The following is a 72,089-nucleotide window of genomic DNA, read 5'->3' as shown; positions in this document are numbered from 1 at the left end:
GATGCATCCCAGAAGATGGAGCATTGTCCAAGGAGAAAAATCATCTCGGATATCTTCCCTGGAGGAGTCTGGGGTTGCTACCTGGGATCACAGGGCGCTAAACCACCGGAAGAAAACACTCAGAAACAGAGCTGGGAGGAGTCTCGGGTGCATCCCGCAGGATGGACAATAGTCCAAGGAGAAAAATCAACTTGGGTATCTTCCACGGAGGAGTCTGGGGTTGCTACCCGGGATGAAAGGGCCCAAAAGCACCGGAATAAACACTCAGGGACAAAGCTGCAAGGAGTCTCGGATGCTTCCCAGAGGATGGAGCATTGTCCAGGGAGAAAAATCATCTCGGGTATCTTCCCTGGACGAGTCTGGGGTTGCTACCCGGGATTACAGGGACCCAAACCACAGGAAAAATGTCTGTGGGAGACGCCTGGGAGGAATCTCAGATGCATCCCAGAAGATGGAGCATTGTCCAAGGAGAAAAATCATCTCGGGTATCTTCCCTGGAGGAGTCTGGGGTTGCTACCCGGGATCACAGGGCCCCAAACCACAGGAAAAATGTCTGTGGGAGACGCCTGGGAGGAATCTCAGATGCATCCCAGAAGATGGAGCATTGTCCAAGGAGAAAAATCAACTTGGGTATCTTCCCTGGAGGAGTCTGGGTTTGCTACCCGTGATCACAGGGCGCTAAACCACCGGAATAAAGACTCAGGGACAGACCTGCAAGGAGTCTCGGATGCTTCCCAGAAGATGGAGCATTGTCCAAGCAGAAAAATTATCTCGGGTATCTTCCCTAGAGGAGTCTGGGGTTGCTAGCCGGGATCACAGGGCCCTAAAGCACTGGAGAAAACTCTGCGGGAGGTGCCTGGGAGGAGTTCTTGGTAGATCCCGCAGGATGGACCACTGTCAAGAGAGAAAAATCATCTTGGGTGTCTTCCCTGGAGGAGTCTGGGGTTGCTACCTGGGATGACAGAACCATAAACCGCGAGAAAAAAGATTCAGGGACATAGCTGCGACAAGTCTCGGATGCATCCCAGAGTATAGAGCATTGTCCAAGGAGAAAAATCATCCCGGGTATCTTTCCTGGAGGAGTCTGGGCTTGCTACCCGGGATTACAGGGACCAAAAGCACAGGAAAAATGTCTGCAGGAGACACTTGGGAGGAATCTCAGATGCATCCCAGAAGATGGAGCATTGTCCAAGGAGAAAAATCATCTCGGGTATCTTCCCTGGAGGAGTCTGGGGTTGCTACCCGGGATTACAGGGACCCAAACCACAGGAAAAATGTCTGTGGGAGACGCCTGGGAGGAATCTCAGATGCATCCCAGAAGATGGAGCATTGTCCAAGGAGAAAAATCATCTCGGGTATCTTCCCTGGAGGAGTCTGGGGTTGCTACCCGGGATTACAGGGACCCAAACCACAGGAAAAATGTCTGTGGGAGACGCCTGGGAGGAATCTCAGATGCATCCCAGAAGATGGAGCATTGTCCAAGGAGAAAAATCAACTTGGGTATCTTCCACGGAGGAGTCTGGGTTTGCTACCCGTGATCACAGGGCGCTAAACCACCGGAATAAAGACTCAGGGACAGACCTGCAAGGAGTCTCGGATGCTTCCCAGAAGATGGAGCATTGTCCAAGCAGAAAAATTATCTCGGGTATCTTCCCTAGAGGAGTCTGGGGTTGCTAGCCGGGATCACAGGGCCCTAAAGCACTGGAGAAAACTCTGCGGGAGGTGCCTGGGAGGAGTTCTGGGTAGATCCCGCAGGATGGACCACTGTCAAGAGAGAAAAATCATCTTGGGTGTCTTCCCTGGAGGAGTCTGGGGTTGCTACCTGGGATGACAGAACCATAAACCGCGAGAAAAAAGATTCAGGGACATAGCTGCGACAAGTCTCGGATGCATCCCAGAGTATAGAGCATTGTCCAAGGAGAAAAATCATCCCGGGTATCTTTCCTGGAGGAGTCTGGGCTTGCTACCCGGGATTACAGGGACCAAAACCACAGGAAAAATGTCTGCGGTAGACACGTGGGAGGAATCTCAGATGCATCCCAGAAGATGGAGCATTGTCCAAGGAGAAAAATCATCTCGGGTATCTTCCCTGGAGGAGTCTGGGGTTGCTACCCGGGATCACAGGGCCCCAAAACACCGGAATAAAGACTCAGGGACATACATTCATTGAGTCTCGGATACTTCCCAGAGGATGGAGCATTGTCCAAGGAGAAAAATCATCTCGGATATCTTCCCTGGAGGAGTCTGGGGTTGCTACCTGGGATCACAGGGCGCTAAACCACCGGAAGAAAACACTCAGAAACAGAGCTGGGAGGAGTCTCGGGTGCATCCCGCAGGATGGACAATAGTCCAAGGAGAAAAATCAACTTGGGTATCTTCCCTAGAGGAGTCTGGGGTTGCTAGCCGGGATGACAGGGCCCAAAAGCACCGGAATAAACACTCAGGGACAAAGCTGCAAGGAGTCTCGGATGCTTCCCAGAGGATGGAGCATTGTCCAGGGAGAAAAATCATCTCGGGTATCTTCCCTGGAGGAGTCTGGGGTTGCTACCCGGGATTACAGGGACCCAAACCACAGGAAAAATGTCTGTGGGAGACGCCTGGGAGGAATCTCAGATGCTTCCCAGAGGATGGAGCATTGTCCAGGGAGAAAAATCATCTCGGGTATCTTCCCTGGAGGAGTCTGGGGTTGCTACCCCTGATCACAGGGCGCTAAACCACCGGAATAAAGACTCAGGGACATACCTGCAAGGAGTCTCGGATGCTTCCCAGAGGATGGAGCATTGTCCAAGCAGAAAAATTATCTCGGGTATCTTCCCTAGAGGAGTCTGGGGTTGCTAGCCGGGATGACAGGGCCCTAAAGCACTGGAGAAAACTCTGCGGGAGATGCCTGGGAGGAGTTCTGGGTAGATCCCGCAGGATGGACCACTGTCAAGAGAGAAAAATCATCTTGGGTGTCTTCCCTGGAGGAGTCTGAGGTTGCTACCTGGGATGACAGAACCATAAACCGCGAGAAAAAAGACTCAGGGACATAGCTGCGACAAGTCTCGGATGCATCCCAGAGTATAGAGCATTGTCCAAGGAGAAAAATCATCCCGGGTATCTTTCCTGGAGGAGTCTGGGCTTGCTACCTGGGATTACAGGGACCAAAACCACAGGAGAAATGTCAGCGGGAGACACTTGGGAGGAATTTCAGATGCATCCCAGAAGATGGAGCATTGTCCAAGGAGAAAAATCATCTCGGGTATCTTCCCTGGAGGAGTCTGGGGTTGCTACCCGGGATCACAGGGCCCCAAAACACCGGAATAAAGACTCAGGGACATACCTTCAATGAGTCTCGGATGCTTCCCAGAGGATGGAGCATTGTCCAAGGAGAAAAATCATCTCGGGTATCTTCCCTGGAGGAGTCTGGGGTTGCTACCTGGGATCACAGGGCGCTAAATCACCGGAAGAAAACACTCAGAAACAGAGCTGGGAGGAGTCTCGGGTGCATCCCGCAGGATGGACAATAGTCCAAGGAGAAAAATCAACTTTCAGAAACAGAGCTGGGAGGAGTCTCGGGTGCATCCCGCAGGATGGACAATAGTCCAAGGAGAAAAATCAACTTGGGTATCTTCCACGGAGGAGTCTGGGGTTGCTACCCGGGATGAAAGGGCCCAAAAGCACCGGAATAAACACTCAGGGACAAAGCTGCAAGGAGTCTCGGATGCTTCCCAGAGGATGGAGCATTGTCCAGGGAGAAAAATCATCTCGGGTATCTTCCCTGGACGAGTCTGGGGTTGCTACCCGGGATTACAGGGACCCAAACCACAGGAAAAATGTCTGTGGGAGACGCCTGGGAGGAATCTCAGATGCATCCCAGAAAATGGAGCATTGTCCAAGGAGAAAAATCATCTCGGGTATCTTTCCTGGAGGAGTCTGGGGTTGCTACCCGTGATCACAGGGCGCTAAACCACCGGAATAAAGACTCAGGGACATACCTGCAAGGAGTCTCGGATGCTTCCCAGAGGATGGAGCATTGTCCAAGCAGAAAAATTATCTCGGGTATCTTCCCTAGAGGAGTCTGGGGTTGCTAGCCGGGATCACAGGGCCCTAAAGCACTGGAGAAAACTCTGCGGGAGATGCCTGGGAGGAGTTCTGGGTAGATCCCGCAGGATGGACCACTGTCAAGAGAGAAAAATCATCTTGGGTGTCTTCCCTGGAGGAGTCTGGGGTTGCTACCCGGGATTACAGGGACCCAAACCACAGGAAAAATGTCTGTGGGAGACGCCTGGGAGGAATCTCAGATGCATCCCAGAAGATGGAGCATTGTCCAAGGAGAAAAATCAACTTGGGTATCTTCCCTGGAGGAGTCTGGGGTTGCTACCCGTGATCACAGGGCGCTAAACCACCGGAATAAAGACTCAGGGACAGACCTGCAAGGAGTCTCGGATGCTTCCCAGAAGATGGAGCATTGTCCAAGCAGAAAAATTATCTCGGGTATCTTCCCTAGAGGAGTCTGGGGTTGCTAGCCGGGATCACAGGGCCCTAAAGCACTGGAGAAAACTCTGCGGGAGGTGCCTGGGAGGAGTTCTGGGTAGATCCCGCAGGATGGACCACTGTCAAGAGAGAAAAATCATCTTGGGTGTCTTCCCTGGAGGAGTCTGGGGTTGCTACCTGGGATGACAGAACCATAAACCGCGAGAAAAAAGACTCAGGGACATAGCTGCGACAAGTCTCGGATGCATCCCAGAGTATAGAGCATTGTCCAAGGAGAAAAATCATCCCGGGTATCTTTCCTGGAGGAGTCTGGGCTTGCTACCCGGGATTACAGGGACCAAAACCACAGGAAAAATGTCAGCGGGAGACACTTGGGAGGAATTTCAGATGCATCCCAGAAGATGGAGCATTGTCCAAGGAGAAAAATCATCTCGGGTATCTTCCCTGGAGGAGTCTGGGGTTGCTACCCGGGATCACAGGGCCCCAAAACACCGGAATAAAGACTCAGGGACATACCTTCAATGAGTCTCGGATGCTTCCCAGAGGATGGAGCATTGTCCAAGGAGAAAAATCATCTCGGGTATCTTCCCTGGAGGAGTCTGGGGTTGCTACCCGGGATCACAGGGCGCTAAACCACCGGAAGAAAACACTCAGAAACAGAGCTGGGAAGAGTCTCGGGTGCATCCCGCAGGATGGACAATAGTCCAAGGAGAAAAATCAACTTTCAGAAACAGAGCTGGGAGGAGTCTCGGGTGCATCCCGCAGGATGGACAATAGTCCAAGGAGAAAAATCAACTTGGGTATCTTCCACGGAGGAGTCTGGGGTTGCTACCCGGGATGACAGGGCCCAAAAGCACCGGAATAAACACTCAGGGACATACCTGCAAGGAGTCTCGGATGCTTCCCAGAGGATGGAGCATTGTCCAAGCAGAAAAATTATCTCGGGTATCTTCCCTAGAGGAGTCTGGGGTTGCTAGCCGGGATGAAAGGGCCCAAAAGCACCGGAATAAACACTCAGGGACAAAGCTGCAAGGAGTCTCGGATGCTTCCCAGAGGATGGAGCATTGTCCAGGGAGAAAAATCATCTCGGGTATCTTCCCTGGAGGAGTCTGGGGTTGCTACCCGGGATTACAGGGACCCAAACCACAGGAAAAATGTCTGTGGGAGACGCCTGGGAGGAATCTCAGATGCATCCCAGAAGATGGAGCATTGTCCAAGGAGAAAAATCATCTCGGGTATCTTCCCTGGAGGAGTCTGGGGTTGCTACCCGGGATCACAGGGCCCCAAACCACAGGAAAAATGTCTGTGGGAGACGCCTGGGAGGAATCTCAGATGCATCCCAGAAGATGGAGCATTGTCCAAGGAGAAAAATCAACTTGGGTATCTTCCCTGGAGGAGTCTGGGTTTGCTACCCGTGATCACAGGGCGCTAAACCACCGGAATAAAGACTCAGGGACAGACCTGCAAGGAGTCTCGGATGCTTCCCAGAAGATGGAGCATTGTCCAAGCAGAAAAATTATCTCGGGTATCTTCCCTAGAGGAGTCTGGGGTTGCTAGCCGGGATCACAGGGCCCTAAAGCACTGGAGAAAACTCTGCGGGAGGTGCCTGGGAGGAGTTCTTGGTAGATCCCGCAGGATGGACCACTGTCAAGAGAGAAAAATCATCTTGGGTGTCTTCCCTGGAGGAGTCTGGGGTTGCTACCTGGGATGACAGAACCATAAACCGCGAGAAAAAAGATTCAGGGACATAGCTGCGACAAGTCTCGGATGCATCCCAGAGTATAGAGCATTGTCCAAGGAGAAAAATCATCCCGGGTATCTTTCCTGGAGGAGTCTGGGCTTGCTACCCGGGATTACAGGGACCAAAAGCACAGGAAAAATGTCTGCAGGAGACACTTGGGAGGAATCTCAGATGCATCCCAGAAGATGGAGCATTGTCCAAGGAGAAAAATCATCTCGGGTATCTTCCCTGGAGGAGTCTGGGGTTGCTACCCGGGATTACAGGGACCCAAACCACAGGAAAAATGTCTGTGGGAGACGCCTGGGAGGAATCTCAGATGCATCCCAGAAGATGGAGCATTGTCCAAGGAGAAAAATCATCTCGGGTATCTTCCCTGGAGGAGTCTGGGGTTGCTACCCGGGATTACAGGGACCCAAACCACAGGAAAAATGTCTGTGGGAGACGCCTGGGAGGAATCTCAGATGCATCCCAGAAGATGGAGCATTGTCCAAGGAGAAAAATCAACTTGGGTATCTTCCACGGAGGAGTCTGGGTTTGCTACCCGTGATCACAGGGCGCTAAACCACCGGAATAAAGACTCAGGGACAGACCTGCAAGGAGTCTCGGATGCTTCCCAGAAGATGGAGCATTGTCCAAGCAGAAAAATTATCTCGGGTATCTTCCCTAGAGGAGTCTGGGGTTGCTAGCCGGGATCACAGGGCCCTAAAGCACTGGAGAAAACTCTGCGGGAGGTGCCTGGGAGGAGTTCTGGGTAGATCCCGCAGGATGGACCACTGTCAAGAGAGAAAAATCATCTTGGGTGTCTTCCCTGGAGGAGTCTGGGGTTGCTACCTGGGATGACAGAACCATAAACCGCGAGAAAAAAGATTCAGGGACATAGCTGCGACAAGTCTCGGATGCATCCCAGAGTATAGAGCATTGTCCAAGGAGAAAAATCATCCCGGGTATCTTTCCTGGAGGAGTCTGGGCTTGCTACCCGGGATTACAGGGACCAAAACCACAGGAAAAATGTCTGCGGGAGACACGTGGGAGGAATCTCAGATGCATCCCAGAAGATGGAGCATTGTCCAAGGAGAAAAATCATCTCGGGTATCTTCCCTGGAGGAGTCTGGGGTTGCTACCCGGGATCACAGGGCCCCAAAACACCGGAATAAAGACTCAGGGACATACATTCATTGAGTCTCGGATACTTCCCAGAGGATGGAGCATTGTCCAAGGAGAAAAATCATCTCGGATATCTTCCCTGGAGGAGTCTGGGGTTGCTACCTGGGATCACAGGGCGCTAAACCACCGGAAGAAAACACTCAGAAACAGAGCTGGGAGGAGTCTCGGGTGCATCCCGCAGGATGGACAATAGTCCAAGGAGAAAAATCAACTTGGGTATCTGCCCTAGAGGAGTCTGGGGTTGCTAGCCGGGATGACAGGGCCCAAAAGCACCGGAATAAACACTCAGGGACAAAGCTGCAAGGAGTCTCGGATGCTTCCCAGAGGATGGAGCATTGTCCAGGGAGAAAAATCATCTCGGGTATCTTCCCTGGAGGAGTCTGGGGTTGCTACCCGGGATTACAGGGACCCAAACCACAGGAAAAATGTCTGTGGGAGACGCCTGGGAGGAATCTCAGATGCATCCCAGAAGATGGAGCATTGTCCAAGGAGAAAAATCATCTCGGGTATCTTCCCTGGAGGAGTCTGGGGTTGCTACCCGGGATTACAGGGACCCAAACCACAGGAAAAATGTCTGTGGGAGACGCCTGGGAGGAATCTCAGATGATTCCCAGAGTATGGAGCATTGTCCAGGGAGAAAAATCATCTCGGGTATCTTCCCTGGAGGAGTCTGGGGTTGCTACCCCTGATCACAGGGCGCTAAACCACCGGAATAAAGACTCAGGGACATACCTGCAAGGAGTCTCGGATGCTTCCCAGAGGATGGAGCATTGTCCAAGCAGAAAAATTATCTCGGGTATCTTCCCTAGAGGAGTCTGGGGTTGCTAGCCGGGATGACAGGGCCCTAAAGCACTGGAGAAAACTCTGCGGGAGATGCCTGGGAGGAGTTCTGGGTAGATCCCGCAGGATGGACCACTGTCAAGAGAGAAAAATCATCTTGGGTGTCTTCCCTGGAGGAGTCTGAGGTTGCTACCTGGGATGACAGAACCATAAACCGCGAGAAAAAAGACTCAGGGACATAGCTGCGACAAGTCTCGGATGCATCCCAGAGTATAGAGCATTGTCCAAGGAGAAAAATCATCCCGGGTATCTTTCCTGGAGGAGTCTGGGCTTGCTACCTGGGATTACAGGGACCAAAACCACAGGAGAAATGTCAGCGGGAGACACTTGGGAGGAATTTCAGATGCATCCCAGAAGATGGAGCATTGTCCAAGGAGAAAAATCATCTCGGGTATCTTCCCTGGAGGAGTCTGGGGTTGCTACCCGGGATCACAGGGCCCCAAAACACCGGAATAAAGACTCAGGGACATACCTTCAATGAGTCTCGGATGCTTCCCAGAGGATGGAGCATTGTCCAAGGAGAAAAATCATCTCGGGTATCTTCCCTGGAGGAGTCTGGGGTTGCTACCTGGGATCACAGGGCGCTAAATCACCGGAAGAAAACACTCAGAAACAGAGCTGGGAGGAGTCTCGGGTGCATCCCGCAGGATGGACAATAGTCCAAGGAGAAAAATCAACTTTCAGAAACAGAGCTGGGAGGAGTCTCGGGTGCATCCCGCAGGATGGACAATAGTCCAAGGAGAAAAATCAACTTGGGTATCTTCCACGGAGGAGTCTGGGGTTGCTACCCGGGATGAAAGGGCCCAAAAGCACCGGAATAAACACTCAGGGACAAAGCTGCAAGGAGTCTCGGATGCTTCCCAGAGGATGGAGCATTGTCCAGGGAGAAAAATCATCTCGGGTATCTTCCCTGGACGAGTCTGGGGTTGCTACCCGGGATTACAGGGACCCAAACCACAGGAAAAATGTCTGTGGGAGACGCCTGGGAGGAATCTCAGATGCATCCCAGAAAATGGAGCATTGTCCAAGGAGAAAAATCATCTCGGGTATCTTTCCTGGAGGAGTCTGGGGTTGCTACCCGTGATCACAGGGCGCTAAACCACCGGAATAAAGACTCAGGGACATACCTGCAAGGAGTCTCGGATGCTTCCCAGAGGATGGAGCATTGTCCAAGCAGAAAAATTATCTCGGGTATCTTCCCTAGAGGAGTCTGGGGTTGCTACCCGGGATCACAGGGCCCTAAAGCACTGGAGAAAACTCTGCGGGAGATGCCTGGGAGGAGTTCTGGGTAGATCCCGCAGGATGGACCACTGTCAAGAGAGAAAAATCATCTTGGGTGTCTTCCCTGGAGGAGTCTGGGGTTGCTACCCGGGATTACAGGGACCCAAACCACAGGAAAAATGTCTGTGGGAGACGCCTGGGAGGAATCTCAGATGCATCCCAGAAGATGGAGCATTGTCCAAGGAGAAAAATCAACTTGGGTATCTTCCCTGGAGGAGTCTGGGGTTGCTACCCGTGATCACAGGGCGCTAAACCACCGGAATAAAGACTCAGGGACAGACCTGCAAGGAGTCTCGGATGCTTCCCAGAAGATGGAGCATTGTCCAAGCAGAAAAATTATCTCGGGTATCTTCCCTAGAGGAGTCTGGGGTTGCTAGCCGGGATCACAGGGCCCTAAAGCACTGGAGAAAACTCTGCGGGAGGTGCCTGGGAGGAGTTCTGGGTAGATCCCGCAGGATGGACCACTGTCAAGAGAGAAAAATCATCTTGGGTGTCTTCCCTGGAGGAGTCTGGGGTTGCTACCTGGGATGACAGAACCATAAACCGCGAGAAAAAAGACTCAGGGACATAGCTGCGACAAGTCTCGGATGCATCCCAGAGTATAGAGCATTGTCCAAGGAGAAAAATCATCCCGGGTATCTTTCCTGGAGGAGTCTGGGCTTGCTACCCGGGATTACAGGGACCAAAACCACAGGAAAAATGTCAGCGGGAGACACTTGGGAGGAATTTCAGATGCATCCCAGAAGATGGAGCATTGTCCAAGGAGAAAAATCATCTCGGGTATCTTCCCTGGAGGAGTCTGGGGTTGCTACCCGGGATCACAGGGCCCCAAAACACCGGAATAAAGACTCAGGGACATACCTTCAATGAGTCTCGGATGCTTCCCAGAGGATGGAGCATTGTCCAAGGAGAAAAATCATCTCGGGTATCTTCCCTGGAGGAGTCTGGGGTTGCTACCCGGGATCACAGGGCGCTAAACCACCGGAAGAAAACACTCAGAAACAGAGCTGGGAAGAGTCTCGGGTGCATCCCGCAGGATGGACAATAGTCCAAGGAGAAAAATCAACTTGGGTATCTTCCACGGAGGAGTCTGGGGTTGCTACCCGGGATGACAGGGCCCAAAAGCACCGGAATAAACACTCAGGGACATACCTGCAAGGAGTCTCGGATGCTTCCCAGAGGATGGAGCATTGTCCAAGCAGAAAAATTATCTCGGGTATCTTCCCTAGAGGAGTCTGGGGTTGCTAGCCGGGATCACAGGGCCCTAAAGCACTGGAGAAAACTCTGCGGGAGATGCCTGGGAGGAGTTCTGGGTAGATCCCGCAGGATGGACCACTGTCAAGAGAGAAAAATCATCTTGGGTGTCTTCCCTGGAGGAGTCTGGGGTTGCTACCTGGGATGACAGAACCATAAACCGCGAGAAAAAAGACTCAGGGACATAGCTGCGACAAGTCTCGGATGCATCCCAGAGTATAGAGCATTGTCCAAGGAGAAAAATCATCCCGGGTATCTTTCCTGGAGGAGTCTGGGCTTGCTACCCGGGATTACAGGGACCAAAACCACAGGAAAAATGTCTGCAGGAGACACTTGGGAGGAATCTCAGATGCATCCCAGAAGATGGAGCATTGTCCAAGGAGAAAAATCATCTCGGGTATCTTCCCTGGAGGAGTCTGGGGTTGCTACCCGGGATCACAGGGCCCCAAAACACCGGAATAAAGACTCAGGGACATACATTCATTGAGTCTCGGATACTTCCCAGAGGATGGAGCATTGTCCAAGGAGAAAAATCATCTCGGATATCTTCCCTGGAGGAGTCTGGGGTTGCTACCTGGGATCACAGGGCGCTAAACCACCGGAAGAAAACACTCAGAAACAGAGCTGGGAGGAGTCTCGGGTGCATCCCGCAGGATGGACAATAGTCCAAGGAGAAAAATCAACTTGGGTATCTTCCACGGAGGAGTCTGGGGTTGCTACCCGGGATGACAGGGCCCAAAAGCACCGGAATAAACACTCAGGGACAAAGCTGCAAGGAGTCTCGGATGCTTCCCAGACGATGGAGCATTGTCCAGGGAGAAAAATCATCTCGGGTATCTTCCCTGGAGGAGTCTGGGGTTGCTACCCGGGATTACAGGGACCCAAACCACAGGAAAAATGTCTGTGGGAGACGCCTGGGAGGAATCTCAGATGCATCCCAGAAGATGGAGCATTGTCCAAGGAGAAAAATCATCTCGGGTATCTTCCCTGGAAGAGTCTGGGGTTGCTACCCGGGATTACAGGGACCCAAACCACAGGAAAAATGTCTGTGGGAGACGCCTGGGAGGAATCTCAGATGCATCCCAGAAAATGGAGCATTGTCCAAGGAGAAAAATCATCTCGGGTATCTTCCCTGGAGGAGTCTGGGGTTGCTACCCGTGATCACAGGGCGCTAAACCACCGGAATAAAGACTCAGGGACATACCTGCAAGGAGTCTCGGATGCTTCCCAGAGGATGGAGCATTGTCCAAGCAGAAAAATTATCTCGGGTATCTTCCCTAGAGGAGTCTGGGGTTGCTACCCGGGATGACAGGGCCCTAAAGCACTGGAGAAAACTCTGCGGGAGATGCCTGGGAGGAGTTCTGGGTAGATCCCGCAGGATGGACCACTGTCAAGAGAGAAAAATCATCTTGGGTGTCTTCCCTGGAGGAGTCTGAGGTTGCTACCTGGGATGACAGAACCATAAACCGCGAGAAAAAAGACTCAGGGACATAGCTGCGACAAGTCTCGGATGCATCCCAGAGTATAGAGCATTGTCCAAGGAGAAAAATCATCCCGGGTATCTTTCCTGGAGGAGTCTGGGCTTGCTACCTGGGATTACAGGGACCAAAACCACAGGAAAAATGTCAGCGGGAGACACTTGGGAGGAATTTCAGATGCATCCCAGAAGATGGAGCATTGTCCAAGGAGAAAAATCATCTCGGGTATCTTCCCTGGAGGAGTCTGGGGTTGCTACCCGGGATCACAGGGCCCCAAAACACCGGAATAAAGACTCAGGGACATACCTTCAATGAGTCTCGGATGCTTCCCAGAGGATGGAGCATTGTCCAAGGAGAAAAATCATCTCGGGTATCTTCCCTGGAGGAGTCTGGGGTTGCTACCTGGGATCACAGGGCGCTAAACCACCGGAAGAAAACACTCAGAAACAGAGCTGGGAAGAGACTCGGGTGCATCCCGCAGGATGGACAATAGTCCAAGGAGAAAAATCAACTTGGGTATCTTCCACGGAGGAGACTGGGGTTGCTACACGGGATGACAGGGCCCAAAAGCACCGGAATAAACACTCAGGGACATACCTGCAAGGAGTCTCGGATGCTTCCCAGAGGATGGAGCATTGTCCAAGCAGAAAAATTATCTCGGGTATCTTCCCTAGAGGAGTCTGGGGTTGCTACCCGGGATCACAGGGCCCTAAAGCACTGGAGAAAACTCTGCGGGAGATGCCTGGGAGGAGTTCTGGGTAGATCCCGCAGGATGGACCACTGTCAAGAGAGAAAAATCATCTTGGGTGTCTTCCCTGGAGGAGTCTGGGGTTGCTACCTGGGATGACAGAACCATAAACCGCGAGAAAAAAGACTCAGGGAAATAGCTGCGACAAGTCTCGGATGCATCCCAGAGTATAGAGCATTGTCCAAGGAGAAAAATCAACTTGGGTATCTTCCCTGGAGGAGTCTGGGGTTGCTACCCGTGATCACAGGGCGCTAAACCACCGGAATAAAGACTCAGGGACAGACCTGCAAGGAGTCTCGGATGCTTCCCAGAAGATGGAGCATTGTCCAAGCAGAAAAATTATCTCGGGTATCTTCCCTAGAGGAGTCTGGGGTTGCTAGCCGGGATCACAGGGCCCTAAAGCACTGGAGAAAACTCTGCGGGAGGTGCCTGGGAGGAGTTCTGGGTAGATCCCGCAGGATGGACCACTGTCAAGAGAGAAAAATCATCTTGGGTGTCTTCCCTGGAGGAGTCTGGGGTTGCTACCTGGGATGACAGAACCATAAACCGCGAGAAAAAAGATTCAGGGACATAGCTGCGACAAGTCTCGGATGCATCCCAGAGTATAGAGCATTGTCCAAGGAGAAAAATCATCCCGGGTATCTTTCCTGGAGGAGTCTGGGCTTGCTACCCGGGATTACAGGGACCAAAACCACAGGAAAAATGTCTGCGGGAGACACGTGGGAGGAATCTCAGATGCATCCCAGAAGATGGAGCATTGTCCAAGGAGAAAAATCATCTCGGGTATCTTCCCTGGAGGAGTCTGGGGTTGCTACCCGGGATCACAGGGCCCCAAAACACCGGAATAAAGACTCAGGGACATACATTCATTGAGTCTCGGATACTTCCCAGAGGATGGAGCATTGTCCAAGGAGAAAAATCATCTCGGATATCTTCCCTGGAGGAGTCTGGGGTTGCTACCTGGGATCACAGGGCGCTAAACCACCGGAAGAAAACACTCAGAAACAGAGCTGGGAGGAGTCTCGGGTGCATCCCGCAGGATGGACAATAGTCCAAGGAGAAAAATCAACTTGGGTATCTTCCACGGAGGAGTCTGGGGTTGCTACCCGGGATGACAGGGCCCAAAAGCACCGGAATAAACACTCAGGGACAAAGCTGCAAGGAGTCTCGGATGCTTCCCAGAGGATGGAGCATTGTCCAGGGAGAAAAATCATCTCGGGTATCTTCCCTGGAGGAGTCTGGGGTTGCTACCCGGGATTACAGGGACCCAAACCACAGGAAAAATGTCTGTGGGAGACGCCTGGGAGGAATCTCAGATGCATCCCAGAAGATGGAGCATTGTCCAAGGAGAAAAATCATCTCGGGTATCTTCCCTGGAAGAGTCTGGGGTTGCTACCCGGGATTACAGGGACCCAAACCACAGGAAAAATGTCTGTGGGAGACGCCTGGGAGGAATCTCAGATGCATCCCAGAAAATGGAGCATTGTCCAAGGAGAAAAATCATCTCGGGTATCTTCCCTGGAGGAGTCTGGGGTTGCTACCCGTGATCACAGGGCGCTAAACCACCGGAATAAAGACTCAGGGACATACCTGCAAGGAGTCTCGGATGCTTCCCAGAGGATGGAGCATTGTCCAAGCAGAAAAATTATCTCGGGTATCTTCCCTAGAGGAGTCTGGGGTTGCTACCCGGGATGACAGGGCCCTAAAGCACTGGAGAAAACTCTGCGGGAGGTGCCTGGGAGGAGTTCTGGGTAGATCCCGCAGGATGGACCACTGTCAAGAGAGAAAAATCATCTTGGGTGTCTTCCCTGGAGGAGTCTGAGGTTGCTACCTGGGATGACAGAACCATAAACCGCGAGAAAAAAGACTCAGGGACATAGCTGCGACAAGTCTCGGATGCATCCCAGAGTATAGAGCATTGTCCAAGGAGAAAAATCATCCCGGGTATCTTTCCTGGAGGAGTCTGGGCTTGCTACCTGGGATTACAGGGACCAAAACCACAGGAAAAATGTCAGCGGGAGACACTTGGGAGGAATTTCAGATGCATCCCAGAAGATGGAGCATTGTCCAAGGAGAAAAATCATCTCGGGTATCTTCCCTGGAGGAGTCTGGGGTTGCTACCCGGGATCACAGGGCCCCAAAACACCGGAATAAAGACTCAGGGACATACCTTCAATGAGTCTCGGATGCTTCCCAGAGGATGGAGCATTGTCCAAGGAGAAAAATCATCTCGGGTATCTTCCCTGGAGGAGTCTGGGGTTGCTACCTGGGATCACAGGGCGCTAAACCACCGGAAGAAAACACTCAGAAACAGAGCTGGGAAGAGACTCGGGTGCATCCCGCAGGATGGACAATAGTCCAAGGAGAAAAATCAACTTGGGTATCTTCCACGGAGGAGACTGGGGTTGCTACACGGGATGACAGGGCCCAAAAGCACCGGAATAAACACTCAGGGACATACCTGCAAGGAGTCTCGGATGCTTCCCAGAGGATGGAGCATTGTCCAAGCAGAAAAATTATCTCGGGTATCTTCCCTAGAGGAGTCTGGGGTTGCTACCCGGGATCACAGGGCCCTAAAGCACTGGAGAAAACTCTGCGGGAGATGCCTGGGAGGAGTTCTGGGTAGATCCCGCAGGATGGACCACTGTCAAGAGAGAAAAATCATCTTGGGTGTCTTCCCTGGAGGAGTCTGGGGTTGCTACCTGGGATGACAGAACCATAAACCGCGAGAAAAAAGACTCAGGGAAATAGCTGCGACAAGTCTCGGATGCATCCCAGAGTATAGAGCATTGTCCAAGGAGAAAAATCATCCCGGGTATCTTTCCTGGAGGAGTCTGGGCTTGCTACCCGGGATTACAGGGACCAAAAGCACAGGAAAAATGTCTGCAGGAGACACTTGGGAGGAATATCAGATGCATCCCAGAAGATGGAGCATTGTCCAAGGAGAAAAATCATCTCGGGTATCTTCCCTGGAGGAGTCTGGGGTTGCTACCCGGGATTACAGGGACCCAAACCACAGGAAAAATGTCTGTGGGAGACGCCTGGGAGGAATCTCAGATGCATCCCAGAAGATGGAGCATTGTCCAAGGAGAAAAATCATCTCGGGTATCTTCCCTGGAGGAGTCTGGGGTTGCTACCCGGGATTACAGGGACCCAAACCACAGGAAAAATGTCTGTGGGAGACGCCTGGGAGGAATCTCAGATGCATCCCAGAAGATGGAGCATTGTCCAAGGAGAAAAATCAACTTGGGTATCTTCCCTGGAGGAGTCTGGGGTTGCTACCCGTGATCACAGGGCGCTAAACCACCGGAATAAAGACTCAGGGACAGACCTGCAAGGAGTCTCGGATGCTTCCCAGAGGATGGAGCATTGTCCAAGGAGAAAAATTATCTCGGGTATCTTCCCTAGAGGAGTCTGGGGTTGCTAGCCGGGATCACAGGGCCCTAAAGCACTGGAGAAAACTCTGCGGGAGGTGCCTGGGAGGAGTTCTGGGTAGATCCCGCAGGATGGACCACTGTCAAGAGAGAAAAATCATCTTGGGTGTCTTCCCTGGAGGAGTCTGGGGTTGCTACCTGGGATGACAGAACCATAAACCGCGAGAAAAAAGATTCAGGGACATAGCTGCGACAAGTCTCGGATGCATCCCAGAGTATAGAGCATTGTCCAAGGAGAAAAATCATCCCAGGTATCTTTCCTGGAGGAGTCTGGGCTTGCTACCTGGGATTACAGGGACCAAAACCACAGGAAAAATGTCTGCGGGAGACACGTGGGAGGAATCTCAGATGCATCCCAGAAGATGGAGCATTGTCCAAGGAGAAAAATCATCTCGGGTATCTTCCCTGGAGGAGTCTGGGGTTGCTACCCGGGATCACAGGGCCCCAAAACACCGGAATAAAGACTCAGGGACATACATTCAATGAGTCTCGGATACTTCCCAGAGGATGGAGCATTGTCCAAGGAGAAAAATCATCTCGGCTATCTTCCCTGGAGGAGTCTGGGGTTGCTACCTGGGATCACAGGGCGCTAAACCACCGGAAGAAAACACTCAGAAACAGAGCTGGGAGGAGTCTCGGGTGCATCCCGCAGGATGGACAATAGTCCAAGGAGAAAAATCAACTTGGGTATCTTCCACGGAGGAGTCTGGGGTTGCTACCCGGGATGACAGGGCCCAAAAGCACCGGAATAAACACTCAGGGACAAAGCTGCAAGGAGTCTCGGATGCTTCCCAGAGGATGGAGCATTGTCCAGGGAGAAAAATCATCTCGGGTATCTTCCCTGGAGGAGTCTGGGGTTGCTACCCGGGATTACAGGGACCCAAACCACAGGAAAAATGTCTGTGGGAGACGCCTGGGAGGAATCTCAGATGCATCCCAGAAGATGGAGCATTGTCCAAGGAGAAAAATCATCTCGGGTATCTTCCCTGGAGGAGTCTGGGGTTGCTACCCGGGATTACAGGGACCCAAACCACAGGAAAAATGTCTGTGGGAGACGCCTGGGAGGAATCTCAGATGCATCCCAGAAAATGGAGCATTGTCCAAGGAGAAAAATCATCTCGGGTATCTTCCCTGGAGGAGTCTGGGGTTGCTACCCGTGATCACAGGGCGCTAAACCACCGGAATAAAGACTCAGGGACATACCTGCAAGGAGTCTCGGATGCTTCCCAGAGGATGGAGCATTGTCCAAGCAGAAAAATTATCTCGGGTATCTTCCCTAGAGGAGTCTGGGGTTGCTAGCCGGGATGACAGGGCCCTAAAGCACTGGAGAAAACTCTGCGGGAGATGCCTGGGAGGAGTTCTGGGTAGATCCCGCAGGATGGACCACTGTCAAGAGAGAAAAATCATCTTGGGTGTCTTCCCTGGAGGAGTCTGAGGTTGCTACCTGGGATGACAGAACCATAAACCGCGAGAAAAAAGACTCAGGGACATAGCTGCGACAAGTCTCGGATGCATCCCAGAGTATAGAGCATTGTCCAAGGAGAAAAATCATCCCGGGTATCTTTCCTGGAGGAGTCTGGGCTTGCTATCTGGGATTACAGGGACCAAAACCACAGGAAAAATGTCAGCGGGAGACACTTGGGAGGAATTTCAGATGCATCCCAGAAGATGGAGCATTGTCCAAGGAGAAAAATCATCTCGGGTATCTTCCCTGGAGGAGTCTGGGGTTGCTACCCGGGATCACAGGGCCCCAAAACACCGGAATAAAGACTCAGGGACATACCTTCAATGAGTCTCGGATGCTTCCCAGAGGATGGAGCATTGTCCAAGGAGAAAAATCATCTCGGGTATCTTCCCTGGAGGAATCTGGGGTTGCTACCTGGGATCACAGGGCGCTAAACCACCGGAAGAAAACACTCAGAAACAGAGCTGGGAAGAGACTCGGGTGCATCCCGCAGGATGGACAATAGTCCAAGGAGAAAAATCAACTTGGGTATCTTCCACGGAGGAGACTGGGGTTGCTACACGGGATGACAGGGCCCAAAAGCACCGGAATAAACACTCAGGGACATACCTGCAAGGAGTCTCGGATGCTTCCCAGAGGATGGAGCATTGTCCAAGCAGAAAAATTATCTCGGGTATCTTCCCTAGAGGAGTCTGGGGTTGCTAGCCGGGATCACAGGGCCCTAAAGCACTGGAGAAAACTCTGCGGGAGATGCCTGGGAGGAGTTCTGGGTAGATCCCGCAGGATGGACCACTGTCAAGAGAGAAAAATCATCTTGGGTGTCTTCCCTGGAGGAGTCTGGGGTTGCTACCTGGGATGACAGAACCATAAACCGCGAGAAAAAAGACTCAGGGAAATAGCTGCGACAAGTCTCGGATGCATCCCAGAGTATAGAGCATTGTCCAAGGAGAAAAATCATCCCGGGTATCTTTCCTGGAGGAGTCTGGGCTTGCTACCCGGGATTACAGGGACCAAAAGCACAGGAAAAATGTCTGCAGGAGACACTTGGGAGGAATCTCAGATGCATCCCAGAAGATGGAGCATTGTCCAAGGAGAAAAATCATCTCGGGTATCTTCCCTGGAGGAGTCTGGGGTTGCTACCCGGGATTACAGGGACCCAAACCACAGGAAAAATGTCTGTGGGAGACGCCTGGGAGGAATCTCAGATGCATCCCAGAAGATGGAGCATTGTCCAAGGAGAAAAATCATCTCGGGTATCTTCCCTGGAGGAGTCTGGGGTTGCTACCCGGGATTACAGGGACCCAAACCACAGGAAAAATGTCTGTGGGAGACGCCTGGGAGGAATCTCAGATGCATCCCAGAAGATGGAGCATTGTCCAAGGAGAAAAATCAACTTGGGTATCTTCCCTGGAGGAGTCTGGGGTTGCTACCCGTGATCACAGGGCGCTAAACCACCGGAATAAAGACTCAGGGACAGACCTGCAAGGAGTCTCGGATGCTTCCCAGAAGATGGAGCATTGTCCAAGCAGAAAAATTATCTCGGGTATCTTCCCTAGAGGAGTCTGGGGTTGCTAGCCGGGATCACAGGGCCCTAAAGCACTGGAGAAAACTCTGCGGGAGGTGCCTGGGAGGAGTTCTGGGTAGATCCCGCAGGATGGACCACTGTCAAGAGAGAAAAATCATCTTGGGTGTCTTCCCTGGAGGAGTCTGGGGTTGCTACCTGGGATGACAGAACCATAAACCGCGAGAAAAAAGATTCAGGGACATAGCTGCGACAAGTCTCGGATGCATCCCAGAGTATAGAGCATTGTCCAAGGAGAAAAATCATCCCGGGTATCTTTCCTGGAGGAGTCTGGGCTTGCTACCCGGGATTACAGGGACCAAAACCACAGGAAAAATGTCTGCGGGAGACACGTGGGAGGAATCTCAGATGCATCCCAGAAGATGGAGCATTGTCCAAGGAGAAAAATCATCTCGGGTATCTTCCCTGGAGGAGTCTGGGGTTGCTACCCGGGATCACAGGGCCCCAAAACACCGGAATAAAGACTCAGGGACATACATTCATTGAGTCTCGGATACTTCCCAGAGGATGGAGCATTGTCCAAGGAGAAAAATCATCTCGGATATCTTCCCTGGAGGAGTCTGGGGTTGCTACCTGGGATCACAGGGCGCTAAACCACCGGAAGAAAACACTCAGAAACAGAGCTGGGAGGAGTCTCGGGTGCATCCCGCAGGATGGACAATAGTCCAAGGAGAAAAATCAACTTGGGTATCTTCCACGGAGGAGTCTGGGGTTGCTACCCGGGATGACAGGGCCCAAAAGCACCGGAATAAACACTCAGGGACAAAGCTGCAAGGAGTCTCGGATGCTTCCCAGAGGATGGAGCATTGTCCAGGGAGAAAAATCATCTCGGGTATCTTCCCTGGAGGAGTCTGGGGTTGCTACCCGGCATTACAGGGACCCAAACCACAGGAAAAATGTCTGTGGGAGACGCCTGGGAGGAATCTCAGATGCATCCCAGAAGATGGAGCATTGTCCAAGGAGAAAAATCATCTCGGGTATCTTCCCTGGAGGAGTCTGGGGTTGCTACCCGGGATTACAGGGACCCAAACCACAGGAAAAATGTCTGTGGGAGACGCCTGGGAGGAATCTCAGATGCATCCCAGAAAATGGAGCATTGTCCAAGGAGAAAAATCATCTCGGGTATCTTCCCTGGAGGAGTCTGGGGTTGCTACCCGTGATCACAGGGCGCTAAACCACCGGAATAAAGACTCAGGGACATACCTGCAAGGAGTCTCGGATGCTTCCCAGAGGATGGAGCATTGTCCAAGCAGAAAAATTATCTCGGGTATCTTCCCTAGAGGAGTCTGGGGTTGCTACCCGGGATGACAGGGCCCTAAAGCACTGGAGAAAACTCTGCGGGAGATGCCTGGGAGGAGTTCTGGGTAGATCCCGCAGGATGGACCACTGTCAAGAGAGAAAAATCATCTTGGGTGTCTTCCCTGGAGGAGTCTGAGGTTGCTACCTGGGATGACAGAACCATAAACCGCGAGAAAAAAGACTCAGGGACATAGCTGCGACAAGTCTCGGATGCATCCCAGAGTATAGAGCATTGTCCAAGGAGAAAAATCATCCCGGGTATCTTTCCTGGAGGAGTCTGGGCTTGCTACCTGGGATTACAGGGACCAAAACCACAGGAAAAATGTCAGCGGGAGACACTTGGGAGGAATTTCAGATGCATCCCAGAAGATGGAGCATTGTCCAAGGAGAAAAATCATCTCGGGTATCTTCCCTGGAGGAGTCTGGGGTTGCTACCCGGGATCACAGGGCCCCAAAACACCGGAATAAAGACTCAGGGACATACCTTCAATGAGTCTCGGATGCTTCCCAGAGGATGGAGCATTGTCCAAGGAGAAAAATCATCTCGGGTATCTTCCCTGGAGGAGTCTGGGGTTGCTACCTGGGATCACAGGGCGCTAAACCACCGGAAGAAAACACTCAGAAACAGAGCTGGGAAGAGACTCGGGTGCATCCCGCAGGATGGACAATAGTCCAAGGAGAAAAATCAACTTGGGTATCTTCCACGGAGGAGACTGGGGTTGCTACACGGGATGACAGGGCCCAAAAGCACCGGAATAAACACTCAGGGACATACCTGCAAGGAGTCTCGGATGCTTCCCAGAGGATGGAGCATTGTCCAAGCAGAAAAATTATCTCGGGTATCTTCCCTAGAGGAGTCTGGGGTTGCTACCCGGGATCACAGGGCCCTAAAGCACTGGAGAAAACTCTGCGGGAGATGCCTGGGAGGAGTTCTGGGTAGATCCCGCAGGATGGACCACTGTCAAGAGAGAAAAATCATCTTGGGTGTCTTCCCTGGAGGAGTCTGGGGTTGCTACCTGGGATGACAGAACCATAAACCGCGAGAAAAAAGACTCAGGGAAATAGCTGCGACAAGTCTCGGATGCATCCCAGAGTATAGAGCATTGTCCAAGGAGAAAAATCATCCCGGGTATCTTTCCTGGAGGAGTCTGGGCTTGCTACCCGGGATTACAGGGACCAAAAGCACAGGAAAAATGTCTGCAGGAGACACTTGGGAGGAATATCAGATGCATCCCAGAAGATGGAGCATTGTCCAAGGAGAAAAATCATCTCGGGTATCTTCCCTGGAGGAGTCTGGGGTTGCTACCCGGGATTACAGGGACCCAAACCACAGGAAAAATGTCTGTGGGAGACGCCTGGGAGGAATCTCAGATGCATCCCAGAAGATGGAGCATTGTCCAAGGAGAAAAATCATCTCGGGTATCTTCCCTGGAGGAGTCTGGGGTTGCTACCCGGGATTACAGGGACCCAAACCACAGGAAAAATGTCTGTGGGAGACGCCTGGGAGGAATCTCAGATGCATCCCAGAAGATGGAGCATTGTCCAAGGAGAAAAATCAACTTGGGTATCTTCCCTGGAGGAGTCTGGGGTTGCTACCCGTGATCACAGGGCGCTAAACCACCGGAATAAAGACTCAGGGACAGACCTGCAAGGAGTCTCGGATGCTTCCCAGAAGATGGAGCATTGTCCAAGCAGAAAAATTATCTCGGGTATCTTCCCTAGAAGAGTCTGGGGTTGCTAGCCGGGATCACAGGGCCCTAAAGCACTGGAGAAAACTCTGCGGGAGGTGCCTGGGAGGAGTTCTGGGTAGATCCCGCAGGATGGACCACTGTCAAGAGAGAAAAATCATCTTGGGTGTCTTCCCTGGAGGAGTCTGGGGTTGCTACCTGGGATGACAGAACTATAAACCGCGAGAATAAAGACTCAGGGACATAGCTGCGACAAGTCTCGGATGCATCCCAGAGTATAGAGCATTGTCCAAGGAGAAAAATCATCCCGGGTATCTTTCCTGGAGGAGTCTGGGCTTGCTACCCGGGATTACAGGGACCAAAACCACAGGAAAAATGTCTGCGGGAGACACGTGGGAGGAATCTCAGATGCATCCCAGAAGATGGAGCATTGTCCAAGGAGAAAAATCATCTCGGGTATCTTCCCTGGAGGAGTCTGGGGTTGCTACCCGGGATCACAGGGCCCCAAAACACCGGAATAAAGACTCAGGGACATTAATTCATTGAGTCTCGGATACTTCCCAGAGGATGGAGCATTGTCCAAGGAGAAAAATCATCTCGGATATCTTCCCTGGAGGAGTCTGGGGTTGCTACCTGGGATCACAGGGCGCTAAACCACCGGAAGAAAACACTCAGAAACAGAGCTGGGAGGAGTCTCGGGTGCATCCCGCAGGATGGACAATAGTCCAAGGAGAAAAATCAACTTGGGTATCTTCCACGGAGGAGTCTGGGGTTGCTACCCGGGATGACAGGGCCCAAAAGCACCGGAATAAACACTCAGGGACAAAGCTGCAAGGAGTCTCGGATGCTTCCCAGAGGATGGAGCATTGTCCAGGGAGAAAAATCATCTCGGGTATCTTCCCTGGAGGAGTCTGGGGTTGCTACCCGGGATTACAGGGACCCAAACCACAGGAAAAATGTCTGTGGGAGACGCCTGGGAGGAATCTCAGATGCATCCCAGAAGATGGAGCATTGTCCAAGGAGAAAAATCATCTCGGGTATCTTCCCTGGAGGAGTCTGGGGTTGCTACCCGGGATTACAGGGACCCAAACCACAGGAAAAATGTCTGTGGGAGACGCCTGGGAGGAATCTCAGATGCATCCCAGAAAATGGAGCATTGTCCAAGGAGAAAAATCATCTCGGGTATCTTCCCTGGAGGAGTCTGGGGTTGCTACCCGTGATCACAGGGCGCTAAACCACCGGAATAAAGACTCAGGGACATACCTGCAAGGAGTCTCGGATGCTTCCCAGAGGATGGAGCATTGTCCAAGCAGAAAAATTATCTCGGGTATCTTCCCTAGAGGAGTCTGGGGTTGCTACCCGGGATGACAGGGCCCTAAAGCACTGGAGAAAACTCTGCGGGAGATGCCTGGGAGGAGTTCTGGGTAGATCCCGCAGGATGGACCACTGTCAAGAGAGAAAAATCATCTTGGGTGTCTTCTCTGGAGGAGTCTGAGGTTGCTACCTGGGATGACAGAACCATAAACCGCGAGAAAAAAGACTCAGGGACATAGCTGCGACAAGTCTCAGATGCATCCCAGAGTATAGAGCATTGTCCAAGGAGAAAAATCATCCCGGGTATCTTTCCTGGAGGAGTCTGGGCTTGCTACCTGGGATTACAGGGACCAAAACCACAGGAAAAATGTCAGCGGGAGACACTTGGGAGGAATTTCAGATGCATCCCAGAAGATGGAGCATTGTCCAAGGAGAAAAATCATCTCGGGTATCTTCCCTGGAGGAGTCTGGGGTTGCTACCCGGGATCACAGGGCCCCAAAACACCGGAATAAAGACTCAGGGACATACCTTCAATGAGTCTCGGATGCTTCCCAGAGGATGGAGCATTGTCCAAGGAGAAAAATCATCTCGGGTATCTTCCCTGGAGGAGTCTGGGGTTGCTACCTGGGATCACAGGGCGCTAAACCACCGGAAGAAAACACTCAGAAACAGAGCTGGGAAGAGACTCGGGTGCATCCCGCAGGATGGACAATAGTCCAAGGAGAAAAATCAACTTGGGTATCTTCCACGGAGGAGTCTGGGGTTGCTACCCGGGATGACAGGGCCCAAAAGCACCGGAATAAACACTCAGGGACATACCTGCAAGGAGTCTCGGATGCTTCCCAGAGGATGGAGCATTGTCCAAGCAGAAAAATTATCTCGGGTATCTTCCCTAGAGGAGTCTGGGGTTGCTACCCGGGATCACAGGGCCCTAAAGCACTGGAGAAAACTCTGCGGGAGATGCCTGGGAGGAGTTCTGGGTAGATCCCGCAGGATGGACCACTGTCAAGAGAGAAAAATCATCTTGGGTGTCTTCCCTGGAGGAGTCTGGGGTTGCTACCTGGGATGACAGAACCATAAACCGCGAGAAAAAAGACTCAGGGAAATAGCTGCGACAAGTCTCGGATGCATCCCAGAGTATAGAGCATTGTCCAAGGAGAAAAATCATCCCGGGTATCTTTCCTGGAGGAGTCTGGGCTTGCTACCCGGGATTACAGGGACCAAAAGCACAGGAAAAATGTCTGCAGGAGACACTTGGGAGGAATATCAGATGCTACCCAGAAGATGGAGCATTGTCCAAGGAGAAAAATCATCTCGGGTATCTTCCCTGGAGGAGTCTGGGGTTGCTACCCGGGATTACAGGGACCCAAACCACAGGAAAAATGTCTGTGGGAGACGCCTGGGAGGAATCTCAGATGCATCCCAGAAGATGGAGCATTGTCCAAGGAGAAAAATCATCTCGGGTATCTTCCCTGGAGGAGTCTGGGGTTGCTACCCGTGATCACAGGGCGCTAAACCACCGGAATAAAGACTCAGGGACAGACCTGCAAGGAGTCTCGGATGCTTCCGAGAAGATGGAGCATTGTCCAAGCAGAAAAATTATCTCGGGTATCTTCCCTAGAGGAGTCTGGGGTTGCTAGCCGGGATCACAGGGCCCTAAAGCACTGGAGAAAACTCTGCGGGAGATGCCTGGGAGGAGTTCTGGGTAGATCCCGCAGGATGGACCACTGTCAAGAGAGAAAAATCATCTTGGGTGTCTTCCCTGGAGGAGTCTGGGGTTGCTACCTGGGATGACAGAACCATAAACCGCGAGAAAAAAGACTCAGGGACATAGCTGCAAAAAGTCTCGGATGCATCCCAGAGTATAGAGCATTGTCCAAGGAGAAAAATCATCCCGGGTATCTTTCCTGGAGGAGTCTGGGCTTGCTACCCGGGATTACAGGGACCAAAACCACAGGAAAAATGTCAGCGGGAGACACTTGGGTGGAATTTCAGATGCATCCCAGAAGATGGAGCATTGTCCAAGGAGAAAAATCATCTCGGGTATCTTCCCTGGAGGAGTCTGGGGTTGCTACCCGGGATCACAGGGCCCCAAAACACCGGAATAAAGACTCAGGGACATACCTTCAATGAGTCTCGGATGCTTCCCAGAGGATGGAGCATTGTCCAAGGAGAAAAATCATCTCGGGTATCTTCCCTGGAGGAGTCTGGGGTTGCTACCCGGGATCACAGGGCGCTAAACCACCGGAAGAAAACACTCAGAAACAGAGCTGGGAAGAGTCTCGGGTGCATCCCGCAGGATGGACAATAGTCCAAGGAGAAAAATCAACTTGGGTATCTTCCACGGAGGAGTCTGGGGTTGCTACCCGGGATGACAGGGCCCAAAAGCACCGGAATAAACACTCAGGGACATACCTGCAAGGAGTCTCGGATGCTTCCCAGAGGATGGAGCATTGTCCAAGCAGAAAAATTATCTCGGGTATCTTCCCTAGAGGAGTCTGGGGTTGCTAGCCGGGATCACAGGGCCCTAAAGCACTGGAGAAAACTCTGCGGGAGATGCCTGGGAGGAGTTCTGGGTAGATCCCGCAGGATGGACCACTGTCAAGAGAGAAAAATCATCTTGGGTGTCTTCCCTGGAGGAGTCTGGGGTTGCTACCTGGGATGACAGAACCATAAACCGCGAGAAAAAAGACTCAGGGACATAGCTGCGACAAGTCTCGGATGCATCCCAGAGTATAGAGCATTGTCCAAGGAGAAAAATCATCCCGGGTATCTTTCCTGGAGGAGTCTGGGCTTGCTACCCGGGATTACAGGGACCAAAACCACAGGAAAAATGTCTGCGGGAGACACGTGGGAGGAATCTCAGATGCATCCCAGAAGATGGAGCATTGTCCAAGGAGAAAAATCATCTCGGGTATCTTCCCTGGAGGAGTCTGGGGTTGCTACCCGGGATCACAGGGCCCCAAAACACCGGAATAAAGACTCAGGGACATACATTCAATGAGTCTCGGATACTTCCCAGAGGATGGAGCATTGTCCAAGGAGAAAAATCATCTCGGATATCTTCCCTGGAGGAGTCTGGGGTTGCTACCTGGGATCACAGGGCGCTAAACCACCGGAAGAAAACACTCAGAAACAGAGCTGGGAGGAGTCTCGGGTGCATCCCGCAGGATGGACAATAGTCCAAGGAGAAAAATCAACTTGGGTATCTTCCACGGAGGAGTCTGGGGTTGCTACCCGGGATGACAGGGCCCAAAAGCACCGGAATAAACACTCAGGGACAAAGCTGCAAGGAGTCTCGGATGCTTCCCAGAGGATGGAGCATTGTCCAGGGAGAAAAATCATCTCGGGTATCTTCCCTGGAGGAGTCTGGGGTTGCTACCCGGGATTACAGGGACCCAAACCACAGGAAAAATGTCTGTGGGAGACGCCTGGGAGGAATCTCAGATGCATCCCAGAAGATGGAGCATTGTCCAAGGAGAAAAATCATCTCGGGTATCTTCCCTGGAGGAGTCTGGGGTTGCTACCCGGGATTACAGGGACCCAAACCACAGGAAAAATGTCTGTGGGAGACGCCTGGGAGGAATCTCAGATGCATCCCAGAAAATGGAGCATTGTCCAAGGAGAAAAATCATCTCGGGTATCTTCCCTGGAGGAGTCTGGGGTTGCTACCCGTGATCACAGGGCGCTAAACCACCGGAATAAAGACTCAGGGACATACCTGCAAGGAGTCTCGGATGCTTCCCAGAGGATGGAGCATTGTCCAAGCAGAAAAATTATCTCGGGTATCTTCCCTAGAGGAGTCTGGGGTTGCTACCCGGGATGACAGGGCCCTAAAGCACTGGAGAAAACTCTGCGGGAGACGCCTGGGAGGAGTTCTGGGTAGATCCCGCAGGATGGACCACTGTTAAGAGAGAAAAATCATCTTGGGTGTCTTCCCTGGAGGAGTCTGAGGTTTCTACCTGGGATGACAGAACCATAAACCGCGAGAAAAAAGACTCAGGGACATAGCTGCGACAAGTCTCGGATGCATCCCAGAGTATAGAGCATTGTCCAAGGAGAAAAATCATCCCGGGTATCTTTCCTGGAGGAGTCTGGGCTTGCTACCTGGGATTACAGGGACCAAAACCACAGGAAAAATGTCAGCGGGAGACACTTGGGAGGAATCTCAGATGCATCCCAGAAGATGGAGCATTGTCCAAGGAGAAAAATCATCTCGGGTATCTTCCCTGGAGGAGTCTGGGGTTGCTACCCGGGATCACAGGGCCCCAAAACACCGGAATAAAGACTCAGGGACATACCTTCAATGAGTCTCGGATGCTTCCCAGAGGATGGAGCATTGTCCAAGGAGAAAAATCATCTCGGGTATCTTCCCTGGAGGAGTCTGGGGTTGCTACCTGGGATCACAGGGCGCTAAACCACCGGAAGAAAACACTCAGAAACAGAGCTGGGAAGAGACTCGGGTGCATCCCGCAGGATGGACAATAGTCCAAGGAGAAAAATCAACTTGGGTATCTTCCACAGAGGAGTCTGGGGTTGCTACCCGGGATGACAGGGCCCAAAAGCACCGGAATAAACACTCAGGGACATACCTGCAAGGAGTCTCGGATGCTTCCCAGAGGATGGAGCATTGTCCAAGCAGAAAAATTATCTCGGGTATCTTCCCTAGAGGAGTCTGGGGTTGCTACCCGGGATCACAGGGCCCTAAAGCACTGGAGAAAACTCTGCGGGAGATGCCTGTGAGGAGTTCTGGGTAGATCCCGCAGGATGGACCACTGTCAAGAGAGAAAAATCATCTTGTGTGTCTTCCCTGGAGGAGTCTGGGGTAGCTACCTGGGATGACAGAACCATAAACCGCGAGAAAAAAGACTCAGGGACATAGCTGCGACAAGTCTCGGATGCATCCCAGAGTATAGAGCATTGTCCAAGGAGAAAAATCATCCCGGGTATCTTTCCTGGAGGAGTCTAGGCTTGCTACCCGGGATTACAGGGACCAAAACCACAGGAAAAATGTCTGCGGGAGACACGTGGGAGGAATCTCAGATGCATCCCAGAAGATGGAGCATTGTCCAAGGAGAAAAATCATCTCGGGTATCTTCCCTGGAGGAGTCTGGGGTTGCTACCCGGGATCACAGGGCCCCAAAACACCGGAATAAAGACTCAGGGACATACATTCAATGAGTCTCGGATACTTCCCAGAGGATGGAGCATTGTCCAAGGAGAAAAATCATCTCGGATATCTTCCCTGGAGGAGTCTGGGGTTGCTACCTGGGATCACAGGGCGCTAAACCACCGGAAGAAAACACTCAGAAACAGAGCTGGGAGGAGTCTCGGGTGCATCCCGCAGGATGGACAATAGTCCAAGGAGAAAAATCAACTTGGGTATCTTCCACGGAGGAGTCTGGGGTTGCTACCCGGGATGACAGGGCCCAAAAGCACCGGAATAAACACTCAGGGACATACCTGCAAGGAGTCTCGGATGCTTCCCAGAGGATGGAGCATTGTCCAAGCAGAAAAATTATCTCGGGTATCTTCCCTAGAGGAGTCTGGGGTTGCTAGCCGGGATCACAGGGCCCTAAAGCACTGGAGAAAACTCTGCGGGAGATGCCTGGGAGGAGTTCTGGGTAGATCCCGCAGGATGGACCACTGTCAAGAGAGAAAAATCATCTTGGGTGTCTTCCCTGGAGGAGTCTGGGGTTGCTACCTGGGATGACAGAACCATAAACCGCGAGAAAAAAGACTCAGGGACATAGCTGCGACAAGTCTCGGATGCATCCCAGAGTATAGAGCATTGTCCAAGGAGAAAAATCATCCCGGGTATCTTTCCTGGAGGAGTCTGGGCTTGCTACCCGGGATTACAGGGACCAAAACCACAGGAAAAATGTCAGCGGGAGACACTTGGGAGGAATCTCAGATGCATCCCAGAAGATGGAGCATTGTCCAAGGAGAAAAATCATCTCGGGTATCTTCCCTGGAGGAGTCTGGGGTTGCTACCCGGGATTACAGGGACCCAAACCACAGGAAAAATGTCTGTGGGAGACGCCTGGGAGGAATCTCAGATGCATCCCAGAAGATGGAGCATTGTCCAAGGAGAAAAATCATCTCGGGTATCTTCCCTGGAGGAGTCTGGGGTTGCTACCCGTGATCACAGGGCGCTAAACCACCGGAATAAAGACTCAGGGACAGACCTGCAAGGAGTCTCGGATGCTTCCCAGAGGATGGAGCATTGTCCAAGGAGAAAAATCATCTCGGGTATCTTCCCTGGAGGAGTCTGGGGTTGCTACCCGGGATCACAGGGCGCTAAACCACCGGAAGAAAACACTCAGAAACAGAGCTGGGAAGAGTCTCGGGTGCATCCCGCAGGATGGACAATAGTCCAAGGAGAAAAATCAACTTGGGTATCTTCCACGGAGGAGTCTGGGGTTGCTACCCGGGATGACAGGGCCCAAAAGCACCGGAATAAACACTCAGGGACATACCTGCAAGGAGTCTCGGATGCTTCCCAGAAGATGGAGCATTGTCCAAGCAGAAAAATTATCTCGGGTATCTTCCCTAGAGGAGTCTGGGGTTGCTAGCCGGGATCACAGGGCCCTAAAGCACTGGAGAAAACTCTGCGGGAGATGCCTGGGAGGAGTTCTGGGTAGATCGCGCAGGATGGACCACTGTCAAGAGAGAAAAATCATCTTGGGTGTCTTCCCTGGAGGAGTCTGGGGTTGCTACCTGGGATGACAGAATCATAAACCGCGAGAAAAAAGACTCAGGGACATAGCTGCGACAAGTCTCGGATGCATCCCAGAGTATAGAGCATTGTCCAAGGAGAAAAATCATCCCGGGTATCTTTCCTGGAGGAGTCTGGGCTTGCTACCCGGGATTACAGGGACCAAAACCACAGGAAAAATGTCTGCGGGAGACACGTGGGAGGAATCTCAGATGCATCCCAGAAGATGGAGCATTGTCCAAGGAGAAAAATCATCTCGGGTATCTTCCCTGGAGGAGTCTGGGGTTGCTACCCGGGATCACAGGGCCCCAAAACACCGGAATAAAGACTCAGGGACATACATTCAATGAGTCTCGGATACTTCCCAGAAGATGGAGCATTGTCCAAGGAGAAAAATCATCTCGGGTATCTTCCCTGGAGGAGTCTGGGGTTGCTACCCGGGATCACAGGGCCCCAAAACACCGGAATAAAGACTCAGGGACATACATTCAATGAGTCTCGGATACTTCCCAGAGGATGGAGCATTGTCCAAGGAGAAAAATCATCTCGGATATCTTCCCTGGAGGAGTCTGGGGTTGCTACCTGGGATCACAGGGCGCTAAACCACCGGAAGAAAACACTCAGAAACAGAGCTGGGAGGAGTCTCGGGTGCATCCCGCAGGATGGACAATAGTCCAAGGAGAAAAATCAACTTGGGTATCTTCCACGGAGGAGTCTGGGGTTGCTACCCGGGATGACAGGGCCCAAAAGCACCGGAATAAACACTCAGGGACATACCTGCAAGGAGTCTTGGATGCTTCCCAGAGGATGGAGCATTGTCCAAGCAGAAAAATTATCTCGGGTATCTTCCCTAGAGGAGTCTGGGGTTGCTACCCGGGATCACAGGGCCCTAAAGCACTGGAGAAAACTCTGCGGGAGATGCCTGGGAGGAGTTCTGGGTAGATCCCGCAGGATGGACCACTGTCAAGAGAGAAAAATCATCTTGGGTGTCTTCCCTGGAGGAGTCTGGGGTAGCTACCTGGGATGACAGAACCATAAACCGCGAGAAAAAAGACTCAGGGACATAGCTGCGACAAGTCTCGGATGCATCCCAGAGTATAGAGCATTGTCCAAGGAGAAAAATCATCCCGGGTATCTTTCCTGGAGGAGTCTGGGCTTGCTACCCGGGATTACAGGGACCAAAACCACAGGAAAAATGTCTGCGGGAGACACGTGGGAGGAATCTCAGATGCATCCCAGAAGATGGAGCATTGTCCAAGGAGAAAAATCATCTCGGGTATCTTCCCTGGAGGAGTCTGGGGTTGCTACCCGGGATCACAGGGCCCCAAAACACCGGAATAAAGACTCAGGGACATACATTCAATGAGTCTCGGATACTTCCCAGAGGATGGAGCATTGTCCAAGGAGAAAAATCATCTCGGATATCTTCCCTGGAGGAGTCTGGGGTTGCTACCTGGGATCACAGGGCGCTAAACCACCGGAAGAAAACACTCAGAAACAGAGCTGGGAGGAGTCTCGGGTGCATCCCGCAGGATGGACAATAGTCCAAGGAGAAAAATCAACTTGGGTATCTTCCACGGAGGAGTCTGGGGTTGCTACCCGGGATGACAGGGCCCAAAAGCACCGGAATAAACACTCAGGGACATACCTGCAAGGAGTCTCGGATGCTTCCCAGAGGATGGAGCATTGTCCAAGCAGAAAAATTATCTCTGGTATCTTCCCTAGAGGAGTCTGGGGTTGCTAGCCGGGATCACAGGGCCCTAAAGCACTGGAGAAAACTCTGCGGGAGATGCCTGGGAGGAGTTCTGGGTAGATCCCGCAGGATGGACCACTGTCAAGAGAGAAAAATCATCTTGGGTGTCTTCCCTGGAGGAGTCTGGGGTTGCTACCTGGGATGACAGAACCATAAACCGCGAGAAAAAAGACTCAGGGACATAGCTGCGACAAGTCTCGGATGCATCCCAGAGTATAGAGCATTGTCCAAGGAGAAAAATCATCCCGGGTATCTTTCCTGGAGGAGTCTGGGCTTGCTACCCGGGATTACAGGGACCAAAACCACAGGAAAAATGTCAGCGGGAGACACTTGGGAGGAATCTCAGATGCATCCCAGAAGATGGAGCATTGTCCAAGGAGAAAAATCATCTCGGGTATCTTCCCTGGAGGAGTCTGGGGTTGCTACCCGGGATTACAGGGACCCAAACCACAGGAAAAATGTCTGTGGGAGACGCCTGGGAGGAATCTCAGATGCATCCCAGAAGATGGAGCATTGTCCAAGGAGAAAAATCATCTCGGGTATCTTCCCTGGAGGAGTCTGGGGTTGCTACCCGTGATCACAGGGCGCTAAACCACCGGAATAAAGACTCAGGGACAGACCTGCAAGGAGTCTCGGATGCTTCCCAGAGGATGGAGCATTGTCCAAGGAGAAAAATCATGTCGGGTATCTTCCCTGGAGGAGTCTGGGGTTGCTACCCGGGATCACAGGGCGCTAAACCACCGGAAGAAAACACTCAGAAACAGAGCTGGGAAGAGTCTCGGGTGCATCCCGCAGGATGGACAATAGTCCAAGGAGAAAAATCAACTTGGGTATCTTCCACGGAGGAGTCTGGGGTTGCTACCCGGGATGACAGGGCCCAAAAGCACCGGAATAAACACTCAGGGACATACCTGCAAGGAGTCTCGGATGCTTCCCAGAAGATGGAGCATTGTCCAAGCAGAAAAATTATCTCGGGTATCTTCCCTAGAGGAGTCTGGGGTTGCTAGCCGGGATCACAGGGCCCTAAAGCACTGGAGAAAACTCTGCGGGAGATGCCTGGGAGGAGTTCTGGGTAGATCCCGCAGGATGGACCACTGTCAAGAGAGAAAAATCATCTTGGGTGTCTTCCCTGGAGGAGTCTGGGGTTGCTACCTGGGATGACAGAACCATAAACCGCGAGAAAAAAGACTCAGGGACATAGCTGCGACAAGTCTCGGATGCATCCCAGAGTATAGAGCATTGTCCAAGGAGAAAAATCATCCCGGGTATCTTTCCTGGAGGAGTCTGGGCTTGCTACCCGGGATTACAGGGACCAAAACCACAGGAAAAATGTCTGCGGGAGACACGTGGGAGGAATCTCAGATGCATCCCAGAAGATGGAGCATTGTCCAAGGAGAAAAATCATCTCGGGTATCTTCCCTGGAGGAGTCTGGGGTTGCTACCCGGGATCACAGGGCCCCAAAACACCGGAATAAAGACTCAGGGACATACATTCAATGAGTCTCGGATACTTCCCAGAAGATGGAGCATTGTCCAAGGAGAAAAATCATCTCGGGTATCTTCCCTGGAGGAGTCTGGGGTTGCTACCCGGGATCACAGGGCCCCAAAACACCGGAATAAAGACTCAGGGACATACATTCAATGAGTCTCGGATACTTCCCAGAGGATGGAGCATTGTCCAAGGAGAAAAATCATCTCGGATATCTTCCCTGGAGGAGTCTGGGGTTGCTACCTGGGATCACAGGGCGCTAAACCACCGGAAGAAAACACTCAGAAACAGAGCTGGGAGGAGTCTCGGGTGCATCCCGCAGGATGGACAATAGTCCAAGGAGAAAAATCAACTTGGGTATCTTCCACGGAGGAGTCTGGGGTTGCTACCCGGGATGACAGGGCCCAAAAGCACCGGAATAAACACTCAGGGACATACCTGCAAGGAGTCTTGGATGCTTCCCAGAGGATGGAGCATTGTCCAAGCAGAAAAATTATCTCGGGTATCTTCCCTAGAGGAGTCTGGGGTTGCTAGCCGGGATCACAGGGCCCTAAAGCACTGGAGAAAACTCTGCGGGAGATGCCTGGGAGGAGTTCTGGGTAGATCCCGCAGGATGGACCACTGTCAAGAGAGAAAAATCATCTTGGGTGTCTTCCCTGGAGGAGTCTGGGGTAGCTACCTGGGATGACAGAACCATAAACCGCGAGAAAAAAGACTCAGGGACATAGCTGCGACAAGTCTCGGATGCATCCCAGAGTATAGAGCATTGTCCAAGGAGAAAAATCATCCCGGGTATCTTTCCTGGAGGAGTCTGGGCTTGCTACCCGGGATTACAGGGACCAAAACCACAGGAAAAATGTCTGCGGGAGACACGTGGGAGGAATCTCAGATGCATCCCAGAAGATGGAGCATTGTCCAAGGAGAAAAATCATCTCGGGTATCTTCCCTGGAGGAGTCTGGGGTTGCTACCCGGGATCACAGGGCCCCAAAACACCGGAATAAAGACTCAGGGACATACATTCAATGAGTCTCTAATACTTCCCAGAGGATGGAGCATTGTCCAAGGAGAAAAATCATCTCGGATATCTTCCCTGGAGGAGTCTGGGGTTGCTACCTGGGATCACAGGGCGCTAAACCACCGGAAGAAAACACTCAGAAACAGAGCTGGGAGGAGTCTCGGGTGCATCCCGCAGGATGGACAATAGTCCAAGGAGAAAAATCAACTTGGGTATCTTCCACGGAGGAGTCTGGGGTTGCTACCCGGGATGACAGGGCCCAAAAGCACCGGAATAAACACTCAGGGACATACCTGCAAGGAGTCTCGGATGCTTCCCAGAGGATGGAGCATTGTCCAAGCAGAAAAATTATCTCGGGTATCTTCCCTAGAGGAGTCTGGGGTTGCTAGCCGGGATCACAGGGCCCTAAAGCACTGGAGAAAACTCTGCGGGAGATGCCTGGGAGGAGTTCTGGGTAGATCCCGCAGGATGGACCACTGTCAAGAGAGAAAAATCATCTTGGGTGTCTTCCCTGGAGGAGTCTGGGGTTGCTACCTGGGATGACAGAACCATAAACCGCGAGAAAAAAGACTCAGGGACATAGCTGCGACAAGTCTCGGATGCATCCCAGAGTATAGAGCATTGTCCAAGGAGAAAAATCATCCCGGGTATCTTTCCTGGAGGAGTCTGGGCTTGCTACCCGGGATTACAGGGACCAAAACCACAGGAAAAATGTCAGCGGGAGACACTTGGGAGGAATCTCAGATGCATCCCAGAAGATGGAGCATTGTCCAAGGAGAAAAATCATCTCGGGTATCTTCCCTGGAGGAGTCTGGGGTTGCTACCCGGGATTACAGGGACCCAAACCACAGGAAAAATGTCTGTGGGAGACGCCTGGGAGGAATCTCAGATGCATCCCAGAAGATGGAGCATTGTCCAAGGAGAAAAATCATCTCGGGTATCTTCCCTGGAGGAGTCTGGGGTTGCTACCCGTGATCACAGGGCGCTAAACCACCGGAATAAAGACTCAGGGACAGACCTGCAAGGAGTCTCGGATGCTTCCCAGAGGATGGAGCATTGTCCAAGGAGAAAAATCATCTCGGGTATCTTCCCTGGAGGAGTCTGGGGTTGCTACCCGGGATCACAGGGCGCTAAACCACCGGAAGAAAACACTCAGAAACAGAGCTGGGAAGAGTCTCGGGTGCATCCCGCAGGATGGACAATAGTCCAAGGAGAAAAATCAACTTGGGTATCTTCCACGGAGGAGTCTGGGGTTGCTACCCGGGATGACAGGGCCCAAAAGCACCGGAATAAACACTCAGGGACATACCTGCAAGGAGTCTCGGATGCTTCCCAGAAGATGGAGCATTGTCCAAGCAGAAAAATTATCTCGGGTATCTTCCCTAGAGGAGTCTGGGGTTGCTAGCCGGGATCACAGGGCCCTAAAGCACTGGAGAAAACTCTGCGGGAGATGCCTGGGAGGAGTTCTGGGTAGATCCCGCAGGATGGACCACTGTCAAGAGAGAAAAATCATCTTGGGTGTCTTCCCTGGAGGAGTCTGGGGTTGCTACCTGGGATGACAGAATCATAAACCGCGAGAAAAAAGACTCAGGGACATAGCTGCGACAAGTCTCGGATGCATCCCAGAGTATAGAGCATTGTCCAAGGAGAAAAATCATCCCGGGTATCTTTCCTGGAGGAGTCTGGGCTTGCTACCCGGGATTACAGGGACCAAAACCACAGGAAAAATGTCTGCGGGAGACACGTGGGAGGAATCTCAGATGCATCCCAGAAGATGGAGCATTGTCCAAGGAGAAAAATCATCTCGGGTATCTTCCCTGGAGGAGTCTGGGGTTGCTACCCGGGATCACAGGGCCCCAAAACACCGGAATAAAGACTCAGGGACATACATTCAATGAGTCTCGGATACTTCCCAGAAGATGGAGCATTGTCCAAGGAGAAAAATCATCTCGGGTATCTTCCCTGGAGGAGTCTGGGGTTGCTACCCGGGATCACAGGGCCCCAAAACACCGGAATAAAGACTCAGGGACATACATTCAATGAGTCTCGGATACTTCCCAGAGGATGGAGCATTGTCCAAGGAGAAAAATCATCTCGGATATCTTCCCTGGAGGAGTCTGGGGTTGCTACCTGGGATCACAGGGCGCTAAACCACCGGAAGAAAACACTCAGAAACAGAGCTGGGAGGAGTCTCGGGTGCATCCCGCAGGATGGACAATAGTCCAAGGAGAAAAATCAACTTGGGTATCTTCCACGGAGGAGTCTGGGGTTGCTACCCGGGATGACAGGGCCCAAAAGCACCGGAATAAACACTCAGGGGCATACCTGCAAGGAGTCTTGGATGCTTCCCAGAGGATGGAGCATTGTCCAAGCAGAAAAATTATCTCGGGTATCTTCCCTAGAGGAGTCTGGGGTTGCTACCCGGGATCACAGGGCCCTAAAGCACTGGAGAAAACTCTGCGGGAGATGCCTGGGAGGAGTTCTGGGTATATCCCGCAGGATGGACCACTGTCAAGAGAGAAAAATCATCTTGGGTGTCTTCCCTGGAGGAGTCTGGGGTTGCTACCTGGGATGACAGAACCATAAACCGCGAGAAAAAAGACTCAGGGACATAGCTGCGACAAGTCTCGGATGCATCCCAGAGTATAGAGCATTGTCCAAGGAGAAAAATCATCCCGGGTATCTTTCCTGGAGGAGTCTGGGCTTGCTACCCGGGATTACAGGGACCAAAAGCACAGGAAAAATGTCTGCAGGAGACACTTGGGAGGAATCTCAGATGCATCCCAGAAGATGGAGCATTGTCCAAGGAGAAAAATCATCTCGGGTATCTTCCCTGGAGGAGTCTGGGGTTGCTACCCGTGATCACAGGGCGCTAAACCACCGGAATAAAGACTCAGGGACAGACCTGCAAGGAGTCTCGGATGCTTCCCAGAAGATGGAGCATTGTCCAAGCAGAAAAATTATCTCGGGTATCTTCCCTAGAGGAGTCTGGGGTTGCTAGCCGGGATCACAGGGCCCTAAAGCACTGGAGAAAACTCTGCGGGAGATGCCTGGGAGGAGTTCTGGGTAGATCCCGCAGGATGGACCACTGTCAAGAGAGAAAAATCATCTTGGGTGTCTTCCCTGGAGGAGTCTGGGGTTGCTACCTGGGATGACAGAACCATAAACCGCGAGAAAAAAGACTCAGGGACATAGCTGCGACAAGTCTCGGATGCATCCCAGAGTATAGAGCATTGTCCAAGGAGAAAAATCATCCCGGGTATCTTTCCTGGAGGAGTCTGGGCTTGCTACCCGGGATTACAGGGACCAAAAGCACAGGAAAAATGTCTGCAGGAGACACTTGGGAGGAATCTCAGATGCATCCCAGAAGATGGAGCATTGTCCAAGGAGAAAAATCATCTCGGGTATCTTCCCTGGAGGAGTCTGGGGTTGCTACCCGTGATCACAGGGCGCTAAACCACCGGAATAAAGACTCAGGGACAGACCTGCAAGGAGTCTCGGATGCTTCCCAGAAGATGGAGCATTGTCCAAGCAGAAAAATTATCTCGGGTATCTTCCCTAGAGGAGTCTGGGGTTGCTAGCCGGGATCACAGGGCCCTAAAGCACTGGAGAAAACTCTGCGGGAGATGCCTGGGAGGAGTTCTGGGTAGATCCCGCAGGATGGACCACTGTCAAGAGAGAAAAATCATCTTGGGTGTCTTCCCTGGAGGAGTCTGGGGTTGCTACCTGGGATGACAGAACCATAAACCGCGAGAAAAAAGACTCAGGGACATAGCTGCGACAAGTCTCGGATGCATCCCAGAGTATAGAGCATTGTCCAAGGAGAAAAATCATCCCGGGTATCTTTCCTGGAGGAGTCTGGGCTTGCTACCCGGGATTACAGGGACCAAAACCACAGGAAAAATGTCTGCGGGAGACACGTGGGAGGAATCTCAGATGCATCCCAGAAGATGGAGCATTGTCCAAGGAGAAAAATCATCTTGGGTATCTTCCCTGGAGGAGTCTGGGGTTGCTACCCGGGATCACAGGGCCCCAAAACACCGGAATAAAGACTCAGGGACATACATTCAATGAGTCTCGGATACTTCCCAGAGGATGGAGCATTGTCCAAGGAGAAAAATCATCTCGGATATCTTCCCTGGAGGAGTCTGGGGTTGCTACCTGGGATCACAGGGCGCTAAACCACCGGAAGAAAACACTCAGAAACAGAGCTGGGAGGAGTCTCGGGTGCATCCCGCAGGATGGACAATAGTCCAAGGAGAAAAATCAACTTGGGTATCTTCCACGGAGGAGTCTGGGGTTGCTACCCGGGATTACAGGGCCCAAAAGCACCGGAATAAACACTCAGGGACATACCTGCAAGGAGTCTCGGATGCTTCCCAGAGGATGGAGCATTGTCCAGGGAGAAAAATCATCTCGGGTATCTTCCCTGGAGGAGTCTGGGGTTGCTACCCGGGATTACAGGGACCCAAACCACAGGAAAAATGTCTGTGGGAGACGCCTGGGAGGAATCTCAGATGCATCCCAGAAGATGGAGCATTGTCCAAGGAGAAAAATCATCTCGGGTATCTTCCCTGGAGGAGTCTGGGGTTGCTACCCGGGATCACAGGGCGCTAAACCACCGGAATAAAGACTCAGGGACATACCTGCAAGGAGTCTCGGATGCTTCCCAGAGGATGGAGCATTGTCCAAGCAGAAAAATTATCTCGGGTATCTTCCCTTGAGGAGTCTGGGGTTGCTAGCCGGGATCACAGGGCCCTAAAGCACTGGAGAAAACTCTGCGGGAGATGCCTGGGGGGAGTTCTGGGTAGATCCCGCAGGATGGACCACTGTCAAGAGAGAAAAATCATCTTGGGTGTCTTCCCTGGAGGAGTCTGGGGTTGCTACCTGGGATGACAGAACCATAAACCGCGAGAAAAAAGACTCAGGGACATAGCTGCGACAAGTCTCGGATGCATCCCAGAGTATAGAGCATTGTCCAAGGAGAAAAATCATCCCGGGTATCTTTCCTGGAGGAGTCTGGGCTTGCTACCCGGGATTACAGGAACCAAAACCACAGGAAAAATGTCTGCGGGAGACACGTGGGAGGAATCTCAGATGCATCCCAGAAGATGGAGCATTGTCCAAGGAGAAAAATCATCTCGGGTATCTTCCCTGGAGGAGTCTGGGGTTGCTACCCGGGATCACAGGGCCCCAAAACACCGGAATAAAGACTCAGGGACATACATTCATTGAGTCTCGGATACTTCCCAGAGGATGGAGCATTGTCCAAGGAGAAAAATCATCTCGGATATCTTCCCTGGAGGAGTCTGGGGTTGCTACCTGGGATCACAGGGCGCTAAACCACCGGAAGAAAACACTCAGAAACAGAGCTGGGAGGAGTCTCGGGTGCATCCCGCAGGATGGACAATAGTCCAAGGAGAAAAATCAACTTGGGTATCTTCCACGGAGGAGTCTGGGGTTGCTACCCGGGATGACAGGGCCCAAAAGCACCGGAATAAACACTCAGGGACAAAGCTGCAAGGAGTCTCGGATGCTTCCCAGAGGATGGAGCATTGTCCAGGGAGAAAAATCATCTCGGGTATCTTCCCTGGAGGAGTCTGGGGTTGCTACCCGGGATTACAGGGACCCAAACCACAGGAAAAATGTCTGTGGGAGACGCCTGGGAGGAATCTCAGATGCATCCCAGAAGATGGAGCATTGTCCAAGGAGAAAAATCATCTCGGGTATCTTCCCTGGAGGAGTCTGGGGTTGCTACCCGGGATTACAGGGACCCAAACCACAGGAAAAATGTCTGTGGGAGACGCCTGGGAGGAATCTCAGATGCATCCCAGAAAATGGAGCATTGTCCAAGGAGAAAAATCATCTCGGGTATCTTCCCTGGAGGAGTCTGGGGTTGCTACCCGTGATCACAGGGCGCTAAACCACCGGAATAAAGACTCAGGGACATACCTGCAAGGAGTCTCGGATGCTTCCCAGAGGATGGAGCATTGTCCAAGCAGAAAAATTATCTCGGGTATCTTCCCTAGAGGAGTCTGGGGTTGCTACCCGGGATGACAGGGCCCTAAAGCACTGGAGAAAACTCTGCGGGAGATGCCTGGGAGGAGTTCTGGGTAGATCCCGCAGGATGGACCACTGTCAAGAGAGAAAAATCATCTTGGGTGTCTTCCCTGGAGGAGTCTGAGGTTGCTACCTGGGATGACAGAACCATAAACCGCGAGAAAAAAGACTCAGGGACATAGCTGCGACAAGTCTCGGATGCATCCCAGAGTATAGAGCATTGTCCAAGGAGAAAAATCATCCCGGGTATCTTTCCTGGAGGAGTCTGGGCTTGCTACCTGGGATTACAGGGACCAAAACCACAGGAAAAATGTCAGCGGGAGACACTTGGGAGGAATTTCAGATGCATCCCAGAAGATGGAGCATTGTCCAAGGAGAAAAATCATCTCGGGTATCTTCCCTGGAGGAGTCTGGGGTTGCTACCCGGGATCACAGGGCCCCAAAACACCGGAATAAAGACTCAGGGACATACCTTCAATGAGTCTCGGATGCTTCCCAGAGGATGGAGCATTGTCCAAGGAGAAAAATCATCTCGGGTATCTTCCCTGGAGGAGTCTGGGGTTGCTACCTGGGATCACAGGGCGCTAAACCACCGGAAGAAAACACTCAGAAACAGAGCTGGGAAGAGACTCGGGTGCATCCCGCAGGATGGACAATAGTCCAAGGAGAAAAATCAACTTGGGTATCTTCCACGGAGGAGTCTGGGGTTGCTACCCGGGATGACAGGGCCCAAAAGCACCGGAATAAACACTCAGGGACAAAGCTGCAAGGAGTCTCGGATGCTTCCCAGAGGATGGAGCATTGTCCAAGCAGAAAAATTATCTCGGGTATCTTCCCTAGAGGAGTCTGGGGTTGCTAGCCGGGATCACAGGGCCCTAAAGCACTGGAGAAAACTCTGCGGGAGATGCCTGGGAGGAGTTCTGGGTAGATCCCGCAGGATGGACCACTGTCAAGAGAGAAAAATCATCTTGGGTGTCTTCCCTGGAGGAGTCTGGGGTTGCTACCTGGGATGACAGAACCATAAACCGCGAGAAAAAAGACTCAGGGAAATAGCTGCGACAAGTCTCGGATGCATCCCAGAGTATAGAGCATTGTCCAAGGAGAAAAATCATCTCGGGTATCTTTCCTGGAGGAGTCTGGGCTTGCTACCCGGGATTACAGGGACCAAAAGCACAGGAAAAATGTCTGCAGGAGACACTTGGGAGGAATCTCAGATGCATCCCAGAAGATGGAGCATTGTCCAAGGAGAAAAATCATCTCGGGTATCTTCCCTGGAGGAGTCTGGGGTTGCTACCCGGGATTACAGGGACCCAAACCACAGGAAAAATGTCTGTGGGAGACGCCTGGGAGGAATCTCAGATGCATCCCAGAAGATGGAGCATTGTCCAAGGAGAAAAATCATCTCGGGTATCTTCCCTGGAGGAGTCTGGGGTTGCTACCTGGGATCACAGGGCGCTAAACGACCGGAAGAAAACACTCAGAAACAGAGCTGGGAAGAGACTCGGGTGCATCCCGCAGGATGGACAATAGTCCAAGGAGAAAAATCAACTTGGGTATCTTCCACGGAGGAGTCTGGGGTTGCTACCCGGCATGACAGGGCCCAAAAGCACCGGAATAAACACTCAGGGACATACCTGCAAGGAGTCTCGGATGCTTCCCAGAGGATGGAGCATTGTCCAAGCAGAAAAATTATCTCGGGTATCTTCCCTAGAGGAGTCTGGGGTTGCTACCCGGGATCACAGGGCCCTAAAGCACTGGAGAAAACTCTGCGGGAGATGCCTGGGAGGAGTTCTGGGTAGATCCCGCAGGATGGACCACTGTCAAGAGAGAAAAATCATCTTGGGTGTCTTCCCTGGAGGAGTCTGGGGTTGCTACCTGGGATGACAGAACCATAAACCGCGAGAAAAAAGACTCAGGGACATAGCTGCGACAAGTCTCGGATGCATCCCAGAGTATAGAGCATTGTCCAAGGAGAAAAATCATCCCGGGTATCTTTCCTGGAGGAGTCTGGGCTTGCTACCCGGGATTACAGGGACCAAAAGCACAGGAAAAATGTCTGCAGGAGACACTTGGGAGGAATCTCAGATGCATCCCAGAAGATGGAGCATTGTCCAAGGAGAAAAATCATCTCGGGTATCTTCCCTGGAGGAGTCTGGGGTTGCTACCCGGGATTACAGGGAACCAAACCACAGGAAAAATGTCTGTGGGAGACGCCTGGGAGGAATCTCAGATGCATCCCAGAAGATGGAGCATTGTCCAAGGAGAAAAATCATCTCGGGTATCTTCCCTGGAGGAGTCTGGGGTTGCTACCCGTGATCACAGGGCGCTAAACCACCGGAATAAAGACTCAGGGACAGACCTGCAAGGAGTCTCGGATGCTTCCGAGAAGATGGAGCATTGTCCAAGCAGAAAAATTATCTCGGGTATCTTCCCTAGAGGAGTCTGGGGTTGCTAGCCGGGATCACAGGGCCCTAAAGCACTGGAGAAAACTCTGCGGGAGATGCCTGGGAGGAGTTCTGGGTAGATCCCGCCGGATGGACCACTGTCAAGAGAGAAAAATCATCTTGGGTGTCTTCCCTGGAGGAGTCTGGGGTTGCTACCCGGGATGACAGTATCATAAACCGTGAGAAAAAAGACTCAGGGACATAGCTGCGACAAGTCTCGGATGCATCCCAGAGTATAGAGCATTGTCCAAGGAGAAAAATCATCCCGGGTATCTTTCCTGGAGGAGTCTGGGCTTGCTACCCGGGATTACAGGGACCAAAACCACAGGAAAAATGTCTGCGGGAGACACGTGGGAGGAATTTCAGATGCATCCCAGAAGATGGAGCATTGTCCAAGGAGAAAAATCATCTCGGGTATCTTCCCTGGAGGAGTCTGGGGTTGCTACCCGGGATCACAGGGCCCCAAAACACCGGAATAAAGACTCAGGGACATACCTTCAATGAGTCTCGGATGCTTCCCAGAGGATGGAGCATTGTCCAAGGAGAAAAATCATCTCGGGTATCTTCCCTGGAGGAGTCTGGGGTTGCTACCCGGGATCACAGGGCGCTAAACCACCGGAAGAAAACACTCAGAAACAGAGCTGGGAAGAGTCTCGGGTGCATCCCGCAGGATGGACAATAGTCCAAGGAGAAAAATCAACTTGGGTATCTTCCACGGAGGAGTCTGGGGTTGCTACCCGGGATGACAGGGCCCAAAAGCACCGGAATAAACACTCAGGGACATACCTGCAAGGAGTCTCGGATGCTTCCCAGAGGATGGAGCATTGTCCAAGCAGAAAAATTATCTCGGGTATCTTCCCTAGAGGAGTCTGGGGTTGCTACCCGGGATGACAGGGCCCTAAAGCACTGGAGAAAACTCTGCGGGAGATGCCTGGGAGGAGTTCTGGGTAGATCCCGCAGGATGGACCACTGTCAAGAGAGAAAAATCATCTTGGGTGTCTTCCCTGGAGGAGTCTGGGGTTGCTACCTGGGATGACAGAACCATAAACCGCGAGAAAAAAGACTCAGGGACATAGCTGCAACAATTCTCGGATGCATCCCAGAGTATAGAGCATTGTCCAAGGAGAAAAATCATCCCGGGTATCTTTCCTGGAGGAGTCTGGGCTTGCTACCCGGGATTACAGGGACCAAAACCACAGGAAAAATGTCTGCGGGAGACACGTGGGAGGAATCTCAGATGCATCCCAGAAGATGGAGCATTGTCCAAGGAGAAAAATCATCTCGGGTATCTTCCCTGGAGGAGTCTGGGGTTGCTACCCGGGATCACAGGGCCCCAAAACACCGGAATAAAGACTCAGGGACATACATTCAATGAGTCTCGGATACTTCCCAGAGGATGGAGCATTGTCCAAGGAGAAAAATCATCTCGGATATCTTCCCTGGAGGAGTCTGGGGTTGCTACCTGGGATCACAGGGCGCTAAACCACCGGAAGAAAACACTCAGAAACAGAGCTGGGAGGAGTCTCGGGTGCATCCCGCAGGATGGACAATAGTCCAAGGAGAAAAATCAACTTGGGTATCTTCCACGGAGGAGTCTGGGGTTGCTACCCGGGATGACAGGGCCCAAAAGCACCGGAATAAACACTCAGGGACAAAGCTGCAAGGAGTCTCGGATGCTTCCCAGACGATGGAGCATTGTCCAGGGAGAAAAATCATCTCGGGTATCTTCCCTGGAGGAGTCTGGGGTTGCTACCCGGGATTACAGGGACCCAAACCACAGGAAAAATGTCTGTGGGAGACGCCTGGGAGGAATCTCAGATGCATCCCAGAAGATGGAGCATTGTCCAAGGAGAAAAATCATCTCGGGTATCTTCCCTGGAGGAGTCTGGGGTTGCTACCCGTGATCACAGGGCGCTAAACCACCGGAATAAAGACTCAGGGACAGACCTGCAAGGAGTCTCGGATGCTTCCGAGAAGATGGAGCATTGTCCAAGCAGAAAAATTATCTCGGGTATCTTCCCTAGAGGAGTCTGGGGTTGCTAGCCGGGATCACAGGGCCCTAAAGCACTGGAGAAAACTCTGCGGGAGATGCCTGGGAGGAGTTCTGGGTAGATCCCGCCGGATGGACCACTGTCAAGAGAGAAAAATCATCTTGGGTGTCTTCCCTGGAGGAGTCTGGGGTTGCTACCTGGGATGACAGAACCATAAACCGCGAGAAAAAAGACTCAGGGACATAGCTGCAACAAGTCTCGGATGCATCCCAGAGTATAGAGCATTGTCCAAGGAGAAAAATCATCCCGGGTATCTTTCCTGGAGGAGTCTGGGCTTGCTACCCGGGATTACAGGGACCAAAACCACAGGAAAAATGTCAGCGGGAGACACTTGGGAGGAATTTCAGATGCATCCCAGAAGATGGAGCATTGTCCAAGGAGAAAAATCATCTCGGGTATCTTCCCTGGAGGAGTCTGGGGTTGCTACCCGGGATCACAGGGCCCCAAAACACCGGAATAAAGACTCAGGGACATACCTTCAATGAGTCTCGGATGCTTCCCAGAGGATGGAGCATTGTCCAAGGAGAAAAATCATCTCGGGTATCTTCCCTGGAGGAGTCTGGGGTTGCTACCCGGGATCACAGGGCGCTAAACCACCGGAAGAAAACACTCAGAAACAGAGCTGGGAAGAGTCTCGGGTGCATCCCGCAGGATGGACAATAGTCCAAGGAGAAAAATCAACTTGGGTATCTTCCACGGAGGAGTCTGGGGTTGCTACCCGGGATGACAGGGCCCAAAAGCACCGGAATAAACACTCAGGGACATACCTGCAAGGAGTCTCGGATGCTTCCCAGAAGATGGAGCATTGTCCAAGCAGAAAAATTATCTCGGGTATCTTCCCTAGAGGAGTCTGGGGTTGCTAGCCGGGATCACAGGGCCCTAAAGCACTGGAGAAAACTCTGCGGGAGATGCCTGGGAGGAGTTCTGGGTAGATCCCGCAGGATGGACCACTGTCAAGAGAGAAAAATCGTCTTGGGTGTCTTCCCTGGAGGAGTCTGGGGTTGCTACCCGGGATGACAGAATCATAAACTGCGAGAAAAAAGACTCAGGGACATAGCTGCGACAAGTCTCGGATGCATCCCAGAGTATAGAGCATTGTCCAAGGAGAAAAATCATCCCGGGTATCTTTCCTGGAGGAGTCTGGGCTTGCTACCCGGGATTACAGGGACCCAAACCACAGGAAAAATGTCTGTGGGAGACGCCTGGGAGGAATCTCAGATGCATCCCAGAAGATGGAGCATTGTCCAAGGAGAAAAATCATCTCGGGTATCTTCCCTGGAGGAGTCTGGGGTTGCTACCCGTGATCACAGGGCGCTAAACCACCGGAATAAAGACTCAGGGACAGACCTGCAAGGAGTCTCGGATGCTTCCCAGAGGATGGAGCATTGTCCAAGGAGAAAAATCATCTCGGGTATCTTCCCTGGAGGAGTCTGGGGTTGCTACCCGGGATCACAGGGCGCTAAACCACCGGAAGAAAACACTCAGAAACAGAGCTGGGAAGAGTCTCGGGTGCATCCCGCAGGATGGACAATAGTCCAAGGAGAAAAATCAACTTGGGTATCTTCCACGGAGGAGTCTGGGGTTGCTACCCGGGATGACAGGGCCCAAAAGCACCGGAATAAACACTCAGGGACATACCTGCAAGGAGTCTCGGATGCTTCCCAGAAGATGGAGCATTGTCCAAGCAGAAAAATTATCTCGGGTATCTTCCCTAGAGGAGTCTGGGGTTGCTAGCCGGGATCACAGGGCCCTAAAGCACTGGAGAAAACTCTGCGGGAGATGCCTGGGAGGAGTTCTGGGTAGATCCCGCAGGATGGACCACTGTCAAGAGAGAAAAATCATCTTGGGTGTCTTCCCTGGAAGAGTCTGAGGTTGCTACCTGGGATGACAGAACCATAAACCGCGAGAAAAAAGACTCAGGGACATAGCTGCGACAAGTCTCGGATGCATCCCAGAGTATAGAGCATTGTCCAAGGAGAAAAATCATCCCGGGTATCTTTCCTGGAGGAGTCTGGGCTTGCTACCCGGGATTACAGGGACCAAAACCACAGGAAAAATGTCTGCGGGAGACACGTGGGAGGAATCTCAGATGCATCCCAGAAGATGGAGCATTGTCCAAGGAGAAAAATCATCTCGGGTATCTTCCCTGGAGGAGTCTGGGGTTGCTACCCGGGATCACAGGGCCCCAAAACACCGGAATAAAGACTCAGGGACATACCTTCAATGAGTCTCGGATGCTTCCCAGAGGATGGAGCATTGTCCAAGGAGAAAAATCATCTCGGGTATCTTCCCTGGAGGAGTCTGGGGTTGCTACCTGGGATCACAGGGCGCTAAACCACCGGAAGAAAACACTCAGAATCAGAGCTGGGAAGAGACTCGGGTGCATCCCGCAGGATGGACAATAGTCCAAGGAGAAAAATCAACTTGGGTATCTTCCACGGAGGAGTCTGGGGTTGCTACCCGGGATGACAGGGCCCAAAAGCACCGGAATAAACACTCAGGGACATACCTGCAAGGAGTCTCGGATGCTTCCCAGAGGATGGAGCATTGTCCAAGCAGAAAAATTATCTCGGGTATCTTCCCTAGAGGAGTCTGGGGTTGCTAGCCGGGATCACAGGGCCCTAAAGCACTGGAGAAAACTCTGCGGGAGATGCCTGGGAGGAGTTCTGGGTAGATCCCGCAGGATGGACCACTGTCAAGAGAGAAAAATCATCTTGGGTGTCTTCCCTGGAGGAGTCTGGGGTTGCTACCTGGGATGACAGAACCATAAACCGCGAGAAAAAAGACTCAGGGACATAGCTGCGACAAGTCTCGGATGCATCCCAGAGTATAGAGCATTGTCCAAGGAGAAAAATCATCCCGGGTATCTTTCCTGGAGGAGTCTGGGCTTGCTACCTGGGATTACAGGGACCAAAACCACAGGAAAAATGTCAGCGGGAGACACTTGGGAGGAATTTCAGATGCATCCCAGAAGATGGAGCATTGTCCAAGGAGAAAAATCATCTCGGGTATCTTCCCTGGAGGAGTCTGGGGTTGCTACCCGGGATTACAGGGACCAAAACCACAGGAAAAATGTCTGTGGGAGACGCCTGGGAGTAATCTCAGATGCATCCCAGAAGATGGAGCATTGTCCAAGGAGAAAAATCATCTCGGGTATCTTCCCTGGAGGAGTCTGGGGTTGCTACCCGGGATTACAGGGACCCAAACCACAGGAAAAATGTCTGTGGGAGACGCCTGGGAGGAATCTCAGATGCATCCCAGAAGATGGAGAATTGTCCAAGGAGAAAAATCATCTCGGGTATCTTCCCTGGAGGAGTCTGGGGTTGCTAACCGTGATCACAGGGCGCTAAACCACCGGAATAAAGACTCAGGGACAGACCTGCAAGGAGTCTCGGATGCTTCCCAGAGGATGGAGCATTGTCCAAGGAGAAAAATCATCTCGGGTATCTTCCCTGAAGGAGTCTGGGGTTGCTACCCGGGATCACAGGGCGCTAAACCACCGGAAGAAAACACTCAGAAACAGAGCTGGGAAGAGTCTCGGGTGCATCCCGCAGGATGGACAATAGTCCAAGGAGAAAAATCAACTTGGGTATCTTCCACGGAGGAGTCTGGGGTTGCTACCCGGGATGACAGGGCCCAAAAGCACCGGAATAAACACTCAGGGACATACCTGCAAGGAGTCTCGGATGCTTCCCAGAAGATGGAGCATTGTCCAAGCAGAAAAATTATCTCGGGTATCTTCCCTAGAGGAGTCTGGGGTTGCTAGCCGGGATCACAGGGCCCTAAAGCACTGGAGAAAACTCTGCGGGAGATGCCTGGGAGGAGTTCTGGGTAGATCCCGCAGGATGGACCACTGTCAAGAGAGAAAAATCATCTTGGGTGTCTTCCCTGGAGGAGTCTGGGGTTGCTACCTGGGATGACAGAATCATAAACCGCGAGAAAAAAGACTCAGGGACATAGCTGCGACAAGTCTTGGATGCATCCCAGAGTATAGAGCATTGTCCAAGGAGAAAAATCATCCCGGGTATCTTTCCTGGAGGAGTCTGGGCTTGCTACCCGGGATTACAGGGACCAAAACCACAGGAAAAATGTCTGCGGGAGACACGTGGGAGGAATCTCAGATGCATCCCAGAAGATGGAGCATTGTCCAAGGAGAAAAATCATCTCGGGTATCTTCCCTGGAGGAGTCTGGGGTTGCTACCCGGGATCACAGGGCCCCAAAACACCGGAATAAAGACTCAGGGACATACATTCAATGAGTCTCGGATACTTCCCAGAGGATGGAGCATTGTCCAAGGAGAAAAATCATCTCGGGTATCTTCCCTGGAGGAGTCTGGGGTTGCTACCTGGGATCACAGGGCGCTAAACCACCGGAAGAAAACACTCAGAAACAGAGCTGGGAGGAGTCTCGGGTGCATCCCGCAGGATGGACAATAGTCCAAGGAGAAAAATCAACTTGGGTATCTTCCACGGAGGAGTCTGGGGTTGCTACCCGGGATGACAGGGCCCAAAAGCACCGGAATAAACACTCAGGGACATACCTGCAAGGAGTCTCGGATGCTTCCCAGAGGATGGAGCATTGTCCAAGCAGAAAAATTATCTCGGGTATCTTCCCTAGAGGAGTCTGGGGTTGCTAGCCGGGATCACAGGGCCCTAAAGCACTGGAGAAAACTCTGCGGGAGATGCCTGGGAGGAGTTCTGGGTAGATCCCGCAGGATGGACCACTGTCAAGAGAGAAAAATCATCTTGGGTGTCTTCCCTGGAGGAGTCTGGGGTTGCTACCTGGGATGACAGAACCATAAACCGCGAGAAAAAAGACTCAGGGACATAGCTGCGACAAGTCTCGGATGCATCCCAGAGTATAGAGCATTGTCCAAGGAGAAAAATCATCCCGGGTATCTTTCCTGGAGGAGTCTGGGCTTGCTACCTGGGATTACAGGGACCAAAACCACAGGAAAAATGTCAGCGGGAGACACTTGGGAGGAATCTCAGATGCATCCCAGAAGATGGAGCATTGTCCAAGGAGAAAAATCATCTCGGGTATCTTCCCTGGAGGAGTCTGGGGTTGCTACCCGGTATCACAGGGCCCCAAAACACCGGAATAAAGACTCAGGGACATACCTTCAATGAGTCTCGGATGCTTCCCAGAGGATGGAGCATTGTCCAAGGAGAAAAATCATCTCGGGTATCTTCCCTGGAGGAGTCTGGGGTTGCTACCTGGGATCACAGGGCGCTAAACCACCGGAAGAAAACACTCAGAAACAGAGCTGGGAAGAGACTCGGGTGCATCCCGCAGGATGGACAATAGTCCAAGGAGAAAAATCAACTTGGGTATCTTCCACGGAGGAGTCTGGGGTTGCTACCCGGGATGACAGGGCCCAAAAGCACCGGAATAAACACTCAGGGACATACCTGCAAGGAGTCTCGGATGCTTCCCAGAGGATGGAGCATTGTCCAAGCAGAAAAATTATCTCGGGTATCTTCCCTAGAGGAGTCTGGGGTTGCTAGCCGGGATCACAGGGCCCTAAAGCACTGGAGAAAACTCTGCGGGAGATGCCTGGGAGGAGTTCTGGGTAGATCCCGCAGGATGGACCACTGTCAAGAGAGAAAAATCATCTTGGGTGTCTTCCCTGGAGGAGTCTGGGGTTGCTACCTGGGATGACAGAACCATAAACCGCGAGAAAAAAGACTCAGGGACATAGCTGCGACAAGTCTCGGATGCATCCCAGAGTATAGAGCATTGTCCAAGGAGAAAAATCATCCCGGGTATCTTTCCTGGAGGAGTCTGGGCTTGCTACCCGGGATTACAGGGACCAAAAGCACAGGAAAAATGTCTGCAGGAGACACTTGGGAGGAATCTCAGATGCATCCCAGAAGATGGAGCATTGTCCAAGGAGAAAAATCATCTCGGGTATCTTCCCTGGAGGAGTCTGGGGTTGCTACCTGGGATTACAGGGACCCAAACCACAGGAAAAATGTCTGTGGGAGACGCCTGGGAGGAATCTCAGATGCATCCCAGAAGATGGAGCATTGTCCAAGGAGAAAAATCATCTTGGGTATCTTCCCTGGAGGAGTCTGGGGTTGCTACCCGTGATCACAGGGCGCTAAACCACCGGAATAAAGACTCAGGGACAGACCTGCAAGGAGTCTCGGATGCTTCCGAGAAGATGGAGCATTGTCCAAGCAGAAAAATTATCTCGGGTATCTTCCCTAGAGGAGTCTGGGGTTGCTAGCCGGGATCACAGGGCCCTAAAGCACTGGAGAAAACTCCGCGGGAGATGCCTGGGAGGAGTTCTGGGTAGATCCCGCAGGATGGACCACTGTCAAGAGAGAAAAATCATCTTGGGTGTCTTCCCTGGAGGAGTCTGAGGTTGCTACCTGGGATGACAGAACCATAAACCGCGAGAAAAAAGACTCAGTGACATAGCTGCAACAAGTCTCAGATGCATCCCAGAGTATAGAGCATTGTCCAAGGAGAAAAATCATCCCGGGTATCTTTCCTGGAGGAGTCTGGGGTTGCTACCCGGGATTACAGGGACCAAAACCACAGGAAAAATGTCAGCGGGAGACACGTGGGAGGAATTTCAGATGCATCCCAGAAGATGGAGCATTGTCCAAGGAGAAAAATCATCTCGGGTATCTTCCCTGGAGGAGTCTGGGGTTGCTACCCGGGATCACAGGGCGCTAAACCACCGGAAGAAAACACTCAGAAACAGAGCTGGGTGGAGTCTCGGGTGCATCCCGCAGGATGGACAATAGTCCAAGGAGAAAAATCAACTTGGGTATCTTCCACGGAGGAGTCTGGGGTTGCTACCCGGGATGACAGGGCCCAAAAGCACCGGAATAAACACTCAGGGACATACCTGCAAGGAGTCTCGGATGCTTCCCAGAGGATGGAGCATTGTCCAAGCAGAAAAATTATCTCGGGTATCTTCCCTAGAGGAGTCTGGGGTTGCTAGCCGGGATCACAGGGCCCTAAAGCACTGGAGAAAACTCTGCGGGAGATGCCTGGGAGGAGTTCTGGGTAGATCCCGCAGGATGGACCACTGTCAAGAGAGAAAAATCATCTTGGGTGTCTTCCCTGGAGGAGTCTGGGGTTGCTACCTGGGATGACAGAACCATAAACCGCGAGAAAAAAGACTCAGGGACATAGCTGCGACAAGTCTCGGATGCATCCCAGAGTATAGAGCATTGTCCAAGGAGAAAAATCATCCCGGGTATCTTTCCTGGAGGAGTCTGGGCTTGCTACCCGGGATTACAGGGACCAAAACCACAGGAAAAATGTCAGCGGGAGACACTTGGGAGGAATCTCAGATGCATCCCAGAAGATGGAGCATTGTCCAAGGAGAAAAATCATCTCGGGTATCTTCCCTGGAGGAGTCTGGGGTTGCTACCCGGGATCACAGGGCCCCAAAACACCGGAATAAAGACTCAGGGACATACCTTCAATGAGTCTCGGATGCTTCCCAGAGGATGGAGCATTGTCCAAGGAGAAAAATCATCTCGGGTATCTTCCCTGGAGGAGTCTGGGGTTGCTACCTGGGATCACAGGGCGCTAAACCACCGGAAGAAAACACTCAGAAACAGAGCTGGGAAGAGACTCGGGTGCATCCCGCAGGATGGACAATAGTCCAAGGAGAAAAATCAACTTGGGTATCTTCCACGGAGGAGTCTGGGGTTGCTACCCGGGATGACAGGGCCCAAAAGCACCGGAATAAACACTCAGGGACATACCTGCAAGGAGTCTCGGATGCTTCCCAGAGGATGGAGCATTGTCCAAGCAGAAAAATTATCTCGGGTATCTTCCCTAGAGGAGTCTGGGGTTGCTAGCCGGGATCACAGGGCCCTAAAGCACTGGAGAAAACTCTGCGGGAGATGCCTGGGAGGAGTTCTGGGTAGATCCCGCAGGATGGACCACTGTCAAGAGAGAAAAATCATCTTGGGTGTCTTCCCTGGAGGAGTCTGGGGTTGCTACCTGGGATGACAGAACCATAAACCGCGAGAAAAAAGACTCAGGGACATAGCTGCGACAAGTCTCGGATGCATCCCAGAGTATAGAGCATTGTCCAAGGAGAAAAATCATCCCGGGTATCTTTCCTGGAGGAGTCTGGGCTTGCTACCCGGGATTACAGGGACCAAAACCACAGGAAAAATGTCTGTGGGAGACGCCTGGGAGGAATCTCAGATGCATCCCAGAAGATGGAGCATTGTCCAAGGAGAAAAATCATCTCGGGTATCTTCCCTGGAGGAGTCTGGGGTTGCTACCCGGGATTACAGGGACCCAAACCACAGGAAAAATGTCTGTGGGAGACGCCTGGGAGGAATCTCAGATGCATCCCAGAAGATGGAGCATTGTCCAAGGAGAAAAATCATCTCGGGTATCTTCCCTGGAGGAGTCTGGGGTTGCTACCCGTGATCACAGGGCGCTAAACCACCGGAATAAAGACTCAGGGACAGACCTGCAAGGAGTCTCGGATGCTTTTGAGAAGATGGAGCATTGTCCAAGCAGAAAAATTATCTCGGGTATCTTCCCTAGAGGAGTCTGGGGTTGCTACCCGGGATCACAGGGCCCTAAAGCACTGGAGAAAACTCTGCGGGAGGTGCCTGGGAGGAGTTCTTGGTAGATCCCGCAGGATGGACCACTGTCAAGAGAGAAAAATCATCTTGGGTGTCTTCCCTGGAGGAGTCTGGGGTTGCTACCTGGGATGACAGAACCATAAACCGCGAGAAAAAAGACTCAGGGACATAGCTGCGACAAGTCTCGGATGCATCCCAGAGTATAGAGCATTGTCCAAGGAGAAAAATCATCCCGGGTATCTTTCCTGGAGGAGTCTGGGCTTGCTACCCGGGATTACAGGGACCAAAACCACAGGAAAAATGTCTGCGGGAGACACGTGGGAGGAATCTCAGATGCATCCCAGAAGATGGAGCATTGTCCAAGGAGAAAAATCATCTCGGGTATCTTCCCTGGAGGAGTCTGGGGTTGCTACCCGGGATCACAGGGCCCCAAAACACCGGAATAAAGACTCAGGGACATACATTCAATGAGTCTCGGATACTTCCCAGAGGATGGAGCATTGTCCAAGGAGAAAAATCATCTCGGATATCTTCCCTGGAGGAGTCTGGGGTTGCTACCTGGGATCACAGGGCGCTAAACCACCGGAAGAAAACACTCAGAAACAGAGCTGGGAGGAGTCTCGGGTGCATCCCGCAGGATGGACAATAGTCCAAGGAGAAAAATCAACTTGGGTATCTTCCACGGAGGAGTCTGGGGTTGCTACCCGGGATGACAGGGCCCAAAAGCACCGGAATAAACACTCAGGGACATACCTGCAAGGAGTCTCGGATGCTTCCCAGAGGATGGAGCATTGTCCAAGCAGAAAAATTATCTCGGGTATCTTCCCTGGAGGAGTCTGGGGTTGCTACCCGTGATTACAGGGACCCAAACCACAGGAAAAATGTCTGTGGGAGACGCCTGGGAGGAATCTCAGATGCATCCCAGAAGATGGAGCATTGTCCAAGGAGAAAAATCATCTCGGGTATCTTCCCTGGAGGAGTCTGGGGTTGCTACCCGGGATCACAGGGCGCTAAACCACCGGAAGAAAACACTCAGAAACAGAGCTGGGTGGAGTCTCGGGTGCATCCCGCAGGATGGACAATAGTCCAAGGAGAAAAATCAACTTGGGTATCTTCCACGGAGGAGTCTGGGGTTGCTACCCGGGATGACAGGGCCCAAAAGCACCGGAATAAACACTCAGGGACATACCTGCAAGGAGTCTCGGATGCTTCCCAGAGGATGGAGCATTGTCCAAGCAGAAAAATTATCTCGGGTATCTTCCCTAGAGGAGTCTGGGGTTGCTAGCCGGGATCACAGGGCCCTAAAGCACTGGAGAAAACTCTGCGGGAGATGCCTGGGAGGAGTTCTGGGTAGATCCCGCAGGATGGACCACTGTCAAGAGAGAAAAATCATCTTGGGTGTCTTCCCTGGAGGAGTCTGGGGTTGCTACCTGGGATGACAGAACCATAAACCGCGAGAAAAAAGACTCAGGGACATAGCTGCGACAAGTCTCGGATGCATCCCAGAGTATAGAGCATTGTCCAAGGAGAAAAATCATCCCGGGTATCTTTCCTGGAGGAGTCTGGGCTTGCTACCCGGGATTACAGGGACCAAAACCACAGGAAAAATGTCAGCGGGAGACACTTGGGAGGAATCTCAGATGCATCCCAGAAGATGGAGCATTGTCCAAGGAGAAAAATCATCTCGGGTATCTTCCCTGGAGGAGTCTGGGGTTGCTACCCGGGATCACAGGGCCCCAAAACACCGGAATAAAGACTCAGGGACATACCTTCAATGAGTCTCGGATGCTTCCCAGAGGATGGAGCATTGTCCAAGGAGAAAAATCATCTCGGGTATCTTCCCTGGAGGAGTCTGGGGTTGCTACCTGGGATCACAGGGCGCTAAACCACCGGAAGAAAACACTCAGAAACAGAGCTGGGAAGAGACTCGGGTGCATCCCGCAGGATGGACAATAGTCCAAGGAGAAAAATCAACTTGGGTATCTTCCACGGAGGAGTCTGGGGTTGCTACCCGGGATGACAGGGCCCAAAAGCACCGGAATAAACACTCAGGGACATACCTGCAAGGAGTCTCGGATGCTTCCCAGAGGATGGAGCATTGTCCAAGCAGAAAAATTATCTCGGGTATCTTCCCTAGAGGAGTCTGGGGTTGCTAGCCGGGATCACAGGGCCCTAAAGCACTGGAGAAAACTCTGCGGGAGATGCCTGGGAGGAGTTCTGGGTAGATCCCGCAGGATGGACCACTGTCAAGAGAGAAAAATCATCTTGGGTGTCTTCCCTGGAGGAGTCTGGGGTTGCTACCTGGGATGACAGAACCATAAACCGCGAGAAAAAAGACTCAGGGACATAGCTGCGACAAGTCTCGGATGCATCCCAGAGTATAGAGCATTGTCCAAGGAGAAAAATCATCCCGGGTATCTTTCCTGGAGGAGTCTGGGCTTGCTACCCGGGATTACAGGGACCAAAACCACAGGAAAAATGTCTGTGGGAGACGCCTGGGAGGAATCTCAGATGCATCCCAGAAGATGGAGCATTGTCCAAGGAGAAAAATCATCTCGGGTATCTTCCCTGGAGGAGTCTGGGGTTGCTACCCGGGATTACAGGGACCCAAACCACAGGAAAAATGTCTGTGGGAGACGCCTGGGAGGAATCTCAGATGCATCCCAGAAGATGGAGCATTGTCCAAGGAGAAAAATCATCTCGGGTATCTTCCCTGGAGGAGTCTGGGGTTGCTACCCGTGATCACAGGGCGCTAAACCACCGGAATAAAGACTCAGGGACAGACCTGCAAGGAGTCTCGGATGCTTTTGAGAAGATGGAGCATTGTCCAAGCAGAAAAATTATCTCGGGTATCTTCCCTAGAGGAGTCTGGGGTTGCTACCCGGGATCACAGGGCCCTAAAGCACTGGAGAAAACTCTGCGGGAGGTGCCTGGGAGGAGTTCTTGGTAGATCCCGCAGGATGGACCACTGTCAAGAGAGAAAAATCATCTTGGGTGTCTTCCCTGGAGGAGTCTGGGGTTGCTACCTGGGATGACAGAACCATAAACCGCGAGAAAAAAGACTCAGGGACATAGCTGCGACAAGTCTCGGATGCATCCCAGAGTATAGAGCATTGTCCAAGGAGAAAAATCATCCCGGGTATCTTTCCTGGAGGAGTCTGGGCTTGCTACCCGGGATTACAGGGACCAAAACCACAGGAAAAATGTCTGCGGGAGACACGTGGGAGGAATCTCAGATGCATCCCAGAAGATGGAGCATTGTCCAAGGAGAAAAATCATCTCGGGTATCTTCCCTGGAGGAGTCTGGGGTTGCTACCCGGGATCACAGGGCCCCAAAACACCGGAATAAAGACTCAGGGACATACATTCAATGAGTCTCGGATACTTCCCAGAGGATGGAGCATTGTCCAAGGAGAAAAATCATCTCGGATATCTTCCCTGGAGGAGTCTGGGGTTGCTACCTGGGATCACAGGGCGCTAAACCACCGGAAGAAAACACTCAGAAACAGAGCTGGGAGGAGTCTCGGGTGCATCCCGCAGGATGGACAATAGTCCAAGGAGAAAAATCAACTTGGGTATCTTCCACGGAGGAGTCTGGGGTTGCTACCCGGGATGACAGGGCCCAAAAGCACCGGAATAAACACTCAGGGACATACCTGCAAGGAGTCTCGGATGCTTCCCAGAGGATGGAGCATTGTCCAAGCAGAAAAATTATCTCGGGTATCTTCCCTGGAGGAGTCTGGGGTTGCTACCCGTGATTACAGGGACCCAAACCACAGGAAAAATGTCTGTGGGAGACGCCTGGGAGGAATCTCAGATGCATCCCAGAAGATGGAGCATTGTCCAAGGAGAAAAATCATCTCGGGTATCTTCCCTGGAGGAGTCTGGGGTTGCTACCCGTGATCACAGGGCGCTAAACCACCGGAATAAAGACTCAGGGACAGACCTGCAAGGAGTCTCGGATGCTTCCGAGAAGATGGAGCATTGTCCAAGCAGAAAAATTATCTCGGGTATCTTCCCTAGAGGAGTCTGGGGTTGCTAGCCGGGATCACAGGGCCCTAAAGCACTGGAGAAAACTCTGCGGGAGATGCCTGGGAGGAGTTCTGGGTAGATCCCGCAGGATGGACCACTGTCAAGAGAGAAAAATCATCTTGGGTGTCTTCCCTGGAGGAGTCTGAGGTTGCTACCTGGGATGACAGAACCATAAACCGCGAGAAAAAAGACTCAGTGACATAGCTGCAACAAGTCTCAGATGCATCCCAGAGTATAGAGCATTGTCCAAGGAGAAAAATCATCCCGGGTATCTTTCCTGGAGGAGTCTGGGGTTGCTACCCGGGATGACAGGGCCCAAAAGCACCGGAATAAACACTCAGGAACATACCTGCAAGGAGTCTCGGATGCTTCCCAGAAGATGGAGCATTGTCCAGCGAGAAAAATCATCTCGGGTATCTTCCCTGGAGGAGTCTGGGGTTGCTACGCGGGATTACAGGGACCCAAACCACAGGAAAAATGTCTGTGGGAGACACTTGGGAGGAATCTCAGATGCATCCCAGAAGATGGAGCATTATCCAAGGAGAAAAATCATCTCGGGTATCTTCCCTGGAGGAGTCTGGGGTTGCTACCCGGGATCACAGGGCCCGAAAACACCGGAATAAACACTCAGGGACATACCTCCAAGGGGTCTCGGATGCTTCCCAGAGGATGGAGCATTGTCCAAGGAGAAAAATCATCTCGGATATCTTCCCTGGAGGAGTCTGGGGTTGCTACCTGGGATCACAGGGCGCTAAACCACCGGAAGAAAACACTCAGAAACAGAGCTGGGAAGAGTCTCGGGTGCATCCCGCAGGATGGACAATAGTCCAAGGAGAAAAATCAACTTGGGTATCTTCCCTGGAGGAGTCTGGGGTTGCTAGCCGGGATGACAGGGCCCAAAAGCACCGGAATAAACACTCAGGGACAAAGCTGCAAGGAGTCTCGGATGCTTCCCAGAGGATGGAGCATTGTCCAGGGAGAAAAATCATCTCGGGTATCTTCCCTGGAGGAGTCTGGGGTTGCTACCCGGGATTACAGGGACCCAAACCACAGGAAAAATGTCTGTGGGAGACGCCTGGGAGGAATCTCAGATGCATCCCAGAAGATGGAGCATTGTCCAAGGAGAAAAATCATCTCGGGTATCTTCCCTGGAGGAGTCTGGGGTTGCTACCCGTGATCACAGGGCGCCAAACCACCGGAATAAAGACTCAGGGACAGACCTGCAAGGAGTCTCGGATGCTTCCCAGAGGATGGAGCATTGTCCAAGCAGAAAAATTATCTCGGGTATCTTCCCTAGAGGAGTCTGGGGTTGCTAGCCGGGATCACAGGGCCCTAAAGCACTGGAGAAAACTCTGCGGGAGATGCCTGGAAGGAGTTCTGGGTAGATCCCGCAGGATGGACCACTGTCAAGAGAGAAAAATCATCTTGGGTGTCTTCCCTGGAGGAGTCTGGGGTTGCTACCTGGGATGACAGAACCATAAACCGCGAGAAAAAAGACTCAGGGACATAGCTGCGACAAGTCTCGGATGCATCCCAGAGTATAGAGCATTGTCCAAGGAGAAAAATCATCCCGGGTATCTTTCCTGGAGGAGTCTGGGCTTGCTACCCGGGATTACAGGGACCAAAACCACAGGAAAAATGTCAGCGGGAGACACTTGGGAGGAATCTCAGATGCATCCCAGAAGATGGAGCATTGTCCAAGGAGAAAAATCATCTCGGGTATCTTCCCTGGAGGAGTCTGGGGTTGCTACCCGGGATCACAGGGCCCCAAAACACCGGAATAAAGACTCAGGGACATACCTTCAATGAGTCTCGGATGCTTCCCAGAGGATGGAGCATTGTCCAAGGAGAAAAATCATCTCGGGTATCTTCCCTGGAGGAGTCTGGGGTTGCTACCTGGGATCACAGGGCGCTAAACCACCGGAAGAAAACACTCAGAAACAGAGCTGGGAAGAGACTCGGGTGCATCCCGCAGGATGGACAATAGTCCAAGGAGAAAAATCAACTTGGGTATCTTCCACGGAGGAGTCTGGGGTTGCTACCCGGGATGACAGGGCCCAAAAGCACCGGAATAAACACTCAGGGACATACCTGCAAGGAGTCTCGGATGCTTCCCAGAGGATGGAGCATTGTCCAAGCAGAAAAATTATCTCGGGTATCTTCCCTAGAGGAGTCTGGGGTTGCTAGCCGGGATCACAGGGCCCTAAAGCACTGGAGAAAACTCTGCGGGAGATGCCTGGGAGGAGTTCTGGGTAGATCCCGCAGGATGGACCACTGTCAAGAGAGAAAAATCATCTTGGGTGTCTTCCCTGGAGGAGTCTGGGGTTGCTACCTGGGATGACAGAACCATAAACCGCGAGAAAAAAGACTCAGGGACATAGCTGCGACAAGTCTCGGATGCATCCCAGAGTATAGAGCATTGTCCAAGGAGAAAAATCATCCCGGGTATCTTTCCTGGAGGAGTCTGGGCTTGCTACCCGGGATTACAGGGACCAAAACCACAGGAAAAATGTCTGTGGGAGACGCCTGGGAGGAATCTCAGATGCATCCCAGAAGATGGAGCATTGTCCAAGGAGAAAAATCATCTCGGGTATCTTCCCTGGAGGAGTCTGGGGTTGCTACCCGGGATTACAGGGACCCAAACCACAGGAAAAATGTCTGTGGGAGACGCCTGGGAGGAATCTCAGATGCATCCCAGAAGATGGAGCATTGTCCAAGGAGAAAAATCATCTCGGGTATCTTCCCTGGAGGAGTCTGGGGTTGCTACCCGTGATCACAGGGCGCTAAACCACCGGAATAAAGACTCAGGGACAGACCTGCAAGGAGTCTCGGATGCTTTTGAGAAGATGGAGCATTGTCCAAGCAGAAAAATTATCTCGGGTATCTTCCCTAGAGGAGTCTGGGGTTGCTACCCGGGATCACAGGGCCCTAAAGCACTGGAGAAAACTCTGCGGGAGATGCCTGGGAGGAGTTCTGGGTAGATCCCGCAGGATGGACCACTGTCAAGAGAGAAAAATCATCTTGGGTGTCTTCCCTGGAGGAGTCTGGGGTTGCTACCTGGGATGACAGAACCATAAACCGCGAGAAAAAAGACTCAGGGACATAGCTGCGACAAGTCTCGGATGCATCCCAGAGTATAGAGCATTGTCCAAGGAGAAAAATCATCCCGGGTATCTTTCCTGGAGGAGTCTGGGCTTGCTACCCGGGATTACAGGGACCAAAACCACAGGAAAAATGTCTGCGGGAGACACGTGGGAGGAATCTCAGATGCATCCCAGAAGATGGAGCATTGTCCAAGGAGAAAAATCATCTCGGGTATCTTCCCTGGAGGAGTCTGGGGTTGCTACCCGGGATCACAGGGCCCCAAAACACCGGAATAAAGACTCAGGGACATACATTCAATGAGTCTCGGATACTTCCCAGAGGATGGAGCATTGTCCAAGGAGAAAAATCATCTCGGATATCTTCCCTGGAGGAGTCTGGGGTTGCTACCTGGGATCACAGGGCGCTAAACCACCGGAAGAAAACACTCAGAAACAGAGCTGGGAGGAGTCTCGGGTGCATCCCGCAGGATGGACAATAGTCCAAGGAGAAAAATCAACTTGGGTATCTTCCACGGAGGAGTCTGGGGTTGCTACCCGGGATGACAGGGCCCAAAAGCACCGGAATAAACACTCAGGGACATACCTGCAAGGAGTCTCGGATGCTTCCCAGAGGATGGAGCATTGTCCAAGCAGAAAAATTATCTCGGGTATCTTCCCTAGAGGAGTCTGGGGTTGCTAGCCGGGATCACAGGGCCCTAAAGCACTGGAGAAAACTCTGCGGGAGATGCCTGGGAGGAGTTCTGGGTAGATCCCGCAGGATGGACCACTGTCAAGAGAGAAAAATCATCTTGGGTGTCTTCCCTGGAGGAGTCTGGGGTTGCTACCTGGGATGACAGAACCATAAACCGCGAGAAAAAAGACTCAGGGACATAGCTGCGACAAGTCTCGGATGCATCCCAGAGTATAGAGCATTGTCCAAGGAGAAAAATCATCCCGGGTATCTTTCCTGGAGGAGTCTGGGCTTGCTACCTGGGATTACAGGGACCAAAACCACAGGAAAAATGTCTGCAGGAGACACTTGGGAGGAATCTCAGATGCATCCCAGAAGATGGAGCATTGTCCAAGGAGAAAAATCATCTCGGGTATCTTCCCTGGAGGAGTCTGGGGTTGCTACCCGGGATTACAGGGACCCAAACCACAGGAAAAATGTCTGTGGGAGACGCCTGGGAGGAATCTCAGATGCATCCCAGAAGATGGAGCATTGTCCAAGGAGAAAAATCATCTCGGGTATCTTCCCTGGAGGAGTCTGGGGTTGCTACGAGTGATCACAGGGCGCTAAACCACCGGAATAAAGACTCAGGGACAGACCTGCAAGGAGTCTCGGATGCTTCCGAGAAGATGGAGCATTGTCCAAGCAGAAAAATTATCTCGGGTATCTTCCCTAGAGGAGTCTGGGGTTGCTAGCCGGGATCACAGGGCCCTAAAGCACTGGAGAAAACTCTGCGGGAGATGCCTGGGAGGAGTTCTGGGTAGATCCCGCAGGATGGACCACTGTCAAGAGAGAAAAATCATCTTGGGTGTCTTCCCTGGAGGAGTCTGAGGTTGCTACCTGGGATGACAGAACCATAAACCGCGAGAAAAAAGACTCAGTGACATAGCTGCAACAAGTCTCAGATGCATCCCAGAGTATAGAGCATTGTCCAAGGAGAAAAATCATCCCGGGTATCTTTCCTGGAGGAGTCTGGGGTTGCTACCCGGGATGACAGGGCCCAAAAGCACCGGAATAAACACTCAGGAACATACCTGCAAGGAGTCTCGGATGCTTCCCAGAAGATGGAGCATTGTCCAGCGAGAAAAATCATCTCGGGTATCTTCCCTGGAGGAGTCTGGGGTTGCTACGCGGGATTACAGGGACCCAAACCACAGGAAAAATGTCTGTGGGAGACACTTGGGAGGAATCTCAGATGCATCCCAGAAGATGGAGCATTATCCAAGGAGAAAAATCATCTCGGGTATCTTCCCTGGAGGAGTCTGGGGTTGCTACCCGGGATCACAGGGCCCGAAAACACCGGAATAAACACTCAGGGACATACCTCCAAGGGGTCTCGGATGCTTCCCAGAGGATGGAGCATTGTCCAAGGAGAAAAATCATCTCGGATATCTTCCCTGGAGGAGTCTGGGGTTGCTACCCGGGATCACAGGGCCCCAAAACACCGGAATAAACACTCAGGGACATACCTCCAAGGGGTCTCGGATGCTTCCCAGAGGATGGAGCATTGTCCAAGGAGAAAAATCATCTCGGGTATCTTCCCTGGAGGAGTCTGGGGTTGCTACCCGGGATCACAGGGCGCTAAATCACCGGAAGAAAACACTCAGAAACAGAGCTGGGAGGAGTCTCGGGTGCATCCCGCAGGATGGACAATAGTCCAAGGAGAAAAATCAACTTGGGTATCTTCCACGGAGGAGTCTGGGGTTGCTACCCGGGATGACAGGGCCCAAAAGCACCGGAATAAACACTCAGGGACAAAGCTGCAAGGAGTCTCGGATGCTTCCCAGAGGCTGGAGCATTGTCCAGGGAGAAAAATCATCTCGGGTATCTTCCCTGGAGGAGTCTGGGGTTGCTACCCGGGATTACAGGGACCCAAACCACAGGAAAAATGTCTGTGGGAGACGCCTGGGAGGAATCTCAGATGCATCCCAGAAGATGGAGCATTGTCCAAGGAGAAAAATCATCTCGGGTATCTTCCCTGGAGGAGTCTGGGGTTGCTACCCGTGATCACAGGGCGCTAAACCACCGGAATAAAGACTCAGGGACAGACCTGCAAGGAGTCTCGGATGCTTCCCAGAAGATGGAGCATTGTCCAAGCAGAAAAATTATCTCGGGTATCTTCCCTAGAGGAGTCTGGGTTTGCTAGCCGGGATCACAGGGCCCTAAAGCACTGGAGAAAACTCTGCGGGAGGTGCCTGGGAGGAGTTCTGGGTAGATCCCGCAGGATGGACCACTGTCAAGAGAGAAAAATCATCTTGGGTGTCTTCCCTGGAGGAGTCTGGGGTTGCTACCTGGGATGACAGAACCATAAACCGCGAGAAAAAAGACTCAGGGACATAGCTGCAACAAGTCTCGGATGCATCCCAGAGTATAGAGCATTGTCCAAGGAGAAAAATCATCCCGGGTATCTTTCCTGGAGGAGTCTGGGCTTGCTACCCGGGATTACAGGGACCAAAACCACAGGAAAAATGTCTGCGGGAGACACGTGGGAGGAATCTCAGATGCATCCCAGAAGATGGAGCATTGTACAAGGAGAAAAATCATCTTGGGTATCTTCCCTGGAGGAGTCTGGGGTTGCTACCCGGGATCACAGGGCCCCAAAACACCGGAATAAAGACTCAGGGACATACATTCAATGAGTCTCGGATACTTCCCAGAGGATGGAGCATTGTCCAAGGAGAAAAATCATCTCGGATATCTTCCCTGGAGGAGTCTGGGGTTGCTACCTGGGATCACAGGGCGCTAAACCACCGGAAGAAAACACTCAGAAACAGAGCTGGGAGGAGTCTCGGGTGCATCCCGCAGGATGGACAATAGTCCAAGGAGAAAAATGAACTTGGGTATCTTCCACGGAGGAGTCTGGGGTTGCTACCCGGGATTACAGGGCCCAAAAGCACCGGAATAAACACTCAGGGACATACCTGCAAGGAGTCTCGGATGCTTCCCAGAGGATGGAGCATTGTCCAGGGAGAAAAATCATCTCGGGTATCTTCCCTGGAGGAGTCTGGGGTTGCTACCCGGGATTACAGGGACCCAAACCACAGGAAAAATGTCTGTGGGAGACGCCTGGGAGGAATCTCAGATGCATCCCAGAAGATGGAGCATTGTCCAAGGAGAAAAATCATCTCGGGTATCTTCCCTGGAGGAGTCTGGGGTTGCTACCCGGGATCACAGGGCGCTAAACCACCGGAATAAAGACTCAGGGACATACCTGCAAGGAGTCTCGGATGCTTCCCAGAGGATGGAGCATTGTCCAAGCAGAAAAATTATCTCGGGTATCTTCCCTAGAGGAGTCTGGGGTTGCTAGCCGGGATCACAGGGCACTAAAGCACTGGAGAAAACTCTGCGGGAGATGCCTGGGAGGAGTTCTGGGTAGATCCCGCAGGATGGACCACTGTCAAGAGAGAAAAATCATCTTGGGTGTCTTCCCTGGAGGAGTCTGGGGTTGCTACCTGGGATGACAGAACCATAAACCGCGAGAAAAAAGACTCAGGGACATAGCTGCGACAAGTCTCGGATGCATCCCAGAGTATAGAGCATTGTCCAAGGAGAAAAATCATACCGGGTATCTTTCCTGGAGGAGTCTGGGCTTGCTACCCGGGATTACAGGGACCAAAACCACAGGAAAAATGTCTGCAGGAGACACTTGGGAGGAATCTCAGATGCATCCCAGAAGATGGAGCATTGTCCAAGGAGAAAAATCATCTCGGGTATCTTCCCTGGAGGAGTCTGGGGTTGCTACCCGGGATCACAGGGCCCCAAAACACCGGAATAAACACTCAGGGACATACCTCCAAGGGGTCTCGGATGCTTCCCAGAGGATGGAGCATTGTCCAAGGAGAAAAATCATCTCGGGTATCTTCCCTGGAGGAGTCTGGGGTTGCTACCCGGGATCACAGGGCGCTAAACCACCGGAAGAAAACACTCAGAAACAGAGCTGGGAGGAGTCTCGGGTGCATCCCGCAGGATGGACAATAGTCCAAGGAGAAAAATCAACTTGGGTATCTTCCACGGAGGAGTCTGGGCTTGCTACCCGGGATTACAGGGACCAAAACCACAGGAAAAATGTCTGCAGGAGACACTTGGGAGGAATCTCAGATGCATCCCAGAAGATGGAGCATTGTCCAAGGAGAAAAATCATCTCGGGTATCTTCCCTGGAGGAGTCTGGGGTTGCTACCCGGGATCACAGGGCCCGAAAACACCGGAATAAACACTCAGGGACATACCTCCAAGGGGTCTCGGATGCTTCCCAGAGGATGGAGCATTGTCCAAGGAGAAAAATTATCTCGGGTATCTTCCCTAGAGGAGTCTGGGGTTGCTAGCCGGGATCACAGGGCCCTAAAGCACTGGAGAAAACTCTGCGGGAGATGCCTGGGAGGAGTTCTGGGTAGATCCCGCAGGATGGACCACTGTCAAGAGAGAAAAATCATCTTGGGTGTCTTCCCTGGAGGAGTCTGAGGTTGCTACCTGGGATGACAGAACCATAAACCGCGAGAAAAAAGACTCAGGGACATAGCTGCAACAAGTCTCGGATGCATCCCAGAGTATAGAGCATTGTCCAAGGAGAAAAATCATCCCGGGTATCTTTCCTGGAGGAGTCTGGGGTTGCTACCCGGGATTACAGGGACCAAAACCACAGGAAAAATGTCAGCGGGAGACACTTGGGAGGAATTTCAGATGCATCCCAGAAGATGGAGCATTGTCCAAGGAGAAAAATCATCTCGGGTATCTTCCCTGGAGGAGTCTGGGGTTGCTACCCGGGATCACAGGGCCCCAAAACACCGGAATAAAGACTCAGGGACATACCTTCAATGAGTCTCGGATGCTTCCCAGAGGATGGAGCATTGTCCAAGGAGAAAAATCATCTCGGGTATCTTCCCTGGAGGAGTCTGGGGTTGCTACCCGGGATCACAGGGCGCTAAACCACCGGAAGAAAACACTCAGAAACAGAGCTGGGAAGAGTCTCGGGTGCATCCCGCAGGATGGACAATAGTCCAAGGAGAAAAATCAACTTGGGTATCTTCCACGGAGGAGTCTGGGGTTGCTACCCGGGATGACAGGGCCCAAAAGCACCGGAATAAACACTCAGGGACATACCTGCAAGGAGTCTCGGATGCTTCCCAGAGGATGGAGCATTGTCCAAGCAGAAAAATTATCTCGGGTATCTTCCCTAGAGGAGTCTGGGGTTGCTAGCCGGGATCACAGGGCCCTAAAGCACTGGAGAAAACTCTGCGGGAGATGCCTGGGAGGAGTTCTGGGTAGATCCCGTAGGATGGACCACTGTCAAGAGAGAAAAATCATCTTGGGTGTCTTCCCTGGAGGAGTCTGGGGTTCCTACCTGGGATGACAGAACCATAAACCGCGAGAATAAAGACTCAGGGACATAGCTGCGACAAGTCTCGGATGCATCCCAGAGTATAGAGCATTGTCCAAGGAGAAAAATCATCCCGGGTATCTTTCCTGGAGGAGTCTGGGCTTGCTACCCGGGATTACAGGGATAAAAACCACAGGAAAAATGTCTGCAGGACACACTTGGGAGGAATCTCAGATGCATCCCAGAAGATGGAGCATTGTCCAAGGAGAAAAATCATCTTGGGTATCTTCCCTGGAGGAGTCTGGGGTTGCTACCCGGGATCACAGGGCGCTAAACCACCGGAAGAAAACACTCAGAAACAGAGCTGGGAGGAGTCTCGGGTGCATCCCGCAGGATGGACAATAGTCCAAGGAGAAAAATCAACTTGGGTATCTTCCCTGGAGGAGTCTGGGGTTGCTACCCGGGATTACAGGGCCCAAAAGCACCGGAATAAACACTCAGGGACAAAGCTGCAAGGAGTCTCGGATGCTTCCCAGAGGATGGAGCATTGTCCAAGCAGAAAAATTATCTCGGGTATCTTCCCTAGAGGAGTCTGGGGTTGCTACCCGGGATCACAGGGCCCCAAAACACCGGAATAAACACTCAGGGACATACCTCCAAGGGGTCTCGGATGCTTCCCAGAGGATGGAGCATTGTCCAAGGAGAAAAATCATCTCGGGTATCTTCCCTGGAGGAGTCTGGGGTTGCTACCCGGGATTACAGGGACCCAAACCACAGGAAAAATGTCTGTGGGAGACGCCTGGGAGGAATCTCAGATGCATCCCAGAAAATGGAGCATTGTCCAAGGAGAAAAATCATCTCGGGTATCTTCCCTGGAGGAGTCTGGGGTTGCTACCCGGGATCACAGGGCCCCAAAACACCGGAATAAAGACTCAGGGACATACATTCAATGAGTCTCGGATACTTCCCAGAGGATGGAGCATTGTCCAAGGAGAAAAATCATCTCGGATATCTTCCCTGGAGGAGTCTGGGGTTGCTACCTGGGATCACAGGGCGCTAAACCACCGGAAGAAAACACTCAGAAACAGAGCTGGGAGGAGTCTCGGGTGCATCCCGCAGGATGGACAATAGTCCAAGGAGAAAAATCAACTTGGGTATCTTCCACGGAGGAGTCTGGGGTTGCTACCCGGGATGACAGGGCCCAAAAGCACCGGAATAAACACTCAGGGACATACCTGCAAGGAGTCTCGGATGCTTCCCAGAGGATGGAGCATTGTCCAGGGAGAAAAATCATCTCGTGTATCTTCCCTGGAGGAGTCTGGGGTTGCTACCCGGGATTACAGGGACCCAAACCACAGGAAAAATGTCTGTGGGAGACGCCTGGGAGGAATCTCAGATGCATCCCAGAAGATGGAGCATTGTCCAAGGAGAAAAATCATCTCGGGTATCTTCCCTGGAGGAGTCTGGGGTTGCTACCTGGGATCACAGGGCGCTAAACCACCGGAATAAAGACTCAGGGACATACCTGCAAGGAGTCTCGGATGCTTCCCAGAGCATGGAGCATTGTCCAAGCAGAAAAATTATCTCGGGTATCTTCCCTGGAGGAGTCTGGGGTTGCTAGCCGGGATCACAGGGCCCTAAAGCACTGGAGAAAACTCTGCGGGAGATGCCTGGGAGGAGTTCTGGGTAGATCCCGCAGGATGGACCACTGTCAAGAGAGAAAAATCATCTTGGGTGTCTTCCCTGGAAGAGTCTGAGGTTGCTACCTGGGATGACAGAACCATAAACCGTGAGAAAAAAGACTCAGGGACATAGCTGCGACAAGTCTCGGATGCATCCCAGAGTATAGAGCATTGTCCAAGGAGAAAAATCATCCCGGGTATCTTTCCTGGAGGAGTCTGGGCTTGCTACCCGGGATTACAGGGACCAAAACCACAGGAAAAATGTCAGCGGGAGACACTTGGGAGGAATTTCAGATGCATCCCAGAAGATGGAGCATTGTCCAAGGAGAAAAATCATCTCGGGTATCTTCCCTGGAGGAGTCTGGGGTTGCTACCCGGGATCAGAGGGCCCCAAAAAACCGGAATAAAGACTCAGGGACATACCTTCAATGAGTCTCGGATGCTTCCCAGAGGATGGAGCATTGTCCAAGGAGAAAAATCATCTCGGGTATCTTCCCTGGAGGAGTCTGGGGTTGCTACCCGGGATCACAGGGCGCTAAACCACCGGAAGAAAACACTCAGAAACAGAGCTGGGAAGAGTCTCGGGTGCATCCCGCAGGATGGACAATAGTCCAAGGAGAAAAATCAACTTGGGTATCTTCCACGGAGGAGTCTGGGGTTGCTACCCGGGATGACAGGGCCCAAAAGCACCGGAATAAACACTCAGGGACATACCTGCAAGGAGTCTCGGATGCTTCCCAGAGGATGGAGCATTGTCCAAGCAGAAAAATTATCTCGGGTATCTTCCCTAGAGGAGTCTGGGGTTGCTAGCCGGGATCACAGGGCCTAAAGCACTGGAGAAAACTCTGCGGGAGATGCCTGGGAGGAGTTCTGGGTAGATCCCGCAGGATGGACCACTGTCAAGAGAGAAAAATCATCTTGGGTGTCTTCCCTGGAGGAGTCTGGGGTTGCTACCTGGGATGACAGAACCATAAACCGCGAGAAAAAAGACTCAGGGACATAGCTGCGACAAGTCTCGGATGCATCCCAGAGTACAGAGCATTGTCCAAGGAGAAAAATCATCCCGGGTATCTTTCCTGGAGGAGTCTGGGCTTGCTACCCGGGATTACAGGGACCAAAACCACAGGAAAAATGTCTGCGGGAGACACGTGGGAGGAATCTCAGATGCATCCCAGAAGATGGAGCATTGTCCAAGGAGAAAAATCATCTCGGGTATCTTCCCTGGAGGAGTCTGGGGTTGCTACCCGGGATCACAGGGCCCCAAAACACCGGAATAAACACTCAGGGACATACCTCCAAGGGGTCTCGGATGCTTCCCAGAGGATGGAGCATTGTCCAAGGAGAAAAATCATCTCGGGTATCTTCCCTGGAGGAGTCTGGGGTTGCTACCCGGGATTACAGGGACCCAAACCACAGGAAAAATGTCTGTGGGAGACGCCTGGGAGGAATCTCAGATGCATCCCAGAAAATGGAGCATTGTCCAAGGAGAAAAATCATCTCGGGTATCTTCCCTGGAGGAGTCTGGGGTTGCTACCCGGGATCACAGGGCCCCAAAACACCGGAATAAAGACTCAGGGACATACATTCAATGAGTCTCGGATACTTCCCAGAGGATGGAGCATTGTCCAAGGAGAAAAATCATCTCGGATATCTTCCCTGGAGGAGTCTGGGGTTGCTACCTGGGATCACAGGGCGCTAAACCACCGGAAGAAAACACTCAGAAACAGAGCTGGGAGGAGTCTCGGGTGCATCCCGCAGGATGGACAATAGTCCAAGGAGAAAAATCAACTTGGGTATCTTCCACGGAGGAGTCTGGGGTTGCTACCCGGGATGACAGGGCCCAAAAGCACCGGAATAAACACTCAGGGACATACCTGCAAGGAGTCTCGGATGCTTCCCAGAGGATGGAGCATTGTCCAGGGAGAAAAATCATCTCGTGTATCTTCCCTGGAGGAGTCTGGGGTTGCTACCCGGGATTACAGGGACCCAAACCACAGGAAAAATGTCTGTGGGAGACGCCTGGGAGGAATCTCAGATGCATCCCAGAAGATGGAGCATTGTCCAAGGAGAAAAATCATCTCGGGTATCTTCCCTGGAGGAGTCTGGGGTTGCTACCCGGGATCACAGGGCGCTAAACCACCGGAATAAAGACTCAGGGACATACCTGCAAGGAGTCTCGGATGCTTCCCAGAGCATGGAGCATTGTCCAAGCAGAAAAATTATCTCGGGTATCTTCCCTGGAGGAGTCTGGGGTTGCTACCTGGGATCACAGGGCCCTAAAGCACTGGAGAAAACTCTGCGGGAGATGCCTGGGAGGAGTTCTGGGTAGATCCCGCAGGATGGACCACTGTCAAGAGAGAAAAATCATCTTGGGTGTCTTCCCTGGAAGAGTCTGAGGTTGCTACCTGGGATGACAGAACCATAAACCGCGAGAAAAAAGACTCAGGGACATAGCTGCGACAAGTCTCGGATGCATCCCAGAGTATAGAGCATTGTCCAAGGAGAAAAATCATCCCGGGTATCTTTCCTGGAGTAGTCTGGGGTTGCTACCCGGGATTACAGGGACCAAAACCACAGGAAAAATGTCAGCGGGAGACACTTGGGAGGAATTTCAGATGCATCCCAGAAGATGGAGCATTGTCCAAGGAGAAAAATCATCTCGGGTATCTTCCCTGGAGGAGTCTGGGGTTGCTACCCGGGATCACAGGGCCCCAAAACACCGGAATAAAGACTCAGGGACATACCTTCAATGAGTCTCGGATGCTTCCCAGAGGATGGAGCATTGTCCAAGGAGAAAAATCATCTCGGGTATCTTCCCTGGAGGAGTCTGGGGTTGCTACCCGGGATCACAGGGCGCTAAACCACCGGAAGAAAACACTCAGAAACAGAGCTGGGAAGAGTCTCGGGTGCATCCCGCAGGATGGACAATAGTCCAAGGAGAAAAATCAACTTGGGTATCTTCCACGGAGGAGTCTGGGGTTGCTACCCGGGATGACAGGGCCCTAAAGCACTGTAGAAAACTCTGCGGGAGATGCCTGGGAGGAGTTCTGGGTAGATCCCGCAGGATGGACCACTGTCAAGAGAGAAAAATCATCTTGGGTGTCTTCCCTGGAGGAGTCTGGGGTTGCTACCTGGGATGACAGAACCATAAACCGCGAGAAAAAAGACTCAGGGACATAGCTGCGACAAGTCTCGGATGCATCCCAGAGTATAGAGCATTGTCCAAGGAGAAAAATCATCCCGGGTATCTTTCCTGGAGGAGTCTGGGCTTGCTACCCGGGATTACAGGGACCAAAACCACAGGAAAAATGTCTGCAGGAGACACTTGGGAGGAATCTCAGATGCATCCCAGAAGATGGAGCATTGTCCAAGGA

This window comes from Vanellus vanellus (assembly GCF_965231255.1).
Source record: "Vanellus vanellus genome assembly, contig: HAP1_SCAFFOLD_351, whole genome shotgun sequence".
NCBI classification, from domain to species: Eukaryota; Metazoa; Chordata; class Aves; order Charadriiformes; family Charadriidae; genus Vanellus; species Vanellus vanellus.
Note: the sequence above shows the minus strand (reverse complement) of the source record.